Below are 72,089 nucleotides of genomic sequence, written 5' to 3'. Positions count from 1 at the left end.
TTATGGTGGAGAATTTTGCGGGCAGTTTAATCTAAATTGTGAGCATAAACCAAGTTATTTAATCTTTTCTTTTGCTGCGGATGAAAGATGAGAAGCTGAGTCGAGACGTGTGTGTGTGTGATCCGTGACGTAAGCAGCGCACGACCGTTTGAATAGGATGAACGCAGAGGAGGCTGTAACTCAAGTCCGTCCGCCTCTTCATTGTTAAACGGCAGTAAGTGAACTTAAAGTTAACATCTGAGATCGTACAATAAGGTAGAAATTGAGCGTGTTCCTCATTTTTGTAATGCCTTGTTTATAGCTAAATTGATTTCACTGCGTGTTCCAGTGCCTCTCAAAAGCTATACTCCCGGCAGGGAATCTCAGTCACCGTTCGCTGAACGGAGCTAAACTGCTGTAACGTTAATTCAAAGGGAAATTAAATCGGTGAATAAAGAATAGTGTTGAGCGTGTTCCTCAATCTATTTACCAAAGCCTCGTTATTCATAGCTTGATTGCCAGTGCGTGTTCCACTGCCGAATCAAATGCTATTCGAATCCCTGGGTAAATATTAGAGAATAATGTTTTCCCTGTTCACAAAGTGAATGCAATCTCGCTTAACACTGCGTGTGTCCGAGTGTGATGGGAGTGTGTTTAAAAGCTTGATCAAGTAAATTTTAAGTTTGTACCAACAGCGAAGTAAAACCTGTTGTGTTTGTGTGTCCAGAGAAACTGGCATGAAGATTTCAGATCCGCCGAGATCGCCCTCACTTTTCCCTTAACTACAGCAAGAAGCTGATATTTGAATTAAGTTAAAGTTAACTCTGTACGAACTGAGAGTTTAAGCGCCACATCGCAAAACCAACTAAATGCGGTGTTGTTATTTGTACAGTGTTGAAATGCGCCGACATTTTATGTAACATGCTTAACTGTACTTGTAATGCAATGATTCATGTGCTAGACCACTAGAGTTTGTTTTGGTTGCCACAGTTACGACCGTGATACGGAAGTCTTAACCTACTTCCGGAGCAACTTTGAACTGCGCACGCGCAGCGCATCGACGCTAATGTAAACAAACTCCACGGTGTTGCTAAGCTAACGAAACAGTTGTATTTACATTGAAGTGTATGCTAAAGCCACTAGCCTCAAAGGTTTGCCGTTAGCATTAACATCCAGTGGTTGAATAGTATCTGTTTGGGCAATGCTAAAGTGATTTAACCCTTTAAACATCTCAACTAACACTTGTTGGTCTCTTTCTCTCTCTTATTTCTCTCTTTTCTCACGATACCATTTATTGGCATTTTACTAGAAAGGGAAATACTAACTCACAATTATTAATTGTGTCAAATTTAAATTTAATTGAAACATTAAATTTATTTGGAATCATTCAAATTTTCCCCTTAGATCATTTCATATGATCATTACTTCTAGTATTCTCTTTTGGGCCTAATTATTTTAGGTACGAATAAGACTTGAACTTTGAAAGTTTAAAACTTATTCTACCTAATTTATTTATTACCCATCTGAATATATTCTATTCAGACTTGTATTTATTTTATTGCGTTTTACCCCCCTCTTTTCTTCCTGTTTTGGTTATACACTTAGCCACTATTGTTTTATTTATAGATTTTCTCCTTTATTTAATTTTATTTTTTGCTTATTTTGCCCCTTTTTTATTACTTTTTTAATTTCTGTGTATGTATCCTAGCTTGGGAACGACACACCTGAGCCCTAAAAGGAGACATTGTTATCCCTCACTACGAGTTCAAATAAATTAGAAAGACAACTCTCTTTCACTTAAAGTTTATTTTGTTTGATTAGTTGTGCAGCAACTAAAACAACGCCTCTCCTCGTAGTTGAGATAACCTCTACTGAGACTTACCATTTCCGTCCTATCTCTCCTTTCCTTTCCTCTTCACTTTTAACATTTGTAGGGACATGTAAGAACCATCAATCAATTCTAAGTGAATGAAATACGCAATCTTGTCAAAGAAGACGAATCACCCTTATGAATTTGATTGTAATCAAGCCCTCCTTTGTTCTTCCTAACCTCCCTACATTTGGAAATGCAATATAAGTTTTAGCATCTCATCCAACGCTGAGATCAATTTAATAGAGATACATGTTGAACAACTGTCGCCTTCGCAGCCTCCCTGGTGAGCGGTCCAACTGTAAGGTGTACGGTGTCAATCCTGTCAGATTAAGGAAAGAGATATCAGCATTATTATTGTATTCTTTTGTCCAAAACAAGAGATTTAATTGTTTACCTTCTTGATAACATTTAATTGGGAAAATTAATTTTCCTCATTTGAAAAACAGAAATTGTTGCTTGTCATTGAATTTGTTTTTCACCTCTTTCTCTTTTTTTTCCTCTTCCTCATTAGAGTGACACAAGTCTTCGCATCTCTAGTCTACTTAGACACCCTGAGACCAGCACAGTCATCACCACACTTCACTAGTGGTTCACAATCACTGACACAACACTTAGTTGTCCCACTACACATAGGCTTTTACTCCACACAGATCTGTGTCAGTCTCTCTTCTCCCCAGCGTGCCAACATGCCGCAGACTGCAGACCCCATCACCCATGGGGAAGATGTGTACACTTGGCTGAGAGGCATGACAGACAGCCTCACCCCCAAGACATTTGAACTGTTATTATTTTTAATAATAATCCTAATCCTGAGAAGATTCCTGACACAAGATTCAAGCCAGAACAACAACCACGAGGAGCTAGTCAAGATCACCAGCTCCCTAAGCTATGCCTTCACAACCCAGCTGAAACTGAGCGACAAGCACATCACCCACCTTCAAGAGGAGCTGACACGTGCTCAACGTCGCATAGACAAGCTGGAAGTGAAAGTTCAAGATCAACTCAAAGCACCCAACGAGAGGGAGCAGGAAACAACGGAACAAGTTAAGAAGCTCCAAGCAGCCCTGGCAGCAGCTCAGCTTGACCAGCAACATGCAACAGCTGCCCAGAGAGACCTGGTAAACAGACTCCAGTATGCCGAACAGCTACTAGAGAAAGCCAAGAATGACATCAGAGACAAGAATTCTGAAATCAGTGCTTTGGAAGACAACCTTGAAAAGTACAGAACTGAAATGGACAATCTGACCCAACAACTAGACGATACCAACGATGAGCTCTACATGGTCAGAAAAGAACTCCAATATGCTTACAAGCAGAAACAAGAGCCAAGGAAAGAGAAACATCTCTTAGCCTCATCACTGCTGAGCAGAGCAGAGTCCCACGTCCAAGAACTGGCATGTGACGAAAAGGAGCGAAGGGCCACAACCTAAAACCTCACCTGCCTTCGCCACACAACCCTTTCCTGCCAACGAAAGTAAAACCTCCCGTCCAAGACCTTAGAGCTGCACACGGGATGACCATCAAAGACCTCAACAAGCTGTCTGAAAACATCAGCAGGTTCAACCCGAACTCCACAGAGGACCACGACATCCAGGCTTACCTGCAAGATATCAAATTTCATCTGGAAATGAGACCTCATGTGACTGACAGAGACAGGTTATACATCCTTAGAGCCGCGTCCAGTCCTGAGGTACGAAACTTCTTAGATCGACAGCCGAGTCAAACAAAGTCAAACTACCAGCGACTTCGTGAGGTCCTGATTAAAGAGTTTACAGACCAAGAGTCTGAACATGGACTGTTGACTGCCTTGGAAACCAAACAAGGTCGACAAGAGACTCCACAAGCTTACTACAACCGACTCCGACAAGCCTACTTTGGTGCACACAACAAGCCTGACCTTGAAGAGGATGTGAACTTCAAAAGCCTCTTCCTAAAGAATCTGCACCCTGGAGTCAGCCACCATCTAGGCGTCATGGCCTGTCCACACTCCATGACCATCCAACAGTTGCGTGACCTAACACAGAAGGCCTATAACAAGCAGAAGATGGCCTCAAAGAAAGGTAACAAAACATCCACACTCTTGAACTCTGTCAACAAAGACTCAAGCCTTGCACTGGACGACACCCAGTGGCATCACAACACCAGAGTCTTCCATCAAGAGCACAGAGAACGTGACACCCATGTCCACAACCGCTTTCAGCCCAACCGCTGGAAAAATCCATGGGACCAGCCACGCTTCTCAAGAAACCAAAAGGATAAGAACAACTGGAAACCTAACCAGACATCCAAAGGTAATCACCTGACTCATCTAAGAGCAAGTTATGTGGGTAAGCGACAATGAAACCCACCTCAGCACCACTCAGACATGCACAGTGCTGAGTATTCACAAGAACATGACAGCTTACCATCAGAAGACATGGAACATGTCATGAGACAACTGAAAGAGTTCCTTCAAGACCAGTTTCACACTTATGACCACAAAGTTGAGTCATGCTTGCTGTGACCAGCGACAGAACGGAAGGCCGGTGATCACCTGGTACACCACATCAGAGATGACAAGCACCTGTTCAACAACCACCCGGAACGAACAAGTCTTTCACGGCCAACTGTTGATGAAAAATCTGAGGTTCTAAAGAACATCACCTCAGTCTCCCAACGCTCACTAACAAACTGTCAAATCAACTCCAACTCCAAGAACCACATTCCTGTCTGTGCAACAGCAACCACCAGAGCACAGAAGGTCAGAAAGTCTGCCACAGCCAGAAGGCACCACAAGAAGAGTGCAACATAGGAGACAAAGTTTTGCAACCCAGCTTCACACAGCCATGCCAAACTACCTCCGACTGTCTGCTAAAGAACTTCCTGCCTTGCTGGACTGACCCCCATTAGACCATGGACACGCCCTCATCCAAGCCAAGGATGCAGAGAGCCAGTCTTCAGTGACATACAAGCAAAGGGGGGAGACAACACAGACTGAAACAGATCTGACCACACATACACTACACCTTTAACACACACAACATTACCTACACCCAGAGGTAACCACATCTACTGATAACACATTCAACAAACATATTCTTTCCACAGGTAGAATGTCCAAATTTTAGTGTAACAAAGTTTCATATACCCTCCATGAAGAAACATGCAGCCATCCTCACAATAGGTTATAACATCTGACACTAAGTTAAGGTACATGACACACTAGCTGCACATGACATCCTAGCTCAACAGCAGTTGTAAGCCATGCTAGGAAAACCCACAGCAGCTTTGTTTTGTTTGTTTTGTTTTTGTTCTTCTTTTACCTATCCTTCTCCTTCCCCTCTTTCCTGAGTAGGTGAAACACCTAGACACCCTGCAAGGGTCGAAGGTCTGATATTAGGATTGACTCACCACACCTAATATCCGCCAGCCACTTTAAACTGAATGGAAGCCAGAGAGCTCCATGCACGATAGGTCAACTCATTTCGTTGCAAATGATGTTACTAGAAAATTAACGGTAAACGTTTAAATTAAGACAACCTAGAAGAACCAAACAAAGTTAACCACAAATTTGATTGGTGAATCAAAATACAACAACGATTTCCAAAATGATCTAAACTATCCTCAATGTACTAAACTACATTGACTAATTGAACTTAACCACGTGTACCTAAATAACCTGATGCCTGCACCAGTACAGTAACTGTCATGGAGGTGTTGTCTTGTTGTTTGCTGTGTTTGTCTGCTTCTTCTGCCTTTTTGTTTCTCCAGCGATCGACGATGTCTTCAGCTAAACACCTCGCCGATCGAAGGGGGGTATGTAGCGTGAACCAGACAAATTAAAGATTCGATCGGGAGCCTGGTTGAAACATGAGCCGAATTCCACAGAAAGGCAGGATGTTGTAAATCAACTCCCAGCACCACAATCTGATAACCAACCAACTCTTTCAGAGAACAGCTTTCAACATTAACACCATTGGAACAATTATTGACAATTTCAATTCGAAGAAGAGATTGTCTAATTTGGGGCAAGTAATCGAAGAAATGGACAGTCTAAACCTCACATGTAAAGCCATGAGATTAAAACAAGATCGTTGGATTGACTTCCCCCCCACCTAGCAAAACCAGACTGAAATTCCTAAGGAGACCTGTTAACCCCTCTGGTCTCCACAGGACATATCCTTACTCCCAGAATGGCACAGAGAATGCCTTCCAATGCATATATGCAACAAAATGAACTCAAAAAAGACTTCTAAATGGATATCAGTCCATTGCTTAACTCCATATCATTTATGTAACCGACACATTTGATTTTAATGTTTATAATCACTTATTGTGTATGTTTTTTTTAATAACTCTTGAATAGCTTAAGGGATCATATTCATGTTTAGTATGTGTGTGTTCGAATATTCTTGCTTGAAATGTTTCTGACCATCAGTTATTTGTCAAATGTATCATATTCTTGTTATAGGAATCATGTCCAAATTATACCCTGCAAGAGCGGGAAAATTCGGACCACGAGCTTGATAAGATAACATATGATTTATGAATGGGTGGGACAGACAATGCAACACCCTGAGAAAAAACAGTATCTAATTGGTCAAGACAACATTTGAGGTGTGGCCAAAATGCCAGTTTAAATACTCAGGACACCATCAAATTATGCTTTTAGCTTTTAGCTTTTGTCAAGCTTTTGCTATCAGTCATGCCGGCTTTTAGCTTTGCTTGTAGTTTAAGCTTTTAGTCATGCTTTGTCATCACTTTTAGCGTTCTTCGAGCGCGCGTTCCAGCGTGCTTCGGCCTGCACGCCTGCTGCTACTTGGTTCTCGTTCAGTGAATCGCTGGCCGTTTCAGTGATCAGCCGTGAAACAGTGATTCTGTTCAAATTCCCTTTAAAATCTTAAATGATTCCCTTTGAGCTAAATTGACCTGTTTCCCTTACACTGTCTAAATAATTATACAGATGTATCTAATCATTAAATGTGCTCATGTTTTAAAGATGATACTACAAATTTGAAATCGGAAATTTAACACCAATAGAGTTAAATTTAACACTTTGTAAGTGTATATATGGATACCACCACACGAGTGTTAAAGTAACACTTTCAAAAGTGTTGACACTTTCAACACCAATACGGTGTTAAAATATAACACTATTGGAGTTAAATAACAACACTGCAATAAGAAGTTGATATTGCCAACACTATTATGGTGTAAAAATTTAACACTATTAGAGTTAAATAACAACACTGTAATAAGTGTTTTAAACACAACAACAACAAAAATAACACACACACCATATATATATATATATATATATATATATATATATAGAAATAGATAAATCCACAAAACAATATATGTTTACACATTTATTTATTTTAATTGAAAGATTGTAACTTTTTCACTGCCCCAAAATGTCTTCACATTCAGTGTTTTCAATACATATAAAGAACATACTTTACAATAATTATAACAATGTCAAAGCAAATCAGTGCAAAGGCACAAAAAACGTATTTGGTCCATATGTATTCTCAATTTAATCAGGTTTATAGTGCTTACATTTATCTGCTTAAACCACATGATCTCATTCATTACCATCAACCATGAATGCAGGGCCATACTTAGCTGATTCGGGGCCCAGTGCGAAGTAGGGAGCGTTCCTGGGTTGGCGGAGGGAGGGCTCATTCACACCATTTACCCCTCAAGTGCGGGGTCCGGTACGACAGCACCAGTTGCACCCCCCTTAGGATGGCCCTGGCTGAATGTATGTTACTGATCAATGAACACAGTCTGTGCCAATGCCATTTGGACCTCCTTGGAGAAAGTAGTCTCTTTTTTTGTTTTTCAGGACAACAAGACGTGGTTCTCTGCAGTTTCCAGCTAAGCAAGAAATCCACTCCCACTTGCAGCATCACAAAAGTGCTTCTGTAAAATTGGGGAGAAAAAAACAATAATTTCACATTCATTTATCAAAAATATTATTAACAGGTGAAATATCAGAGACAAGTATCAATTACAATAAAATAATAGTTCAAAGCATTTACCCAAAAATTCTGTCATCATTTTTTTTTATCCTCATGTGGTTCCAAACCTGTACGACATACATGTCTTACATGGTGTCTGTAGAACGGCATGAGTACAAGTAAATAATAATTCAGGTGAACAATTTGTTTTAAGGGTTATTTCACCCCAAAAAATAAAAAATTATGTCATCATTTATTTACCTGACTGTTGGTCTCTGTGCATGAATGTGCGTTCATGAGAATCTATTAGCAAAGCAATTCAATCTAACTCAACTAGGAAGAGCACACAAATTGTGAACAATCAAGATGAATAAAAACATAGCATGAAATACAATATATGTGCTTTTTTCTCTGTGGTAAATATATCTGCTGTGCTCGTTGCAACAGGAAGTTATCACATTCATCTGTCAGCTGTCATTTTGACAGTTATAACAACCAAAGCTCCAGTACAAACTCAGTGAAGAAAGTACACAGTTTTTTTGTTTTTTTGTTTTTTTTTGGGGGGGGGGGTTTCCATGCTTAGAATTCACAACTTTTGTGCAATTCAGAGTGAACTGAACTAATAGTATCTCATGAACACACAGTCATGCACAGAGACCAACAATCAAGTCAGGATGTTTGTTGAATAATATGCAACATTTCAGTATGTTTCTCACTAAACCTTATTGTATACCCGCAGAACACTTGGAATATACATCACATGATACATAAGACCACTCTATTATACTTTTGCTTCTATTTTAAAAGCTTGATGTTAATCGCCATAGACTGACATTATATGGGCAAGCACATTCGGGACATTTTATTTAAATCTCCTTTTGTGATAATGACATAAGAAAAAATTCAAGGGTATGATTATTTAACCCTCTGGGGCCAACTAACGTAAATATGCGTTTTGAGGCATTTTCTCCTGATAACCCCGAAAAGAACTTAAATTACACTTTCAGTTTTGATCGTACAGATAAGAGCAATACATCAAGTGAATCTGTAAAGGGTCTACTTTTATTTGTTTACACACATGATAGGCTAACAACAAAAACTTTGTGCTTTATAAAATAAAGAAACAAACACAAACAGGGTGCGCTGTCTGCAGCCTTGGTCTGTGCTGATCTTCATTCGGAAACGCGTCATTAAAATGAACTGTAACTCAGTGAATACTCAACACAGAGACATGAGATATATATCTATAGAAAGCTTGACATGTCTACTTTTAAACTGAGCAAGTGCTACCAAAAACAAATACTCTGTGATAAAGTAATCCATATGAAAACAACGCGATGTCCAGTCTTTTACGTCTCCCTTCATTATATCTAATGCGACCACGCCCATGCGCCGAGCGCGCTATTGAGATTATAATCTTGAAGCTCGCGGCAGGTAAACGCCCCATAACAACAAACAAAGCAGCGAGTTTTTTACATTTTACTTTGCACTTCGCACTCAGAGGAATGAGACTGAATTCACCGCAGAAAAGACTTGCTGTGACAAATAAGAAAGAATTCTATGAGGCGCCGCGTAGGATTTAAATCAAAACTTCGCTTATGAATACATGTATAAAACACGTGCATATACACCTATACATTACTCACATATACATGCATACTACTGGATGTTCACAAATACATATATTAAATACACATGCACACTAATATGAAATCGATACCAATACATATAATGTTAACAATGAATGCATACACACTTGTGAATAAATTTGCGTATACATATAAACTTGACGCGTGCATACACCCAAAAGACACTCGCATATATGTATAAGCTCGATCCATGCATATACACCTACACACACTCGCGCATACATATAAACTCGCTGCATACAAACACAACTGCACATACTCGCATATACATATAAACTTGATCCATGCATATACACCTACACACACTCGCGCATACATATAAACTCGCTGCATACAAACACAACTGCACATACTCGCATATACATATAAACTTGATCCGTGCATATACACCTATTAAACACTCGCACATAAATGTAAACTCGATGCGCGCATACACTGTAGGATATCAGATGTTAATATATCCAAAGTTCATCAGAGGTGTAGAAACTTGATGGCGTGTCTGATTAAAACACGGGACAGATACCAGTCCTTTGCTCTCTTTTATTTTTAAGTTCAAGATGATTATTCATAGACAATTCCCATAGCATGGAGATGGACAGATGTTATTAGATGGACAGGATGAACTGGATGGACACAACGTGTACAAGATGTACAAGATGGTCTTAAGTCACTACAAACAGTACAATAAAAGAAATCAAACTCATAATACATCAACAAACATATCAACAACATATATATATACTCAATCAAACGATAAATTGGCAAACAACTTACTTAACGCATCCTAAGGAAAGGACTCAAAGGACATGGTTGGGTGTCCATTCAAACACCCACACCCTCACCAAAGGAAGAGAAACAAAGGAAGGAAGTGAGGTCTATTTATAGACCTTGACCAGGAGGTGTATGGGTAATGTAGTGCACTTGCATGGGTATTGTAGTCTGCTTGGAATTGTGGGATATGTAGTACATATATATATGAGAAAAGGAAAAATGAAAGATAAGGGTCAAATTCACAACAGCCGCCCCCGAATACAGTCAAGTATTCGCTATCACTCATCTATTTTAGGTAATGGAATCAACTTAGCAACTGGACGTACATATGTCTTTCCATTGATAACAATCTCAGCTACTCTAACGCGCCCATCTTGACTAGGTAAGAGACGTACTACCCTACCAATGGGCCATGATGCTCTTGGGAGTTGAGAATCAATAACTAACACGACAGCAGAGTCATTTAGATTAGGTTGTTCTCGGTTCCATTTTTGACGGAGCTGCTGACCTGGTAGATAATATCGGATAAAGGATGTCCAGAACTGGTCCACGAGGACCTGGCTATGGCGCCAAGATCGGCGGCCAAAGAGCTTAGTGTTGGCATAAATCACCTGAGGTAGAGAAGAGTCTCGCCGCCCCATGAGGAGGAGATTTGGAGTGATGGGGTCGAGATCTGAAATGTTTGAAGAGGCGTAACCAAGTGGCTTCGAATTTAACACTCCTTCAACTTCAGTCAAAACTGTTTGTAGGACTTCTGCTGATACTGTTTGACTGCCAAGTACCACCGCGAGCTGTTTTAACTGAAACGGACCTCTCTTTCCCATGACCCCCCAAAATGAGGAGCTTGTGGTGGATTAAACTTGAATTTAATCTGCTGACTTTCCAACTTGACTTGCAACTCAGTGGTAAGGTTTTGGAAACCTTCCTTTAATTCTCTTGCAGCTCCACGGAAATTACTTCCTTGATCACAAAGAATCTCATAAGGCCTTCCTCTCCTAGATATGAAGCGGCGTAGGGCCATTAGAAAGCTGTCCACATTTAAACTGCTCAACAAATCAAGATGCAGACATCGAGTGGTCTGGCATTTAAACAGAATGCCCCATCTCTTCTCCGTTCTACGGCCAATAGTGACATGAAAGGGACCAAAACAGTCCATTCCGGTGGACCAAAAAGGGAGGTTTAAACAACCGGAGCTTGGAGCTTGGCAGATCTGACATTTGAGGGATAGATGGCTTAGCTCTCCACTTTCTACATTGTAAACAAGACCACTGATGTTTTTTTACGGCTTGTCTCCCTCTAATTATCCAGTAATTGCGCCGAAGTTCTGAGAAAACTCTCTCTGGACCAGGATGGAAAAGTTTCTCATCACAGTCCTTGATAATTAAATGGGATAATGGATGTTTAGGGTCGAGTACAATTGGATGAACCATTCCAGGTTCCATATCCTCTACACGCCTGAGCTTACCTCCCACTACAATAAGTCCTGTTTCTTCATTGAATTCAGGAGAAAGTGTGAGGAGACAACTTTGAGGTTCAATGGGCTTTCCTTCCTTTAAACACTGATACTCAGAGGGAAAACTTTGTTGCTGGGCTTCTCTCAAAAGAAGGGTTTGGACTGAAGAGGCATCACAGGAGTCCTCCCTATGTTGTAGCAGTAACTGATTTGTTGCGGACTGTAACTCTGACAGTGATTTGAAACTGGAAGGATCTGGGAATACGAAATCATCCACTTGTGTTAAGCCACAAAAGAGTGGCTTGCGGAGCTCAGGATCAGGACTAGCAGGTCTGGACACTAGATTTTTTTGCCATTCATGTGGAGGACATTTCAGAAACATTGGGCCTTGTCGCCATCTATGAGCAGGTTTGGCTAACTCAACAAGAGTTTTACCTCTAGTAATGTCATCTGCTGGATTCTGTGCAGAAGGAATATACCTCCAAGAAGAGGGATCAGTAAGTTCCAGGATTTCAGTGACTCTATTAGCTACAAAAACTTTGTAACGGCAGGAGAGGGAATGCAGCCAAGACAAGACGGTTGTTGAATCTGACCATAGGACAATATTTGTCAAAGGATGAGTCAATTCGTTCTGCAGGAGTTTACAAAGCTGTGCACCTGTTAGAGCAGCGCAAAGTTCCAGACGAGGGATGGATATTTGCCTTTTAGGGGCCACTCGAGATCTTGCCATGATGAAGGAAGTATGTACCACACCCTTGTCATTTCCCATCCGCAAATAGGCTACTGACCCATATGCGCTCTCTGAGGCGTCACAAAATATATGCAACTCTCTAGATGTAATTTGATTGGAAGGCAAGGTTGAATAACATCTAGGAAGCTGTATCAATGACAGATCAGGGAGCTCGTTTTCCCAAGCCTTCCAGGCCTGTTGAATAGGATCTGGCATAAGGGGATCATCCCAGCCCCTGGACTTCATCCAGCATTGCTGTATGATGACCTTAGCTCGCGTTGTAAAAGGGGAGATATAAACCCAAGGGGTCATACTGACTAGCGAGGACTTTATATATATTGCGCAGGGTTGTTGCTTTATACTCCACAATTCGGGATCGATACCCTAATGAATCAGAGGGACAGTGCCAACTCAGACCCAGAGCTCCTTCTTTAGGATCCAAACGATCTTGATTGATCCACAGTTCAGCACTCTCAGACCTGGCTTCAGGAGGAAGGTGTCTGACAACATCAGGCAGGTTACTTGCCCACTGTCTGATTTTCAAATCCTCCACTCATCAGTAAAGAACGCATTCGGTCTAGGAAGGTTTTTGCAGTTTGCACATTTGGGAAACTCTCTAAACAGTTGTCCACATAGAATGACTGAAGTACAGAATTCACTACATCTTCATATCCTTCTTTGTGATCATGGACATGCCTTTGTAAAGCATATATTGCGCAACATGGACTACATACTGTGCCAAAGGGCAAAACTTGCCATTCGTAGATGTCAGGTGGGTTTGACCTCTGCATGTTGCGCCACAGGAAGCGTAGAAGAGAACGGTCTTCTGGTAGTAGCCTAACTTGGTGGAACATAGATTTGATGTCCCCACTAATTGCCACTGGGCACTGACGAAACCGGAGTAAGACCCCAAGTAAGGAAGGGCCCAATTGTGGACCAGGAAGGAGTTGACTGTTAAGTGACACACCTTTATATTGATAGGAACAATTGAAAACTATTCTTTTCTTTCCATTATGCTCCACGATATGATGAGGAATATACCATGACTCATTTGATAAGTCATGAGAAAGTTCCACTTTGGAAACATAACCAGATTTCTCCAACTTAGCAATTTCTTGGGTCATACACAGCAGCAGTTTGTGGGATTTCTTTGGAGGCGACGCTCGATACATCTGAGAGAAGACATAACTGCATTTGGTGAGGCTCGTAACTTCATGGCGGAAGCAGCACGCAATAACGGAGTGGCATACCTTTTCACACCATCCACATCAACTATTTTAGACTTGGAGGCCAACAAGTCCATAGCTCCTTGGTCCTGCTTGGACCTAGTAATGACCTTTTCATTCCGGAAAGGAAGGATATCTACCTTCCATAGTTTCTCCACATCGTGGCGAAGTTCTTCTAATGGATTAGCGATGGTAAAAAGACACTGCATCTCATCGGTGTTAGGAATTGGTATTGGGCCTTGAAGTACCCAGCCTAACCTGGTCTGGATTGCTGCTGGAGATTTAGGAGGCCCAAAATACACCTGATCGATTGGGTTTATCAGGTGTGGGTAGTCTGCACCAATAAGAATAAGTGGTTGGACATTAGTGAAAGCTGGAAGGGGTAAGTCCCGAAGATGTCTGAAGCATCTCTGCAAGATCTCAACCGGATAAGTCTGTTCTGCCAGTCCCAATCTGGTGGCAGAAAAAGCATTGGAAATGGAATACTTCTTCTCTGGATTAACCATGGAAGATATTTCAAAGGTTACAGAAGAGCCTTCAAGTGCGAGAGTGTCTTGACGTACAGTTCTAACGATTAGGGACTCGATTACCCCATTGAGGCCCAAATAATCAGATGCTTGAGATAGCAGCATGGTGCGTTCTGATCCATCATCCAGGATGGCATAGGTTTGCAAGGATCTGCCTTTGTAATGGAGAAGTACTTCAACAACTTTAAGCAGTACCTTCCCAGAACCTCCAAGGCGACTAAGATAAAATGTACCGTTATCCTGGTCGCGACAATTAACTCCATGAAGAATACCAAGATGTCTGCCTTTGCACTGTGGACAAGGCTTTTTCAAGTCACAGTTGACGGCTAGATGTTTAAGCCCGCATCTCCAACATCTTTTGCTCTCTCTAATCCATGCATCCTTCCTGCTGTCATCTAAGGATTTAAAAGAAGGGCACAGGCCAATGAAATGGTCTCTACTGGAACAATATGCGCATGAATACTTGGAACTCCATTCTCCATCTCTCATATTCTGGGGTTGCTTAGCTGTGGATCTTGGCTCAACAGAATTACCGTTGACTCCGTACAAGACTGTTCGTGTGTTAACATAGGTCTTTGGTTGAGGTTTACTCAGGAGTGGTTTTGAAAAGTCACTAGCCTGATCTGCTATTGCTTGACACTCAGCCTCTTCTTGGAGCCAGGCAGAAAAGGTAATCAGGTTGTAGCTTTGACCCTTTAGGATAGTACGGGCATAACAGGCAAAGTTGGTCACATGCTCTGTGGGCAGTTTACCGAGTAGTTGCTGTACATGAGAAGCGCAGGATAATTCGGATTTAACTTGGTCTTGGCCCAAAGATTGGAGCATGCCAACCAAAGCTCGAACCTTCAGTGCGAAGCTACTAAATGCTCTGCTGTCACCTGGTCTCACCCTGGGGAGAGCTAGAATAGCTTTGATTTCTCTCAAAACTAGTTGGTGAGGTTGCACATATTTCTGCTGTAGTGCAAAAAGAGCCATGCTGTAAGGCCTAGGGATCATTAGCATAAGCTAAAGCTAGATCACGAGCTTGAGAAAATTTTAAATGATCCAGCAAGATATGGAATTTGTAATGTTCTGGCTCATGGGGTGACAACAAATTTGTCAAGGCTAACTGCAACATTGCAAATTCTTGGGGGTCGTCATTCACTAAGAAAGGAAAGGAAGGTCCCTGAACACGAGAAGAAGGATAGGAAGGAACAGGATATGAAGCATATGGCTGAGAATATGGATACGGATGAAGGAATGGAATTGTGCTCATCTGGGTAGTGGGAGCAATTGATTGAATATAGGAAGCAGGATTGTGTGAAACAAGATTCCCTACCTGACCTACAGACTGTGGTTGAATATGAGGACTTACATTAGCGGAGGATACATGAGGAATCGCCAAGCTATAAGATTGGTCCTAATGGCTGTGAATACTGCGAAACAGCATACAGTGGCTGAGGAGGTATCTGTGCTGATGTTACTTGTGAGGATAACTGAGTATGAGCCATGGAAGGGAAAAAGGGACTACATGATATACCTGGCTGTGGTGAACCAATTGGTCGTACCAATACTGGCGATGTTTGCACTTGAAGGGAATGACAATTAGGAGGCTCAGGAACCAGTGGAACAATAGAAGGTTGTAACATATTACTTGATTGTAATTGTGAAGTTCTATCATGTGTGTGCATATGTTGGGGTGGACTACGTAACAATGAGGAAGGGGGAGAGGCAGAGAGAACTAGGCATACTCAATGGAGGCGGTGAAGGAACAGTTGAGGATTACATTTCTCACATGTACGTTTCTGTTCAGCATTCTTTTATACATGCAGACAACTCCTGAACAATAGATGTAGTAGCAAATGCATTATCATCATCAGAAGCATCATCAAAAGACTAAGAAAATTCAGAATGTTTAGAGGAAACTACTAACTGTGACATTTTAGACATCATCTCACCAAGCATACCCTTAAGTCCAAGTATTTCTTGTTTAACATCCATATCGACTAAATCATGTTGAGACGGTTGGTGAGCAGCTAAACATGGGCCCAGGTCTTGAAGATGGATTTCCATACTGGGTTTGGTGAGGATCACTAACAGCTAGTGTTGGTGAGGAAGGAGGAGGGGGAGCAGCACATTCTCTCACCATACAGTCAGCAAAACGGGCAGGAGGTCTTCTCCTTCTTAGGCTGCGCCGGATTGCAGGTCTTGAGCGGTAATCCATTCCACCAAATTTCTACGTTCCGGCTCGAAGGGCCATTTGTAGGATATCAGATGTTAATATATCCAAAGTTCATCAGAGGTGTAGAAACTTGATGGCGTGTCTGATTAAAACACGGGACAGATACCAGTCCTTTGCTCTCTTTTATTTTTAAAGTTCAAGATGATTATTCATAGACAATTCCCATGGCATGGAGATGGACAGATGTTATTAGATGGACAGGATGAACTGGATGGACAACGTGTACAAGATGTACAAGATGGTCTTAAGTCACTACAAACAGTACAATAAAAGAAATCAAACTCAAATACATCAACAAACATATCAACAACATATATAATATACTCAATCCAAACGATAAATTGGCAAACAAACTTACTTAAGGCATCCTAAGGAAAGGACTCAAAGGACATGGTTGGGTGTCCATTCAAACACCCCACACCCTCACCAAAGGAAGAGAAACAAAGGAAGGAAGTGAGGTCTATTTATAGACCTTGACCAGGAGGTGTATGGGTAATGTAGTGCACTTGCATGGGTATTGTAGTCTGCTTGGAATTGTGGGATATGTAGTACATATATATATGAGAAAAGGAAAAATGAAAGATAAGGGTCAAATTCACAACATACACATCCATAAAACACTCGCGCATACATAAAAAAATAACATTTACTAACGTATACAGTTCAGATAAGAAAGACACATGCTTTATTTGTGTAAATAATATATATGCAAGTGATTTCATATGTAGATGTGCAGAAACACAAATCTGAATCGCGCACTTTGTTTCGGCCTTCTACCCCTGGTATACAAAAGCATCAATAACACGCAAACGATGTCAACATTATCCGCCGGCAAAGTTCACGGACCATATCACACTTGCCAGCATACCTGTCAACACTCCCGTTTTTCCCGGGAGTCTCCCGTATTTCACACCCATCTCCCGCCCACCTCCCGTTTTGTTATTTCTCCCGGGAAACTCCCGTAATTTGAAAGGCCCTACCTCGTTATATGAATAATCACATCAATACATTATTTCAAGGTTGTCCAGTTGCCAGACCTTGTATGAAACGCATCCTTCTCACACAATAGATATAGCCTATCATACAATTTTGAACCCATTTGTGACCTCAACCTGGCAACCTACAGCTCTGTTGCGCAGGTAGGTGGGGGGGGGGATTTGAATCAAGCGTCACTAAAAATGTCATTAGAAAGCTCAGGTGGTGCTACGGCGAAAAAAAACTTAATATAGCTGCAAATTCAACAGCTGGTCGGACTCGGAGGAATTTAATTTCTTATCACGAAGCAGCATCGACAATTCCCACGCTTTTTGCAAAGTATGTCGCACTCATTTCAGTATCGGACACGGTGGGAAAAACGACGTAATGCAGCACAATAAATCCCAAAGGCACAATTGCCTCAAGTATTTAACATGAAGGTGTTTCCATGTACTTCAAGTACATGAAATTTCTTGTTACATGTTCCACATGCACCACATTGTTTCCTTTTATGTAATATAAAATTTGTTATAATAAAGATAAAGAAAAAAAGAAACATGAATAAGTCTCATTATTATCACAATAATTCTTAGAAATAATTATGTATTATGTATTTACTTATGTGTATTTAACTTGCCTCTGACCCCCAACCTGACCCCCCCCCCACCCCAACAACCGCTACCGCCCCCGCCCCCCCGGAGTCTCCCGGATTTCGGTATCCAAATGTTGACAGGTATGCTTGCCAGCAGTAAGTTAATGGGCAGTCTCGATCTAGAAAAGGTGAGAATTTAACTTCTATGCAATCTTCGTGAAATAGCTGCAAACGCTATGCAAATTACACACCACACAGAAAGAGAGAATAAAAATGTCCTGTCTCTATAGTTAAAAAAATATAAAATGTGTTCCCAACTAAGTCCCCAGTTTTAATAGTGAGTTTTGCCATTTTCAGAATTAAGGATGTCAAGCAATTTAAATGTGGTGTAAAGTTTGCTTTTTGTTAAACTGTGTTTGTTTTTACAGGCCAAGGACACAATACCATCGGACTTTAATAAGGATGTTATACTGTTGGACCTCTCCTGACGATAATGTAGTAGTAAAGCAAAAGAAAAAAACAGCACTTGCATGAGATTGGACACATATTAAAATGCGTTTGAATTTGACAAAGCATGGGATAGAACGGTTTTAAGAAAAATCAAAGAAAAAAAAAGTGCCACATGATTTAAGGTAAATGTTTTTTTTTTTTTTTTTAAAGATGTTAGTTATTGTAAATGTTTTACTGCATGATGTATTATTTAAGGGTTTATTAGTACCACTGGTTTTAATTGTGTGCAGTTTGGAAATACTTATGGGATGTATCCCATACAAGCTCATTACACCTTAAGTGAAGGTCAGGAACTGGACAGCAGCTTGAGCGTTTTTTAAAGGTGTTCAAGCTGAAGGCCTTGTACGTAAATCCCTTAAGACCACTACTCTTGGTAAGACTGGAGTGTGTGTTTTTTTTTTTTTTTTTTTTTTTTTTGTTATGAAGTTTAATTGATTTACTTTTTTTCTTTCCCATATTGGCTTCCTTATAGGGTTTAGGGTTATTTTAGGCCATATACAGTTGTACTCATAAGTGACGTGACATACAGCCAAGTATGGTGACCCATACTTGGAATTTCGTGCTCTGCATTTAACCCATCCAAGGTGCACACACACAGAAGTGAACATACACACACAACATGAAAACACACCCGGAGCAGTGGGCAGCCATTTATGCTGCGCCGCCCGGGGAGCAGTTGGGGGGTTCGGTGCCTTGCTCAAGGGTACCTCAGTCATGGTATTGAAGGTGGAGAGAGCGCTGTACATTCACTCCTCCTACCTACAATCCCTGCCGGCCCGAGACTCGAACTCACAACCTTTTGGATTCTCTAACCATTAGGCCACAACCTCCCTCATAAGTTTACATACCCTTTGCAGAATTTGCAAAATATTAATAGTTGAAACAAAATTTGATGGATCATGAAAATTGCATTTTATTTTTTTTTATTTAGTTCTGTCCAGAATAAGCTATTTCACATGAGATGTTTACATATACTCTACAAGACAAAATAATAACTGAATTTATAAAAACGACCCCATTCAAAAGTTTACTGTAATACCCTTCATAAATAAAAAAAACCCCTAATAAACCCTTAAATAATACATCACACAGTAAAAACATTTACAATAACTATAACATCTTAAAAATATATATTGTTTACCTTTAAATCATGTGGCACTTTTTCTATGATTTCTATCCCATGCTTTTTTGTCAAATTCAAACGCATTTAATATGTGTCCAATCTCATGCCAGGTGCTGTTTTTTCTTTTGCTTTACTACTACATTATCGTCAGGAGAGGTCAACAGTATAACATCCTTATTAAAAGTCAGATGGTATTGTGTCCTTGGCCCTGTAAAAACAAATACAGCTTAACAAAAAGCAAACTTTAATTAATCACATTTAAAATTTCTTGACATCCTTAATTCTGAAAATGGCTAAGCTCACTATTGAAACTGGGACTTAGTTGGGAACACATTTTATATTTTTTAACTATAGAGGCAGGACATTTTACTCTCTGTGTGTGTGTGTAATTTGCATAGCGTTTGGATGCATTTCATGAAGATTGCATAAAAGTTAAATTCTCACCTTTTTCTAGATCGAGACTGCCAATTAACTGCTGGCGAGTGTGATATCATGGTCCGTGAACTCAACCGGCGGATGATGTTGGCATGGTTTGTGTGTTATTATAATAGTGGGCGAAGAAAGAACATTTCGCAAAATGCTAATTGCTTCAGTTGTAGAACGATCCCTATCCATGATTGCAAATGCGGCGGGTATATAGAACAGGTTACTTCCGTTCACGCTTAAACGACTTCCTTTTACACTGAAATGCCTTCCGTTTACACTGAAATGCCTTCCTTTTACACTGAAATGCCTTCCTTTTACACTGAAATGCCTTCCGTTTACACTGAAATGCCTTCCTTTTACACTGAAATGCCTTCCGTTTAAACTGAAAAGTTCACGCACATCTACATATGAAATCACTTGCATATATATATGTACACAAATAAAGCACGTGTCTTTCTTATCTGAACTGCTATACGTTTAGTAAATGTTATTTTTTTATGTATGCGCGAGTGTTTTATGGATGTGTATGCGCACGCATCGAGTTTACATTTATGTGCGAGTGTTTAATAGGTGTATAGGCACGGATCAAGTTTTATATGTATATGCGAGTATGTGCAGTTGTGTTTGTATGCAGCGAGTTTATATGTATGCGCGAGTGTGTGTAGGTGTATATGCATGGATCGAGCTTATACATATATGCGAGTGTCTTTTGGTGTTTGCACGCGTCAAGTTTATATGTATACGCAAGTTATTCACCAAGTGTGTATGCATTCATTGTTAACATTATATGTATTGGTATCGATTTCATATTAGGTGCATGTGTGTTTAATATATGTATTTGTGAACATCCAGTAGTATGCATGTATATGTGAGTAATGTATAGGTGTATATGCACGTGTTTTATACATGTATTCATAAGCGAAGTTTGATTTAAATCCTACGCGGCGCCTCATAGAATTCACCTCAAGAACCTTTGGATTATTGTATAGGCCTACATACAAAGCATTCTTGTGTTTATGAATAAATATCTACTCTGGTGTAAGTATTTTGAATGTGTTATACCCGGGATCCTCTGAGGCGTAAATGTATCAAGTAAGCTGTAAATATCACTCATAATATGTGTGCTATGTGGTAATTGTGTTATTTTTTTCTATAAATTTGTACTAGTATCAGTGACCATCACAATAATGTTAATAATGTAGTTTAAAAAAAATGTATTTTGTCCCCAGAGTCTTTCTTGTAACTCTTCTCTCTGTCACACACCTGGCTGAAAGGCTCATTATGCAGCTCATTATGCGGGCCTTTTTCTTCTCAGGTGTGAATCACAGCATAATGCAGGATAGTTGATGCCTTCTCGCATATACCTTTCCTACACAAAATATGTCTTAAAAAATGTAAATCAATTTATTGTTTTCTGTGAGCGAGTAATCAAGATGATTTTCACATCATTTTGAAGCAAAAACTCTAGGCTTCAAAATCTGTTCTCTAAAGTCTTGTGAACAAATGTTCTCTAGGTGTTTTATTGCCTTATTTCGGTGACTTCAAAATTTTAGTTTTTAACTAACCACACATAAACACTGATTACAGTGTTATTAGACGTTAGCCATTTATGTGTTTGTAAGCAACTGAAAAAAAAAACACAAATATCAGTGCATGTCAAAACTTCTCTAGTCCCCCAAAACACCTTCAGGCCCCAGAGGGTTAAATTTTTGGGCAAACTATAACCCTTTAAGGAAAAGCATTTAACTTACTGTAAATGTATATATTTTTGTTGTAAATATAAAGTCTGACTTACTGGAAAATAGGTTGCAATTCCTTAATTCCATGCTGATCTCACTGCGCTGAGGCAGGGCTCTGTCTATCAAAATGAATGCATATAAATGGGACAGCACATAATTAAATGACAGTACAAGCATACCAAAAAAATCATATCTAATCTGTGGTTCTTGCTACCCATGTGTCATAGTCCAAGTCTTGTGAGGGCACAAATTCACTTTGTATGGTGAACAATTTAACTCATGCAGAGTTTGAGTATATTGAAAAGTTATTTTCAAATATATACAAATTAATATATATGAAAATATATGTGTTATGAAAATTGTTAGTACATATATATGGAAAAATAACTCAAATCCAATATGACACATCAACATTATGAAAACTCATTAAATTAATGGTTGATATAATAACAAAATTTGGTCACGAGACATGCAAGAAACAATTAACGTTACTGATATTGCTATTTTAGATTGGGTCGTTTACAGTGGTTTGATTTGACATCAAATTTGATCTGTGAGAAATGTTTCAGATCGTCTAGGCACGCACAGCATACAAATATCATTACTAAATAATAATATTTTATGAAATACATATAGTAAATGAAGTAAAACACTTACTTTCGGTGTTTTCCTTGTTAAAACCAACTTCCCCGTCTGCTCCGCTTCGCGAATGAAAGAAAATATCTCTCTGAGGAAAGTGTAGGAGCGCACAACATATTAATGTCGCTATAAATCAATATGATGTTACAAAATAGATATTTTAAATGAGGTAAAACGCTTACTTCTGATCTCTCCCTTCTCTAAGTAACCCACGTCTGCACTGCATAGCAATTCAAATCTGTGAGAGACCGTTAGGCTCGTTTAGGTGCGCACAGCATTTAAATATCATAAAGTAATATCATCTTATAAAATACATGTAAACGAGGTAAAACACTTACTTATGGTGTTTTCCTTTGATAAAAAACAGATTCCCCGTATTCTCCCCATCGTGAGTGGAAGAAAATATATCTCTTGAGAAAACAGTTTTGGAGTAAAGCACATAAATATCGCTATAAATCTATATGATGTTATTAAACATAATTAACGTACTTTTTATATTTCCCTGATAGTGTCGTTATAAAACGATATGATATTACAAAACACATTTTATGAGTAAGATTATACACTTTATTTTGCCGTTTTCCGTCCTCATATGAGCCGCATCGTGAGCAAAGAAAATGGCGTCTGGGAAAAATATTTCAGATGGGTCAGGCACGCACACGAACAAATGTCCCGGATGTGACTGTAGGCCTTTTTAATCACAGTCCGCGTGTCGTCACATCTGGCTCTGATTAGTAGCGTTAAGGAATTTCCGCCTGCTTTATTGTCAATGGACAGATGGCAATTTTGTGAAGAAAATTAAACTAATTTAGTTTAGTTGAACATTAACGCAATAAACTTCAATGTTAAAACTGCGTATTTATACCAATTCCATACCATGTATCATGTCATCCTTCATTTTAATGTGCAACATTAGCCTATCTGAGCGACTGTCAGCGCTGCTAATGTTGGCAGTCAGATTAATGAAGATCACGCAGCTCAAATAACTGCCAGACAAATACTCAGACTGATTAAATTTTATTTTTAATATTATTTTGTTTATTTTTGCATTATATTTATTGTGAAAAAAATGTGAGCTAAATGTTTAATACAAGTTTGCCCTAAACCTTTAATTTAATCCTTCTATACAGCCTTAATTTAGTCATAATTAATGTTTTAAGCTTTGGCAAATTCTAATGCTTATATGATATGTTGATTGTCTATTTTTCTTGCTGTTCTGAAATGAAATAAGGTGATCAGACTGGGAAGAATTGCCTATACACATACAGCATGGCTCGCACACTCCTGTTTAAGTCTCGAAATACGCTTCGGGATATCGTGACAACTTATTCCTTCATTTCATAATACTCAATTAATTGTTGTAAACTGAGATTGGTGTCTTTAGATGACAGCGGAAGTTCTTTTACGCTTCTATTTGAATCTTCCGCTTTTCAAATGCGGAAGTGTGATAAAGGCCTATTAACACTCAACAGTGTTAATAAAGGTAACTCTGCGTATTTACACCAGCCAGAGGGGGCTGTTTACACTAGTTCAACACCACAACTTTAACACTTTACTCTAAAAGTCCTCAACACTAGGATTTCAACACTGGATAATTTGCTGTAACAATATTAACTCACCTCTGATGGTGACTGTGTTTCTGAAGGTGTATGTGTCACTGTGTGGTGATCTGATCTCAGGTTCAGTCTTGTGTGAATAAACACAGATCAGTTGTCTGCTGTTCACTGATCGTGTGAAGAGTTCACTACGACTTAAATAAAACACACAAAGATTCTTTCCAGACTGAGTCCACAGAGAGACACGTTGATACAGAAGAACATCATCCTCAGTGTAGAGACTACAGATGAAATCAGCTCTGACTGAAAGTGGTATTTCACATGATATGGTGAGCTGGACATCATCTCCACTAACACTGATGATGGGTTTCGGAATTGAATCTGAAGAGAAATAATCTGCAGTTATTAAAGTGCTCCTATTATGCCATTTTTAAGGTTGTTAAGATTGTTTTGGAGTCTTCTACAATAGGATTACATGCATGCAAGGTCAAAAAACACTTTCATTTTCTCAAAATATGTATATGCAGTATCACCTCATTTTCCAATGATTTTTAAATTATTTGTTTGAAGAAGTTCTAAGATTCAGTCGGTGTGTCCGAAATCGGGCACTGTCTGAGTAGGTACTAAATTTGAATTTCAATTTACTTCATGACCATAATATAGTATGAATATGGGTAGTATGAATGAAATTAATACATACTACATCTGCCATGTTGTTACTGTCACATGCGTTGCTTCACTGCCATTTATAAATTCTCTCCCGTGGCCTCATGGGATTGTAAAGTGTCCATCAAATGCGCACTTCAGAATCTAGGCAGAAGTAGTAGGTCATCCAGGTACTTTTTGCCTACTGTTTTTGTGTACTATGAATTCGGACATACTTCTTGCCTCTCATACTGTTTTTTCACGTACTATACAGTAGGGAAGTATGCGATTTCGGACACAGCAAATAACTTCATTTATCGTGCACTTTCAACTTTGCAGATCATTTACATTCAAAAACGGCTACATTACACACTGCATGAAAGGCAGTATTGGAAATGGCACAATAAAGGCACTTTAACTCACTTTAACACAGCAGTAACAGTTTCTAAGACAGAAGAACAGCAGTGAAATATCTTACCTAGAACCGTCACTGTGGCAGGAGATTTAGATGATGGTTTATCGATGCCTCGTTCATTTATTGTGTAGTAACAGTTAATGTAGATTGATTCAGGTGATTTTACACCTGCCCATATGAGCACTTCAGCACCAGTGAGCTTGAGCTCACATGATGATCTGACTTTTATATTCTTTTCTTCTCTGTTTGTGTAGAAATAACACTGACTCACTCTAACATCTGCTGGAGCCTCACAGCTGATCTTCACTGAGCTGGACTCTCTTATGACATCTGGAGATGCTTTTACAGTAGGAGATTCTGAAACAACACACACAAAAAAATGGTTCTTCAGCGGTTATTTGGGGTGGTTAAGGTGCTATATATCACTGCTTATGTATATAGAACCCATTAAGCTCCTGTATAGCTCTTTAAAGGTTCTCTAACTCTCTCTTAGTCTCTTAGTTTAGTTGGTGAAAGGATTAAAAAACAACATTAAGATGTTTAAGTGTATTTCCTAAAAATAACATGGTTCTCAACCTTTTTGCCCCCAAGCACCCCATGAGGAAATAGTCCAGGGCCCCCACAGAAGACTTTTTGCCTCAGAAAAGCATAAATTATTTTTTATTAGTAGTAGTAGTAGTAGAATGGTTTTGCTTTTATTTTTTTTATTGTAGTTATTTGTAAAAGTCTATGTATCATATTTTAAGCATCTATATAGCAAGTGGTTTCCCCAGGATTACAAGCCAATGAACCACTAGTGCTATTTAGCACCATTTTTGTTTAGAGTGTATATTACATCTGCTCGTGGTCTATGTGTGACCACCAGGGGGCCCCGTGTCAGGAGTTCAGGCAGTAATCACGGGAGTGAGGCGAGATGATGGTGGTGATGGCAACAGCAGAGCTGGGCTGGAGCGTTCTCTGAAGCTGTACTTCCATAGGAATTAATTAAAAACGTTCGTGGACACGCACTGTAAGTATCTGACAAATTTTGTAGAATGCAATGCGCGCTCAGCACCTCCAGTCCCGATTGCGAAATCAAAAGCGAAACTAAAAAGGATGCGTGCGCGCATTCAAACGCAACATCATTATCAGTAACGTTAGTTTGAAAGCGGCGGTAGCTCCCATGCATGCAAATTAATCATACAAACGAGAAGTCAGTCAGTTGAGTTTGTGGCAAAATATTTTACAGTGCTTGAGTATTGTCTGTTATTGCATATAATAATTCATACTCAGAAAGCAGAACTGAGATGGTTTTTATTGCAATATTAGTTCAAACATTTCAAATGCACCTGCAGACTATTTTTCCAGGCATGTTTTTCATTAGTGAAGATTTCTGTAAATAGTGTAAAAATTTTGTTTAGTCTCATTCTTGTGAACCCTATCTCTTGTCTCGTCTCAGATTTTTGCCAAGATAAAATTTTTAAATAATTAATATTGTCATCATTTAAAATGTATTTGTCTTACATGGACCCATTGTGCTTTGTTATTATATTTATTATTATTATTATCAAATTTGAGCTAAATCTCAAAATTGTCCTATGGTGTGACTGTCTCAAGGATGTTTAATAAACCACAACTTTTATAAATTAAAAAGAAAAGCATACAATTTTTAATAAATACCTCAGGCGTAATTTTACAAGTGTCTGTTTTAGTAATTAGCAATCATTTATTCATCCATATATTTCTAAAAGCATATGAACTAGATACATTGTCACTGAAAACTTTGTCCTCAGGTGTGACACCATATCCAGTTTTTAAACTCCACAGACAACTTTAATTAGATGAAGGGCCAGGAATATTGTTTTACAAAAATGTTTTTTTTTTTTTTTTTTTTTTTGCTGTATATTTGTCAACTACCCAAATATATTTTCCTATCTATATCTTGAAAGATAAATATATTGAATAAAACAAATTGGTAAAACTTTACAATTAGGATGTGTACATTGGGATGGGATGTGGGTGGTTAGGTGAAACTGTATGTATGGGGGCCCCTTTTGAAAATCTGCTTAGGGCCCCCAAAATGCTATGGCCGGCCCTGATGCAAGGTCAAAAAATACTTTCATTTTCTCAAAATATGCATATGCAATGTCACCTTATTTTCCAACGTCTCTTAAATGATTTATTTGAAGAAGTTCTAAGATTCAGTCGGTGCATCCAAAATCGCATACTGTCTGAGTACAGAGGCATCATGCCCATTCAAAGTGATTTTTGAGCCAAGTGGATTTTGAATGCAGCTTTCAAAAGACAAAAAAATAGCCGATTAATATTTTCTATATTTGATACAATCACACCGGCATGAGAACGTCCAGCGAGTCATATCATCAGCTGCTAAATTCAGATCTGCATTCTCTGGCTGGCGCTGAGCCAGAGACAGACAAGTTTTTACAGCGCTGCGCATTATAACCAATCACACAAGATTCTTTTGAGCTTATGAATGCAATGGGCAATCAAAGATGTTCAGGTGAGTCATCGCTCGCTGACTGAATACCTCTTTCTGGGTAGTCAGAAACAACAAAGTGCAGATGTGTGTACAAATCTATAAATAAGATATTGATTTCACGGTGTTAACAGCTTCAGTGATTTTAATGGGAGTTTTTGAGAGTGACTGAATTAGACTGTCAGTGAAAATGTTCTTTGATAATGTAAATGTTCTTTGCTCTCTTTCTGTACAATGAAAGATTAGTAGCCTAACTTACAACGTTTTTATATCACATTAACTTTCAATGTTATATTCACATTTAATATAATATAAAAATATGTTATGGCATGACACCCATATCTGTTACTACAGGTTTTTAAGTATGGTTAATAGATTACATTACTAGGCTACTTTGACCATCGCATATTATCTAACATAATCTATGAAGGTGAGAATCAAAAATAATAATGCTTCATAATAATTTGCCAATATGCTGTTGTAGCTCCTGCCAACCTTTTTTTTTTTTTTTTTTTGAAAGAAATTAAAACTTTTATTCAGCAAGGATGTGTTAAATTGTTAAGAAGTAATAGCAAAGATTTATATTTTTAGAAAATATTTATATTTTGAATGAATACTGTTCTTTTTAACTTTTTATTAATCAATAAAAAATAAAAAAAAATCCTGAAAAAAAGTATTGCAGTTTCCAAAAAAAAAAAAAAAAAATTGGCAGCACAACTGTTGCCAACATTGATAATTCTAATAATAAATCAGCATATTTGAATGATTTCTTAAGGCTTATGTGACACTTTATACTTTATAGTAATGGCTGATGGAAACTCAGCTTTACATGACAGAAAGAAATTACATTTTAAAGGATATTAAAAAAGAAACCATTATTTTATATTGTAATAATATAAATAAAGAGATAAAGAGATTAACAAAACATAGACAGCTCGCAGCAGGCCAACGATCCCAGCATACTTCTCTTCCTCATCTCTCACGTTGCTGCTCATGGGAAATGTAGTTTGTTTGAATAGATTGTGAAGGTTAACAACAATCACAAACATTAAAGCAATTAAATTCTTATAACTTATATTTGTTATTATTCAGTGTTAATTAACTGCAACTAATAAATTGCAACAGAACATAAGAGACTTTAAAAAAAAAAAAACATTACAAGTCTTACTGATCCCAAACTTTTGAATGATTTTTCTGATATTAATCATATATATTTGGGTTCTAAAATCTGAATAAGACAACTGCTGATTAAATACAAAATATTGTACAACAAAACGTTTATGGTTCACATGTAACCCTACTGACATGTAGAAAAATATTACACAAAAACACTTTGTTCACTACAAATATCAACATACAGTATTTAATCAACATTTAACAACAGAGATCACTTACTGTAAGACTGAACCTCCATCAGGAGCTGAAACACTATGAAGATGAACAACTCCATTACAGCGAGCGTGAGAGAAGAGACGAGACTCACACAATGGGTGAATTAGGAAGTAAGACCACAGGAAATGGTATTCTTTGTGCAGTCAGTTTTATGAAGATGAACATGATTATGACACTCACAGTTGTGTGCGCTGTAACATGTCACTGAAACTATACAGCGCTTTTCAAACAGTGGGTTGTAAGTTTAACAAAGTTTTATGTGGACATAACTTACAGTAGATTTAATTTTACCGGTGTAGTAGGATTCATGAACAAATCAATGAACAATTTATATAATAAATTATAATAATGAATAGTTATGAATAGTTCAAAATAGCCACAAACTCAGATCCAACAAAATAAAATGATACCGATCATGGAAAATAAAAGCGGAGTTGGGTACGAAATCTAATCTTAAGTAGACAGACATTAAAAGAAAAAAAAAAACTTTATGTTAGTTAATTTACAAGGTCTTTTCTGAAAATTTAAAATAGTTTTCTGGTTGCTATATGGTTGCTTGCATGTTCTATAGCCTTTCGTTATGCCTACAGACATTCCTGCTTCTGTCTAGAACTTATATATAAGATAAATGCCTCAGATAAAGTTTTGAACTGCAAATATCTTAACATTCATTTGAAATCGACATCCTGTGACATGCAGTTTGTCTAAATATAAAATGTTGAAAAGAATTCCACACACACCATAACTTACCACCTCGTGGCAGATAATGAATTTGCATTTCCAACAAGCCTTTCTTGCTGTTTATGGTCAGATCAATGTAAATATCAACTCACGTTTTTACGCAGCAAACACATATAGTTGTAAATGAGAAAGAAGTCAATGTGCCTTCTAAATATCTAAACAATTAAGACAATAATACTTATACGTTTTTAATTGACATAATTTATATGCTTGATTTATCCCTTTTCATAAAAATGGTCTAAAGGATGAAATGCTGTTGTATAAGATTTTTGTTTTTCTGAAAACCTGTATCTGAACTGTAAATCATGTAATTTTATGGCTCAATACTGTATGTTACCATAGACATTGTCCAACACCACTCATACTGTGTTTATTTTACTTGTGCAGCTCTTATAATGGGTCATAAATTGCCTTAAATGTATTTTTACAAATTCTGCAGATACCCTGTAAATAGTGAAATAAATTTCCTTCCTTCATATTTGCTTATATTTGTGTATAAAAAATATTTTTGATTGACATTTAAACTCCTATCTGATTTTCTATATATATATATATAAATTTTTTTGGGTTTTTTTTTTTTTTTTGATTGTTTTTTTGGTTTTCGGGCTACCAAAATCTCAAGAGTTCCTGCCCGAAGGGCTACCAGGGATTTTGAAATTTTGCGAGCCTTGTGACAGTAAACATGAGGGCTATTTCTGAGGGAATGGTTTATTTTGAAAGTCAATTGCCCCTACACTTGATGTAACCTGTTTCATAAAACAGTGAAGATTCAAGTTGGACTTTCGTGTAAAAAGCACATCTTGAGATTAGTTTTAGTTAGATCGCTAATCATGCACATGGGCCATTGGTGCTTGCACCCTGATGCCACCCTAAACATACTTTTCTAGAGCCGCCCATGTAAATAGTAATTTATTTTTATCCTATTGTTTGTTACAGTTTTTTGTTGTCAGAAAGCAAGACAAAAAAATGTATAGTCAAGTATATTTACACACACAAGGAATTTGTGTTGGCGACAGGAGCTTCCAGTGCAGAAGAAAGTACAGACATAATGCAAATATACATGATAGTGCAGACATACATAGGAATTATGAAATATAACACTAATATAAGAAAAACAAAATTAAATAATGCAATATAATACAGACGTAGAAATATAGAAAAAAAACATTGTTTTAATGAATGTTCAGATATGTTACAGTATGATCTTCTTTCAGTTTAGTCCTTTTAAAAGTCAGTTAGTTTAATAGCAAATAATGAATGCAAGATATGTTTCAAATCACCCTTGTTGCTGAAATAATTACAGTAACTCAGGCTACAGATGCCACATTAGAAAATACACTTACATTACCTAACTTATGTAACTGGCATAAAATCCGGTATCTCTTCAGTTTGTCACCAAAAAATGTCCCCACACTGTTAGGGTTTACCAGGCAGGACCACACACACACATGCACTCTTTGAACATAGTGGTAACCATCTAAGATATATCACTTACAGTATAATGAAAAAATAATTTTTTACATTTAGTTTTCTGTATCAGTAACAAGTTATATGGAAACTATATACTGTAGAATCTGTATCTGTAGAAATCTATAGCCATACCAAATGATTAATTGATCAACCATTAAGATCATTAAGAAGCTATAGACACATGATGGACTTTGAAAAACTGATAGTCTAAATATATATATAGGAGGGAAAAAAAAAATCTAGTTCAAAAGATTTATGATTACTTCAGAAAGTTCAGCCTTTATTGAATGCTCAATTAGCTGTTCTTGGTATTGGAGTGGGCCTTGCCACAGACTGAAGTCACTGTATATTCCGCACCATGCACTGAATAATGAAAATAAAACACTTATTCATCTGCAATTAAAGATATTTTATTTACAGTATAGTGGCTGTACTGTACATAATAATCACAGACATGAGATTCATCAGTGCATGTTCACCAAACTGTAAATGTGATCTTCTGCATGTGAGTGAACTGGTTTGTCAGGGATTGTGGAGTACAGGTGATAAACATTCTTAAGAAAGAAGAAAGAAAGACAGAAAACACATGCAAGATTGAATGTGTTAGTATTCTGTTGATGATGGACGGTGATGTGGGCTTGGGGTGTGACAGTGTTCAAACATACCTCATTTTCCTCTGTATTTCCCTGTTTCTGTTGTTTATTGACCAGGACATCTGTAATGCAATGCAGAAACACGTGCCTTGTTGCTAGGAGACGCATGATAAATGAAAGCAATATATATTCTAAAATCAGCTCAAACTAACATTTGATATCCTCAGATTGGATGGAATCATAGACTGAAGCTGAAAAATGATCATACACTTACAAAAATTAAGCAAAAGTCAGGAAGTGTATTCCAACCTTTAACATCTTAGCACTTGATTCTGTCGTCCTGAAGTCAGTGGGTTTTTTTTGAATGGGTTTTGGTAGATGTTATTTTACAATATACAATACAGCAATAATATAGTATAATACCCCTTTGTGATATTTCTTTTTTTAAAACAAGTTTTATGTATCTTAAAAAAGACACACTAGACAGTAAACATAAATAAATACAATGAGGATGTAAAAGCAGACTAATGAGTAGTAATTAATCTGCTTTTACATCCTCATTGTATTTATAATCTTGCTCTTGTAAACTAAACCTTTCAGGGAAAATGTTTTTTTAAATAAAGATTTGTTGGAAGCAGGGGTATTTCAATCCTTTCATCAGTACTGGGGCACAGGCCCCCCCATTAAAAAAATTTTTGCCCATATTTTGACACTCCTTTTTAATCCTGCTTTGGATATAAATAACTATAAATGGTCTTATCCATATAGGTGCAGGGTGAACTAAATAAAGTGTTGGTTTTAAATTTGTACAGTGTTGTTGTAATCTATTAACTCCGCACATTATAAACCCGTCTTTTTAGGCAAGTACCAGATATGGGTGTCATGTCATAAGACTGAATTTGTATTTAACTTAATGACAATGTAATAAAAAATATTGTAAGTTTCTGATTATGATGTTTTGTTTTCATTTTTTATTTGTGAAGTGTATAAATTACAGAGAAGGCGAGCAAAGAACATTTACATTATCAAAAAAAAAAAAAAAAAAAAAACATAAGTCTAGCTTGAGTTAAGCTCTCCCAAAAAAACTCTGATTATAATCACTAAAGCTGTCTACACTGTATGATAAACGAATCTTACTTTTATCGTATGTAAATCTGCACTATGTTGTTTATGATGAGAGAATTCGTGAGAGAGCAGAATTTAGTCACAACAAAACTGAAAACATGTAAAAAGAAATATGATTAGCAACATTAGCAGATCTTAATTTAATGCCGCAATCAACACTTTTCAATTAATTTTAATTTTATTCGCAAGAGCCGTAATTGATATAATTTAATTGTGCATTTTTAGGCATTTTTGTCCCAAGCCACCATTCATTTTTGACCCGTGGCCAGCGGAAGGCTAAGCTTGCCCAGCCTTACACAAGCTCCACCCATGGTCTTTACCTTCATCACAGAGTCGTTCAGAAGCTGCACGTGCATTAAATAGCAGCTTCGTCAATGACAAATGATAGAAGAAAAGTTTTTTTATAACAATGAATTGTAGGTAAATCTCCACCTCATCCAGCGATCGTTTTGTTCCATTCTTATAAAATTTCCCCTTTACTATTGAAGTGTGAGAAACCGCTGCAAACGATCCAGTGTGTGAGTGAACTGTTCACATGAATCAAACTAAATTGTGAACACTTTCAGACTTTTTGCAAACCCATTTGACTGATTAGTTAAAAAGAGTAATTCATTCGTACATCTGGCACGACTAGTTGTGATTCTAAACAACGGATAGAGAAAACATATGACTTGATTGCTGAAAGATTATCAGAGAAAATTATTTTCATGTTGGTATACGTCAATCCCACTGACAAATAAGCATCATCAGTAATATTTTACTGGGGCACAGCTGTATTACTGGGGCTCATGCCCCAGTAAAAAAGCTCTAGCGACGCCCCTGGTCAGAAGTTTAATGGTGGTGACATCGAAGTCATGCGACCATGGTGGAACAAAATGTGCAAGAATCAAACTTTTGTTGATAATAGAGCTTATTTTCTGCAATAATCTAAAAGCCAGTGGAATTGTTTGTTTGTAGAGGGAATACTTAAATCTGACCACGCATCTGTAATATGGTTTCTTATAAATAACACATAAAAAAAAAAACAGGGTTCGGCTAATGTATGTTTCTGTTGATGGATGTGCATTCTGGTTTCCCAGTACATGACAACAACAGTGATGAAAAAAAAAAAAACCTTGACAAACCATTCATTCTTCAGCTGTATGCTGGAATATGAGCAGTCATTCATCACCCAAGGTGCTGATAGCGCACACACAGGTAAGACCTGAACAGCACACGTTGATATCTGTGTTTAAACTAAACTCATTTTAGCTTTGCCAGTTTAAACATTTAAAGGGTTAGTTCACCCAAAAATGAAAATTCTGTCATTAATTACTCAACGTCATGTCGTTTCAAACTCGTAAGAAATTCGTTCGTTTATGTTAGGAAAATAAATTAAGTTTTTTTTGTTGTATTATGGCTGTCTGACCCTGTATAGACAGCAATGCAACTAAAATGTTCCCAAGTCCAGAAACGTAGCAAGGAGATCTGTAAAATAATCCATTTCAGTTGCATTGATGTCTATGCAGGGTCAGACAGCTCTCAGATTCCATCAAAAATATCTTAATTTGTGTTCTGAAGATGAACGAAGGTCTTACGGGTTTGAAACGACATGAGGGTGAGTAATTAATGACAGAATTTTCATTTTTGTGTGAACTAACCCTTTAAGAGCCAGAGGACGCGAGCTCGTGCGAGCAGTGAAAAGATTTGTGCGTGCTCTCATGCAAACCCGCATCTCAGAATGCACAAATATTAACCTCTTTTTGAAGTATTGTGTTTGAATGGACAAATTCACACAACAATTATGTCAAAATGCCCGTCTTGATAAGTATCATATAGCAGACAGCCCGCTGAACGTACAGTATCAGTGCACTGGATCAGTGCATTCTCTTAAAGTGATATTCTTAATATTAATCCAACAGCAACAACAAAGAAATCACTCACTGCTCTTGATTGAATAGCTTTTGTAATTTAATAAAGATTAATCTTTAAATTATACAGTCAAATATGCAATGCTGTTTTACATTTGATTACTTTATTCAATTTCTGTACCTTAAAACTAATGATAGACCTACCTAAAAAAAACTGAAAATCACTGTTTATTTTATTTGTATCTTGTACTGTATTTTATTTATTTGTGCTGTTGCATGTAGTTAGATAGAATATTCTTATTTTCTTTATTTTTATTTGAAAGTTTTTCCATAAACATAGCACATACCGAACTGTAACGAAACTGTGACCCTAAAACTGTGATACAAACCGAACCGTGAAAACGTTGAACCGTCCAACCCCTAGCTACTAGGGTTGTGTGAAATCACGATTTTTGATTGTGTATGATTAAAATGTCTCCACGATCTGCTTTTGAAGAAATATTGTAGTATCGTGCTACAGTGCATGTTCTATCAGTTGCAGTTCTGGTGCCTCTGTCTCGTACTATACAACACAACATACATTCACATCAAATGTTCACTCAGCGGTAGAGTTACACTCATGGGGCACTGCACTTATTTGCAATCACAAAAGTACATTATTTGCATGTGCTAGCCTTGCAGGTTAAACATTTCATTTGCATCCTTTTCTGACATGCACACTAAAAAGCCTGCATGATTACTGGACTATGTTATCTTTCGCGTCTGATTGTGCTAATACTGTCAAAAACACAAGGTTATCTGCTGATGCTGCTGATGTATCAAGACTTGCTTCTGCCAATAGACCCACAACATGCTGCTGTGAGCATGTAAGAAATATTGCTGCTGCAAATATAACATACATGAAATAACCCCATAGCATACATGAATCACCTCGTAGCAGATATATACAGGTGGAGTTGGGGATGGGTGGGGGGGTTTGTGTATGAAGCTGGATTTATTGCTTAAGGCTATATTTATTTATTTGTTTGTTTGTTGGGAAGTTAGTTGGTTGGCTATAAATGAGGGAGAGAACCAATCAGCTGTGCCATGTGATAAAGATGTCATTACATCAGATTGAGACAGACCTATCAGACTGCACAATCAGAGTTTCATGCCAGAACTCTGTATTTGGTTATGTTTAAGTGAAAGTAAACAGTTGAGAGAAATGGATGCGTGCTTGTATATTAGATGCGTGCAGGTCTTAAAATGACAGTACTAAACATACTGCCGCTAGTCATTAAAGGGACAGTTAACCCAAAAGAAAACATTCTGTGAAGAATGTGGGTAATCAAACAGTTGCTGGTCCTCATTAGCCACTTTTCCACTGTCGGGCCAGTGTGAGCCAGGGCTTAAAACGGGCCGGGCGGGGCTAATAGCCTCGGGCCAGTAGCATGTGGCCAAAATAGCGCTGCGTTTCCACCGTCGGGCCTGAAGCTCCGCTGCGCTTCACTAAAACCCGCCCTTTACACGCCTCTCAGGAACAATGTCATGCAATCCAATCATTTCACCAACAGACAGAAGTTATCAGAAAACTAATAAGAAATAAGTCACTGGAACATGCGTGATCACAAAACGAACACAATAACAGCGGCCTTATGTTTGCATGCTTTGTTAAATATTTAAATTCAAAAGCATCAATGTTTTACTATAAGTGATACATTTAGCATAATGAATTAATTTATCAGGCTTAAAAATTTGTCCCAGAAATAAATGTATTTCTATTTTATTTATTTATTTTTAACGCTGAAGCGTTATGAAAATAGCCTGCTTATCCAGTCGAGGTTGTTTCTGTTTATTTGTAGTCACATACATCACATTTAGAATGAATGATAATTTCTCTATTTTTATAAAAGCTCCCGAACAAAAACCATTATTATATTTTTATGACATAGGCTACGTGGAGCTAAACTCTCGAGACTAAACTTATGACAGATAAAATATGTTACTACATGATTGTGATAGAGAATAAGAAACTGACGTCTGATTTCTTCAAATGGTCACGTTTAACGTTACCATGTTTACTATGGGAACGTTAATACCTAGCGTGCATATTCTTTTGCATCGCTTATAAATATTTCTGCCTTTTATGGTGATTATAATCCACATCGGATCGGGTCGAGTTATTTCAAACACTCGCTGCTGACTGAAAGTGAGTTTTGAGCTCAACTTATTTTAAAAAGTTTTTAATGCTGGTGTTATAGCTGTTAGCTTTCTTAAATGATCCGCGATGCTGACGCTGTCCAGATGCGGAGAAACTCCGCCTTTGTTCATAACCACTCCTCTAGCCCCAGCTGGCCCACTTTGGCCCAAGGTTTTCATCGGGCCAAAAAACCCTGGCCGCTAGCCCCGAGGAAGCACCGACGAGGCACGATCAAGCGTCGGAAGTGACAGTGGAAACGCGACTGACCCTGGCACACACTAGCACGCCCGCTTTTGGCCCGACAGTGGAAACGTGGCTATTGACTTTGAGAGTAGGAGAAACAAAATACTATGGAAGTCACTGGGGACCAGCAACTCTTTGGTTACCCACATTCTTCAAAATAACTTTTATGTTCAACAGAAGAAAGAAACTCATTCAGGTTTAAAACAACTTGAGTGAGAAAATTATGACAGAATTTTCATTTGATCCACAAATGAAAATTTAAAGTGAAAATTCACTTTAATGTTCATAAAACAACAAAACACAAAGAGAAAAATCACTCACTGCTCTTGACTGAACAACTTTAACATAGCTGCTTCAATAAGAATAAAAAAAGAAATAAAAAAAATCATGATATTATATTTTTGCTATATCGCCCACCCCAATTAGCTACTATGTTTTTAATTTATCCGAGATTATTGCCTGAGAATGATGTTCTCTTACCTTCAGACAAGGGCTGAGATGTGGCTGGTACAGAAGTGACCAGAGAATATGCCTCTGCAGGTCCAGAACAGCTCTAAATAACATAATCAGTAGTTAAGGTCTAGTATACGTCAAGCAATGTCGTATTAATTATGGTTTAATATAAGTATTTATAGTTAATATTATGGTGACACTCACCATACCAATTCCTTGACTGGGCACATCAGGTTTTATAGATTTTTCATACATGCATATATCAAATAAGAAGTTAAACATTTACACATACAGCTCCTGGACTACAATATAGACTACTAACAAACATATAGGCCTACTACTAAATTGAATGAATATAAAACTTACCGTTTTGTTCTTTGTTTACCTAGAAAACAATGAGAATCAGTATTATGTATTCAGTTTTTATTCCTGTACATCACTTTGGCTGACTATCTGTTGTTTTATAAATAAATTGACATTGAAATACTTACTTGCAAACCGGCAGAGACAGATGAGTCCCATGAGTCCAGACAAAATGACAGCAACACCAGTGAAAACCAGCAATATAAACCATAGATCTGTGTCAAAACAAAACCAACACTTTAATCCATGTTCATGTGTATTATGATGTTTAATATGGTTACTGTAGATACATTAGTCCACCTCACAATATAAGTGATAGCTGAAAGAACTGTAAGTATATGTAGTGTTTTTGTTTGTTTGTTTGTTTGTTTGTTTGTTTGTTTTTGTTTGTTTGTTTGTTTTGGTATGGAAAGAAGTAAATTTTCTGCAGAGATCTGAAAAAAATGTAATGGTCAAATAATTTCAAATATGAAAGAAAAAGACAAATACCTTTGTATGTTGTTGAGGGTGGACCTTTAGTATGAACCACTGAAATGTAAACATGAGGACAATCAGCATCAGAAAATACCTCAAATAAAATCACACTTGACTGATGCATAATGAGGATTTTATACAGCAGTGTTTCAGTATTTGATGAAGTTGCATAAAAAGAAGAATTTTCCCTATATATGGCATAATACTTATATTTAGAAAAGATGCAGTAAATTACCTGTTGTGTGGTACACTGGGGTTTCAGATGAGGAAATGACAGTGTCCAGTTGTGAAGTTTTTTGAGGGTATATTGATGTTGAAACTGCAGTGAGAACATCTCAAGTTGTATTTAACAAACCAAACACTGGCATACATATATTTCTTTATATTGTTCTGAACTAAACGTTGTACCAATAATAATAAAAAAAGATAACTGTGGAAGACAGATCCAAAATAATCTTTTTTTTTTTAATGAAGTTGTATATTGTGTGATACTGAAGAAGAATTCATATGTATGATGCATGTATGCACAGTGACAGAGTTTTACTATTGATGACTTACACATTTTTTCCTTTGCTGTGTTGGTTGGAATGTTTGTCTTGGAATGATGGTCTACTAATATAAAAATAGCATATCGCAAGGGGAATCTCTTGTTATAAGGGAATCTTTTCTCAGATTTTATCTCAAATAATCTTAAATAATAATCAGAAAATGTGTTATCAGTAACTTGTAAGTTGTAAATCAGTAAGTTTTACCGTATGTTGTGGTTTCAGAAGTGGACATTACAGTTAAAGCTGTTGAAAAAACATTGTGAATTTTGTTTTGAGGACATTCAGAATGGAGTACGAATAAAAATGATTTAGAAATTAAATTACTCACAGGTTGTCATGGCTGTTGTACTCGTATGTTCAATGGCTGATGTTGAAACTGCAGAGACAATTTATCAGAATTACAGGGAGTCAGTTTACATTATTTATTATATATATTTATTATATTATTACATTATCAGGGCAAATTTGCATGATTTGCAATCTTTATAGCAAAGTTTGTTAGTTGAAGGTACAGGTCCTTCAAATATGAAAAAGAGCATATGACACATTCTGGTGATGTAACTTCACATCACCTCTATATTGGTTCACATGAGTATATTAACAGACTCACTCTGGACTGTTACTGTCACTGGATCAGAGTGAGCAGATGGTTTTTGAACTTGTGACAAAGTCACAGTGTAGAAGCAGCTTATTCTCATAGATGAACTCTGACTTCCAGACCAAACACTGATCTGAGATCCAGTGAGTGAGAGCTGACATGATGAGCTCTGTTTTGAGTTACTTTCTCTTCCATTTATGTTGAAGAAACACTTCTCCATCTTCAGATCTTCAGTATTCTCACAGCTCAGCTCAAATGTGTCTGTTTCCAGAATAACTGAAGCAGACGCTCTCAACTTGGCCTGAGGAAGATCTAATGAACAAAAAATGATAATGTGTTTAGAGAGATCTCAGATTAGAAACATGTGACTCTTCTGAAAGTTGCAAAAACCTTAACATTCAGTTCTTTTGTAATGTAAAATTTGTTGAATTCTGTGTGTTTGATGGTGTTAGATACAAAAATGTATACAATAATAGCTTAGCAACACTTTTAATATTGATTTACACTCATGTAAACTAACTCTCGATCACTGAGCAATGGCTCTTTATTTGCATCCTGTTCATTTTATTGTTGCTGTGTAAAAATCATAATCAAGTCATTATAAGTATGGTACATGAAGAGCTTATATAGAGCATATTGTTACTTTAATTAAAATACTTCTGATTTCCATGATTTATTTATTTTTCTTTTTGTAGTCACAGAATTAAAAAGGTAATGCAGAACATATTGAGAAGAACTTATAACGAACATTTTGAAGTATTTAATAATATTTTACAAAAAAAATCACTTTTTGTTCAGTTTCTCCTCTCATGGATTACATTTTAAAAATGAGTTACCATAGATTTGTCAGTCATAGTCTGGCTGTATGAGATCTCAACTATGATCATGTTTAGCTCAAACAGCCCTTCCTTCCTGTCTAAATGTATCAGATTGTTCACTTATCAAAGTCACACTGTGGTTAGTACTTGTCTGAAAAGGACCTACAAGTTATTCTCAGTAAGTAGAGTTAACAGATTACTGATTCAGTGTCTGATACACTGATTCATATAATGACTGAATTTTCTTTTTGATCAATCGTCCTCCAAGATTTCATAATATCCTACATAATAAATCTGGCTACATAATTATATAGGCATCTCTAATCATTAAATGTGCTCATGAAAAAAATCATAATAATGATAACTCACCTCTGATGGTGATTGTGTCACTGCGTGGTGATCTGATCTCAGGTTCAGTCTTGAGTAAATAAACACAGATCAGCTGTCTGCTGTTCACTGATCGTGGGAAGAGTTCACTACGACTTACAGAAAACATACAACGATTCTTTCCAGACTGATTCCACAGAGAGACACGTTGATACAGAAGAACATCATCCTCAGTGTAGAGACTACAGTTGAAATCAGCTCTGACTGAAAGTGGTATTTCACATGATATGAAGAGCTGGTCGTCACTAACACTGATGATGGGTTTCGGAAGTGAATCTGTTTAAAGACAAATGATTCAGTTATCAAAAACAGCAGTAACAGTTTCTAAGACAGAAGAATAGCATTGAAATATCTCACCAAGAACCGTCACTGTGGCTGGAGGAGATTTAGATGATGGTTTATTGATGCCTTGTTCATTTATTGTGTAGTAACAGTTAATGTAGATTGATTCAGGTGATTTTACACCTGCCCATCTGAGCACTTCAGCACCAGTGAGCTCGAGCTCACATGATGAAGTGACTTTTATGTTCTTCTGTTCTCTGTTTGTGTAGAAATAACACTGATTCACTCTAACATCTGCTGGAGTCTCACAGCTGATCTTCACTGAGCTGGACTCTCTTATGACATCTGGAGATACTTTTACAGTAGGAGATTCTGAAACAACCCAAAACAGATCAATCACTATATTTTGGGGTTATAAAAACCTAAATAAGACAACTACTGATTATAAGTAAAATATTTTGCTGCAAATCTTAGGTAGGTTCACTTACAGCTCTAATGATCAATATTTTAGACAATGACACTTTGTTCACTACAAATGTGGACATACAGTATTTAATCAACATTAAACAACATAGATCACTTACTGTAAGACTGAACCTCCATCAGGAGCTGAAACACTATGAAGATGAACAACTCCATTACAGCGAGTGTGAGAATAGAGACTCACAAAATGAGTGAATTAGGAAGTAACTCATCAGATCACAGGAAACCGTATGCTTTGTGCAGTCCGTTTTATGAAGAAGATGAACATGAGCATGAGACCACACTCACAGTTGTGTTCACTGTAACATGTTAGTGAACATTTACTCTAGTACAGTGGGTCACATGTTTAATTAAAAGGTTTTAGGTGGACATAACTTTGATTTAGAAATTTCACCAGTGTTTCACCCAGTGCTTGCAATTGTAGGATTCACAAACAAATGACTCTAATGAGTTGGTCCTTTAAATGAATAGTTCAAAAGACTCACAAACTCAGAACTTACAACTTTGAATCAGTCTGACTCCCCAAACCAAAGCAGCTTTTGGTTCAACACGATTCACTTTCTGAACTCAAGTACCACATCAATGCATCCTTTTCTTCAGTAAAGCAATTAGGCTGCTCTTAACTGCTGTCCCACCAAGTAAGCAAAATCTATATTATGTCTTTATGTATACACACCTCACACTCATCTTTGTTCAGGTTTATCTTCATTTTTTATTGCATACAATAGTGAATAGGTTAATGATTTTATACACACAGCTGGACACAGTGGTCCCTTCATCAGGTACACTTTTGCTCCTTAATGCAAAAATCTAATCTGATAATCATATGGAAGCAAATGCATAAAACCATGCAGACAAAAGCAAGCAGTTCAGATGGTCATTGATCTTAAAGTAAAAAACAGACAAAACCAGTAGGACACTATGATAATTTTCTGAAACTGTTGCAGTTCACCTGTCAACTTTGTTGTTAGAATTCATCTGTATGTTAAAAGCAATGTGTGTTACAATAGTTGAATAAAGAAGTACATATAGACTAAATTAGATTTAAGATTTAATACTTTAGCGAAAGGAAATTTAATTATTTAGGTATTGCATGTTTTGAGGGGCAGACAGAGGAGGTTAAAAGAGGTGTTGTTTCTATCTGGCAGGAGGTGTAGTTCAGCTCTGTGAGAACATCAGCAGAACCTGCAGAGATACAGACTTTATTATCATATGTTTCTATATCATGGAGTTTATCAGGTTCTGTACAACTAAACCTGTACATTGTTCTTACTGGTAAAGTGGCACAGACAGATGAATCCTATGAGTCCAGACAGAAATAAACCAATAACTGTGAAAACCAGCACTACTGAAAGCCATGAGCCTGTCAGAAGAAAGTTTAAATTATTTAATTACATTAAATATATAATTAAATTATATTAATTGTAATTATTTAAGCCATGTTTATATTGCAATAAGGGAATGAATATGCATAATTGTATTAAATCAGATAAATTATGTTCAGATTTTTAGAATTATCATACAGTGCTGTGAAAAGGTGTTTGCCCCATCCTGATTTCTTCTGTTTTAGTGCATATCCCTTACAAAATTGCTTCAGAAATTTAAAAAACAAAATAACAATAAAACAGAGGCAACCTAAGTAAACATTTAGTGCTGTGAAAGATTAATCTCCAGTTATCAGAAGTGTTTGGTTGCAGTTGTTGCTGTTTGCAGGTTTTTTTTAATAAATCGATAAAAATAGAAACTGTATGTGTTGCCTTTGTTGTATTTCATTTGAAAATCTAAAACTATTTAATATAAAATATACACAAAAAGAGAAAAATAAAGATGGGGGCAAATACATTTTCACAGCAATGTACTATGTACGTAATATATGATCACGAAACGAGGACATTTTGAGGTTTGTGTTAGATTTTACAAATATTCAGAATAGCAGTTTTGTGTAGCAAGTGAATGAACACCCTTCAGAGTGAGTGTGAACAGTGTGAGGAACAGCTGCAACAGTGTAATACACAATTAAAATATCAGAAAACTGAGCTGTAAAGAATCATATAATGTGATAAACATATTTAAAAAATCATCCACCTAGCATTGGTTTAGACAACTCATTCAAAATAAACAGCAAATTAATATTCAAAAAATCCTCTACAGGAATATTGAGATGTATGGTTACTCACTAGTTTTTGTGGCAGTTGTCAAAGTTTTACCAGCAGAGGTCACCGTTGAGACTATCACACAAGGGACAAATACAAGTAGATGTATAATCATTTGTTTTTGAGAAAAAGGATTAAGTTTTGCTGCTGTAAATAAATCAGTTATTTCAACATATGCATATAAAAAAACTCACTCTGGACTGTTACTGTCACTGGATCAGAATGAGCAGATGGTTTTTGAACTTCAGTCTTGAGTGAATAAACACAGATCAGCTGTCTGCTGTTCACTGATCGTGTCAAGAGTTCACTATGACTTAAATAAAATATACAATGATTCTTTCCAGACTGACTCCACAGAGAGACACGATGATACAGAAGAACATCATCCTCAGTGTAGAAACTACAGATGAAATCAGTTCTGACTGAAAGTGGTATTTCACACGATATGAAGAGCTGGTCATCATCATCACTAAAACTGATGAAGGGTTTCGGAAGTGAATCTGTTTGAAGACAAATGATCCAGTTACTAAAAAAACAGCCGTAATAGTTTCTAAGACAGAAGAACAGCAGTGAAATATCTTACCAAGAACCGTCACTGTGGCAGGAGGAGAATCAGATGATGGTTTATCGATGCCTGGTTCATTTATTGTGTAGTAACAGTTAATGTAGATTGATTCAGGTGATTTTACACCTGCCCATCTGAGCACTTCAGCACCACTGAGCTCGAGCTCACATGATGATCTGACTTTTATATTCTGCTCTTCTCTGTTTGTGTAGAAATAACACTGATTCACTCTAACATCTGCTGGAGTCTCACAGTTGATCTTCACTGAGCTGGACCCAATCAAATAATATGCATGTATTTCCATTAACAAAAATATTAATCCTATTTTATCATATTCTGATTATGTAAAGCTCAAGTAGAGTAATTAACATGATGATTCTCTTACTACGTTAAGCTAATATTTCAGATTTTATCAGCTGGTTACATATGGGAAAAATTCAGTAGCAACATTAATTTCAGGCAGGTTGTATTCATATGTTTGTATATTCATATTAAAAGTTCACACTTTAAGAATCAGACATGCTGAGATATTTTGGACAACAACACTTTTTTCCACGACAAATGTGGACATACAGTATTTAAGAAGCATAAATCACTTACTGTAGGACTGAACCTCCATAAGGAGCTGAAAAGCAATAAAGATGAACAACTCCATTGCAGCAAGAGTGAGAAAAGAGACAAAATTAAACTCACACAATAAGACTATTATTACAGTAGACCACAGGAAATCGTTTAATACATCGTGCAGTTTGTTTAAGTGGATGAAAGTGTACTTATAGACCGCACTTTCAACCGTGTGCACTGTGATCATAGGGCATATGTAACATCTTTTGTAACCACAGGTTAAATTTGAAAAGGCATATTAGCACACATGATATCTCTGCCATATAAAGATAGAAAATGTAAAGCGTGAGAGTTGAATGCCATTATGCAGTTTTAAAACCTTTATTTAAAGAACTGTACCAGTAATAATCTTATAAAGATAGACAAGGTAAAAAAAAAAAAAAATAAAAAAAAAAATCAGTTATATATTTTATTAAATATAAAAGGTATTAATGCAAATAATTATCAGCTCTACAGTCAGTGGTCAGTTTATGAGATACAAGGGCTGCATGCAAAAATCTAATCAGCTGGACAGTAGACAAAAAAATAATACAGACAAAATGAGTAGAAAACTATGATCTTTTTTTTGTTGTTGTTGATAATTTGCATATTTATTTAATATTTTGGCTAATTTAAAGTTGCTTTTAGCTACATGTAACAGCTACATTCATTTCCCCTAAAATCTAAATGTGGTAAAAAGCCCCACAGATTCTGTCGGCCTGCTGATCAGTATATGAATTCAGCAGCTATATACTGAACAAATGCTATCTTTCTGTACATTTCATTTTTTCTCTTTAGCAATAGAGGTGCAACAAGTGAAAAAAGTAAACAGGTCATTCATGTTTTGAGGAGCACACAGAGGAAGTTAAAAGAGATGTTGTTTCCATCTGTCAGGAGGTGTAGTTATTAGTTATTATTATGTAGTTATTATTATGTAGTTATTACTTATTATTAGCTCTGTTTGTGTATGCTGGCTTGACTGCCTGTTGTGTGCAGTGTTTATTGTTGTAACCTTGCTGCTGTGCTCAGTGTGTTTCATGTTTGCAATAGTGTGCTTATAGAGTTATGGTAGACTTTATTGTTGTTTGTTGATGTGTTTATTTCTTTGTTGGTTTGATAGAGAATTTTGTTGTTGCTGTCAGGAGTTTGTTGGATGTTTGTTTGTGGTTTTGGTGTTTGCCCACCCCTGAAGTTGTGCTTTCACTTGTGGTCCTGTAAATGAAAGTGTACAACGGATTGTTTGTTCCAGTTTATGTTACAGCTTCATCCTAGACGGGCTTATAACAATACTAAACTTTATAACTTTATATGTCAATATTTTGACCAATTAATCTCCATGGCTTCAGGTTACAATTTCTCTTTCTGATGGTGTATGTGTCACTGCGTAGTGATCTGATCTCAGGTTTAGTTTTGAGTGAATAAACACAGATCAGCTGTCTGCTGTTCACTGATCGTGTGAAGAGTTCACTACGACTTAAATAAAAATATAAAAAGTTGCTCTCCAGACAATCTGCTTTGAGTCTAACGTCTGTTGTAGAATACAGATCAAATCAGCTCTGATTTCATATGCTATGATGAGCTGGACATCATCATCGCTAACAAAAAATTGTGTAAATGAGGAATAATTTTGAACTGAAATGTAAAAAAACCATGGACCATGTAAACAGGGTGGTTGTAGTTTTAATGTTTAAACCCTTCCAAAACTCACTTCTTTGGCCAGCATCCAGTATAAAACACTCAGCACACATGATTTGAAAATAAATATTAAAATTATGCACACATGAAATGAATGTTAAGCAAATGTGTTAGTATTCCGTTTATACTGAACAGTTATGTGATTATTTGTGTGTGGTGTGTGACAGTGTTCGCATACACCTCATTTTCCTCTGTATTTCCCTGTTTCTGTTTTTCATTGATCAAAACATCTGTAATGTAGTGCAGAAACATTTAAACCAGTCATATCACTTTAAAGAACATGTGCTAACCTGGATAAACAATGTCTGAAATAAGACTTTAATGTATTTTAAACTTTGACACAGAATCATCTCTTCTAAGACTCATAATGTGCAACAGTGTTGTGATGAATGTAATATTTGTCCAACTTCCGCTCTATTACTTCACTGTGTTTGGGCAGCCAAGTTTCTCAACACTTGTACGTGAACATGTAAAATGTAGCTTTTGTACTAGACAGGAAGTTTCGAGTGGTGAAACCACAGTGTGTTTTTATAGTAAGCCTATATAAAAAACTCTTATGTGAATAGAAATAAAACAGTTTGATTCCTCAGAATATGACAAAGAAACACTTCCTTACCTGAGGGCTGGTACATTAAATTTACAGACGTAATGTGTGCTGTCCTGATGTGACTCTGGGTGTTTGAGGCCTTTAAAAGAACAGCATGATGAAGAGAGTCAAACAGAGTCAATAGAAAACCATCTAAAACCAGAGGACAAATGTGACATTGCTTCACTTAAAGTTTCAAAATGTTGTGTGTATATGCTAAACATGTTTTATTTCCACATCAGTTACACCCAAAGATATTGAACGCACTATCTGGGTACCAAAACCATGATGCACAATGATTGGATGAGAACATTAGAAAATTAGATGTGAGAGTTATAGAGTGCTGCAGGGATGATGTTTTTTTTGTAGGCCAAAAACCCATGAGAAGGAGGTAGCATGTTTAGCACTGTCCTGATGGGTATTTATGAATGGGTTTTTGGGTTAGAAAGTTCTATAAATATATCTGTGCTTCAAACACACAAGCTAAAGATTATCTTCACAGTGTTCGTCTACAACATAAAATAAGCCCCTAAATGAGATGCCTTTCGTTAGTTAGAAAGTTTTAGGTTGTCCTTAAAAAAACTCTGTGGTTGATAACAAGTGGCTAAAATCGTCGCTACAAACGATTGTTGGGGGAAATGTTATCACTCTGACAAAAGATTTAATCTCATCTACTCAATTATAAGCTTTCGCTGTTTTTCTCATTATGTTTTTTATCATGTTTTTGCGAATACTCTAACTCAAATTGTTTTCCAGGGAAAAAATGTTTTTTTTTTTTTTTTTTAAATTTTAAATAAATTCGATTGAAAGAGCTGTCAGCCACTTTTAATGGTGACCCCCCCCCCCTTTTTTTGAGGTCATGCAACCATGGTGTATCTTGTTTATAGCCTATGGGTTTTTTTAGCTTTTTAACTTCCGGTTGAGTTAAATATATAGGCTTCAAAAATTTGAAAAAAAAATAATATATTGGTTACTTTGTGAAGATTATGTATGATGATTTATTAAATACCCAATTTGTACATAAATCATAACAATTTATTCTGTTGGTCACAGAGCTTAGTTTCTTTAACAATACAAAGAAAAAAAAACAATTGAAAAATCGTATTGTTTTTATTTTCCAAAGGGAAAATCAGCACCCCCAGAGAAATGGCTTGACTTCTGGATTGGCCTGCAAAATTTTACACCCTACACACGAAGAAGGGAAAAAAAGATCTTGGTAAATGACTTCCTGAGACTCAGAATAGGGAGCTTTATTTCCTATGTTTCTGCACTACTTTGTATGAGACGTTTATGGTAAATTCTTCTTTTAACTTTGGTTGTGAACCTTCAATTAAGGAGAAGAATGTTGCTAATAATAATTGATCTTCTGAAGGCTTGAAGGGGGAAATGGCTTGAGGAAGTTGTGGGTACTAAACGATATTTCTAGGTTATCCAGGAACTCTGGATTATAACATCTGATTAGCTATCTGTTCTTTTTAATTTATCTGAGATCATTTCTTGAGAATGATGTTTCTCTTCCCTAAAGATATTGGTGGTCTGAGATGTGGCTGGTACAGAACGGTGATCAAGAGAATATGCCGCTGCAGGTTCCTAGAATCAACCCTAATAACAATCAATAGTTTAAGGTCAATTCCTTTCAGCACAGTCTTATTATGAAATATATTTAGTACCTTTATGATTCTTAACGATTTTTAATATGCACAGAGACTCACTACTAGTCCTAACCAGTTCCTTGATTGGGCTCATATGTGATTATTGGTCGTCACTTTAATGCTAAGAATCAAATATTGATTCGTTTATGACATCATGTTTCATGCATTATACTACTAGTATCATTTAGATAAGTAAATCTAAGCATCTATGGTGCACTCTGTGACTACACAAATATTTTGCTAAATAGAAAAAAAGGAAAAATAAGAAAAATAAAATCACAGACGGAAGTTTTTTATTTGGTGCATGAAAAAAAAGAAGAAAGGTTTTTTTTTTTTTTTTTTACCCAGAAAAAAATAAGCTGCATTATATTCCTGTACATCACTTTGCGTGCTATTCTGTTTGTTTGTTGAAATTTGTGCATTTATAAACAAATTAAATATTACCATCCTTACATGCAACAAAACCGCACAGACAGATGAGTCCAAACAAGAGGACTAGGCCAAACACTAATGGAAAACCACGGGGCCAACTGACGCCCACCACCAGTTTTTCCTCGGGCAAAAAAAAACATTATTTGTTTATTTCTTGTTGAGTGGAATATCCATTCTTCTGTGTTAGTTTGGTTTTGAATCAGGATACTGGTAAGACAAACATTGTGCTTTTTTAAATTTTTGTTCACCTTCAAACCAAACGTATGATTTCGCAGCCTGTCGGCATAGTTTAAAATTCCTAGTTGTTCACCCCATACAGGAGCAGAAAAACTATGAAGGTGAGCAACACATATTACGTTTGTGTGAGGAAAAGAGACAGAATGAGACTCTCACGACTGAAGTAAGGAAATGCATTGTGTGGTCAGTTTCTTATGAATATGGAATGTATTTCCATTGCCATCAGGAGGACCCACATGTATACAGCTGTCTTACAACTTTAACATAGTGAACAGATTATGGTGCTAGCCCTCGCCCATAATATAGAACTCACGCTAAAAAGAAGGAAGGTAGTTTTGTAAATAAGCATTGTAATACACTCATTATAGAATGTGCTCTAAAACACACTGTTACACATTATATACACTTGAAAAAGACTTGATCATAATATTCGAAAACTATTAAGAGAGGATGTGCTGAAATACATTATTGACAGGAAATAGTGACTTTATTAGGTGGCAACTGTTTGCAGTCATGTAAATGCATCAAACGAACCTAGATAAGTGTTCATTGATCAGATAACTGACAGAGAAAAATTAATACAAATGAAACAGAAGTCACTATTAACTATTTGTGTGAAAATGTTTATAACATGCTGCATACTTTGTTTAGGATTTGGGTTTAATACACCTCATGAAAAAATCCTCTTGTAATGAAATCTTAATACTTGTATGATGATATAGACATGTCATTCTTTAGACTATTCTCTCATTGTTGTGCGCATGTTTTCTATTTGTTAGAGATATGAACAGAAATCATGGCGGGCCAACAGTCTGAAAACAAAAAATGTTTCTAGACTCTTTTTTTCCACACATCTTCAGAAATGACCTAAAAAATTAAATTTCCATACATGTCATAGGTGAGCCGCCTTGTCTTTTATTGTATAGTTGTGAGAAGAAGTCCATTTCTGAGTCCAGATGGTACGCAAGGGAACTACGCTCACCTCTCATACACACCGATAAGTGCGAGACATAAGGCCAATATCCTCTCTGAGAGCATTCACGACCAGAAGCAATTTTCTAAGTACATGACAGCTTAACATGTCCAATACTATAGGTATTCATATTCACTTGTTAATAATATTACTAACTGTTTCTGTATTCTCTATTCACCTACATAGAAAACCAATCATCACACTGCTGCTACATTTGATATATTACCTACTTATTTAACTGTCAATTCTGTATGTATGGTACCTTGAAGGAGTACCTATTGTCAGTATTTATTGTCCATATGTGCTGTTGTCTTTTTAGCACTTGTTACTGTCTGCTACACACTACTGTTTCATTTGTTTAGCCATTGTCAAGCAATGTTCTAAAACTTACAATAAATCTGATTATGACTTTTACTATAGTATAAAGTAAAATGAATATGTCAGCTATGTTGTCGTTCATGTGTTTGTGTTCATATATAAACCTTCACACCGATCAGACATATTATATGAATATTTTAGGGAAACGTTGTTCACTATAAATGACAATAGACAATAAACAAGCAGAGATCCTTTTCTGTAGGACTGCGAATCCTCCATAAGGAGACTGGAAAGAAAAACTGTTGAAAATGAAGAACTCATTACATCGAGTGTGAAAGAGACAGAAACAAAACTCAAAACAATGTGTGAATTAGGAAGTGGCAGATCAGGACCACAGGAAACCATTTTAATGCATTGAAGCAGTTTTATGTAGATCAAAGGTAACAGGTCATATTAGACCACACTCACAGTCATGTGCACTGTAACATTTACATGCAACGTGTATATCTCCGAGCATGAACAAGAATATTTGAAATAAATCTTTTACAGGCTTTAAGCATATTTAAAGCTAAATATTTAAATTCGTAAAATTAAATATGTTTCAGCTTGATTAAAAAAAAAAATTATAATCGAAACAGGACACTTGGAGACCAGAGTCCAGATATCAAAATGATAAAAGGAGTCTATATAAATTTAGGACTACTGTGCAAACCAAACCACTCATGAAAATATTCCAGAACATTATTTTCAACTGTTAAAAAAATTTAAAAAAAAAGAAGAAGAAGAAGAATGGTGATGATTGACAATGTATGTAAACAATGCAGCAGATACTTGTGAAGGGAACAATGCTTAAAGCTTTTTTTTAATTATTCAAATAAACACAAGTCAACATGTCATACAAAACAGAACAACATGGAGATGACAAAAATCACTATACCAGCAGCCTTGAGCTGACTGTATATACTATATGGATCCATTCAAAATTACTGAATCATCAAAATAATAAAATAAAAAACATTGTAAATGTGCGGAAACTCAGTGATATCATCAGTGGTGTAAGTAAGTGCTTGTGTCTTTTGCTTGGAACATCAGATGCCCATTTGACCTGCACAGCAGTGTGTGGGAAGGATCACAGTTCTCAGAAAAAATAAGGTAATATAAAAAAGGCAATTTTTTTTAAAGCTAAATACATACTGGAATTAAAGATTCACTAAAAACAGGATGCAAGTCATTTTCTCTGTCATCGCTGATGTAATCAGCTGGAAGGAGAAGTTAAAAACTAATCTAAACATAGATTTTTTTTTTTTATTTGTATTTTTTTTTTTTTTTAGTAATACAGAATACTAAGAAGAAAAAAATATTTAGTTCAAATCTTCATATGGTTCAAATTCCATCAGAAAAGAAGTAAAACATTTTAATTTATCGTTAGATTTTTAGTTCAGCTCTTATTGAATGCCCAAGCTCTTCTTACAATGAAGTATTGCTCTAGTGAGGCTTGCCAGAGAAAATGTTCTGGATATTCACTGAGGTCACAGTATAGTTCATACCAAACACTGAATAATGTAAATAAACACCTATTTGTGCGCAAGTAAAGATACTTGAATGGCTGTACATGATGAAACCAGAGATTCATCAGTGCATCTTCACCAAACTGTACACGTGATCTTCTGTGTTTGAGTGAACTGGTTTGTCAGGGATTGTGCAGTACAGGTGATAAACATTCTAAAGGACACACATGAAACAAATGTGTTAGTATTCTGTTCATGATGGAGGGTTATGTGGTTTTGGGGTGTGACAGTGTTCACACATACCTCATTTTCCTCTGTATTTCCCTGTTTCTGTTGTTTATTAACCAAAACATCTGTGAAGCAATGCAGAAATATTTAAACCAGTCAAATAACTTTAAAGAAGTTGGCCTTGATGAATAAGCTCTTTGTCATAAAACCTTAGTGCATTTCAAGCTTTGACACTTCTCAGACTCATTCTGTATATATATATATTAAATGAAATTAAATTAAATTTAACCATTTAGCAGACGCTTTTATCCAAAGCGACTTACAGTGCATTCAGGAGCACTATATATATATATATATATATATATATATATATATATATATATATATATATATATATACACTGTATATATATATGAAGTTTAAAACATACTGGGAATGTCATTAAAGCCTTTGATTTGTTTACTTGAATTAGGTAAGGTTAAATTTGCATAGAATGTTAAGCAAACTAAATAATTTAATATATGCTTTGACTGTTTTATTATAAGTATTTGTTCATTTATTGTCCATTTAATACATTGTGTATCTAGATATTGGCGTTATTTAAAAATATAATGTCATTTTACAGTGGAGCAGTCACGGACAACGAGGCAATGGTCAGGACAGAGAAATGGTCAACCAGAACATTCTATAGAAATGAGTGAGTGACGTGACATACAGCCAAGTATGGTGACCCATACTCAGAATTCATGCTCTGCATTTAACCCATCCAAAGTGTACACACACACACACACACACACACACACACACACACACACACACACACACACACACACACACACACACACACACACACACACACACACACACACACACACACACACACACACACACACACACACACACACGGAGCAGTGGGCAGCCATTTATGCTGCAGCACCCGAGGAGCAGTTGGGGGTTCAGTGCCTTGCTCAAGGGCACCTCAGTCGTGGTATTGCTAGCTCGAGGCTCAAACCCACACGTTAGGGTTAGGAGTCAAACTCTCTAACCATTAGGCCAAGACTTCCCCTCTAAACAACTCTAAACAAACTCTTAACTCTAAACAACTGAATTTTCTATTGTTTCACATTTGGATTCTGTGCACTTGAAATCTCCAAAATGTTCATTGTTAAATAACTTAGATATGCAGAACCACTCTGCGTTAGTGGTGTTACTGTTATGTGGGGAAGGGGAATCAGTTTTCAGAAGGGAATAATTTTTCAAATTTAAAATGATCTTGAATAACCAGAAAATTTGTTATTAGTAACTTACCAGTTTTACTGTATGTTGTTGTTTCAGAAGTGGACATTACATTTAACGCTACTGAAAATACATTGTGAAAATTGCGGTTATGTACAGTAAATGTACAGTAAATAGTAAATGTAGCTGTTAGGGGCCATTCACACAGAAAACGTTTTTGCTTTGAAAAACTCGAGGAGCAGCAAATGGAATGGGAAAAAATGCAAGGCCTCAAGACATGTTTTTAAAGTTGAATTTTTAATTGAGCACCGTGTTTTTATGTGTCATATGCAAGACACTGCAAAAGATATGAGACACAAGCACAATGGTCAAGCACATCTGCCCAGCGCATTTACAGGTACATATAAAAAACAATAGGAAAGTATAGTGCAATGCAATGTAAATCACATTCTGTGTGAACGGCCAATAACCATGTTGAAAAAAGCAGCATAATCATGAACCACATCTTTATTTAATTCTCTGTGTGCTACAGCTTACTTACCATGTACCAATAAACTTTGAAACTGCATCCCAGCTGTATTTTTTAATATGACTTGAATCCAACATATTCATTCTACACAGTGACTTTTCTCATTGAAGAAGAGAGGATGAACTTACTCTGGGTTTTCTTTGCTTTGCTGGTTGGCAGGCTTGTCTTGGATTGGACATCTACTAATGTAAAAAGAACATCGCAAGGGGAGTCACTTTTCAGAAGGGAATTATTTCTCAAATTTAAAATTGTCTAGAATTACCAGAAAATTTGTTATTAGTAACTTACCAGGTTTACTGTATGTTGTTGTTTCAGAAGTGGACATTACATTTAACGCTGCTGAAAATACATTGTGAAAATTGCAGTTATGTACAGTAAATATACAGTAAATGTAGCTGTTAGGGGCCATTCACACAGAAAATATTTTTGCTTTGAAAAACTCGAGGAGCAGCAAATGGAATGGGAAAAAATGCAAGGCCTCAAGAAGTGTTTTTAAAGTTGAATTTTAAATTGAGCACCATGTTTTTACGTGTCATATGCAAGACACTGCAAAAGACATGAGACACAAGCACAATGGTCAAGCACATCTGTCCAGTGCATTTACAGGTACATATAAAAAACAATAGGAAAGTATAGTGCAATGGAATGTAAATCACTTTCTGTGTGAACGGCCAATAACCATGTTGATGAAAAGAGGAGTATTATTGTGAAACATATTTTTTTTTTTTTCTGTGTGTGATAGATTTTTTTTAATGTGTAGTTAAACTTTAAAAAACTGCATCCCAGCTGTATTTTTTTATATGACTTGAATCCAACATATTCATTCTACACAGTGACTTTTCTCATTGAGGAAGAGTGGTTGAACTTACTCTGGGTTTTCTTTGCTTTGCTGGTTGGCAGGCTTGTCTTGGATTGGACATCTACTAATGTAAAAATAACATCGCAAGGGGAGTCACTTTTCAGAAAAACATTGTTTCTCAAATTTAATTTAGAATAACCAGAAATGCTGTTACTGTATTAGTAACTTTGTTACTAATGTACTAATGTTTATGTTGCTATGTTATTAGTAACCAATTTTACTGTATGTTGTTTCAGAAGTGGCCAGTTTCTAAAAAAAGACATTGTGAAAATTACAGCAACATATTTTAAATGTTAAACAAATAATCATAAATTTGAAAGAATGATTGTTGTTTTGAGGACATTCAGAAAGGAATCAGAATAACTGGTTTACAAACGAGGTTACTCACAGGTTTTCATGGCTGTTGTTGTAGTCGTATGTTTAGTGGTGGTTGGTGTTGAAGCTGCAGAGACAATTTATCAGAATTACAGGGAGTCATTTTACATTATGCAAAGTTTGTTTGTTAAAGGTACAATCTTTCATGTACAAAAATACCACATTTAACATACTAGTGATGTTATAACTTTACCACCTAATTACTGGTTCACATGAGCATATAAATAATAATAATAATAATAATAATAATAATAATAATAATAATAATAACTCTGGACTATTGCAAAAACCGTAACTTTCAGTCCTTTTTAGTCCTTTTGTAATATAATTTTGGAGGTTGAACAACAGCATAAATATCCATATTAGCAACTGATTTGATGATTTCAAGTTTCCATATGTATTAGACATAGACTGGCTCTCTGCCTCTAAACTATGATCACATGATTAGCTGAAGCAGCTCTTCCTTTCTTTCCTACATGTATCAGATTACTTACTTTTAAAAGTCACACTGTGGTTTTAGTGTTTGTCTGAAAAGAATTTAAAAATAAAGTTTTTCTGTGTTAGAATCGAGACTTCACAGATTGCTGTCTACTGATTCAGTGTCTGACAGCAGCATCACACAGCTGCTAGAATCAGCGTCAATATCTTGTTTCTGAATGAGTCTGTGGTGCCCCAGGGATTATGATCAACAACATTCAAGCTTTCCAACATTTAGTATATTTGTTCTTTCAGTGTTGTACAGCCTACTGAAAGCGTCTTTCTAAAAAAATATCCATCCAGAATTATTAAACATATTATCATTCCATATTTCTCATATTAGTTTGTTTGTTGAAGGTATTGACTTCACATTTTTTTATTGGTCAATCCTCCTTCATTTCATAATATCCGTCTGGCATACATGATAAATCATACTGGCTAATAAGAATTATATAGGTGTCTCTAATCATGTGCTTTTATTTAAAAAAATAAAAAGATAACAGTGATAACTTACCTCTGATGGTGATTGTGTCTCTGATGGTCATTGTGTCTCTGAAGGTGTATGTGTCACTGTGTGATGATCTGATCTCAGGTTCAGTCTTGAGTGAATAAACACAGAACAGCTGTCTGCTGTTCACTGATCGTGTCAAGAGTTCACTACGACTTACATAAAACATACAAAGATTCCCTACAGACTGAGTCCAATGAGAGACACGTTGATACAGAAGAACATCATCCTCAGTGTAGAGACTACAGATGAAATCATCTCTGACTGAAAGTGGTATTTCACATGATATGAAGAGCTGGACATAATCATCACTAACACTGATGAAGGGTTTCGGAAGTGAATCTGTTTGAAGACAAATGATCCAGTTACTAAAACACTACCATAACAGTGTCCAGATTCACAAGGCAATCGCAGTGAAATGTTTATAGGCACATATTTAGGGTTCTAAAAATCCAAATAAAACAACTGCTGATTAAATACAAAATATTCTACAACAAAATGAATATGTCAGATAGGTTCACATGTAGCCTACTGATCAACAAGTTGAAATATTTTAGACAATGACACTTTGTTCACTACAAATGTGGACATACAGTATTTAATCAACATTAAACAACATAGATCACTTACTGTAAGACTGAACCTCCATCAGGAGCTGAAACACTATGAAGATGAACAACTCCATTACAGTGAGAGTGAGAGAAGAGACGAGACTCACACAATGGGTGAATTAGGAAGTAACACATCAGCCCACAGTCTTTTTATGAAGATGAATGTAGTCACTACACCACACTCACAGCCGTGTGCACTGCAACATGTATATGAACCTTTACTTTACACAGTATCCTGTTATGTTCAGAATAGTGATGTCCGATTCGCGAACGAATCGTTCGATTTAACCGGTTCTTCTTAGTGAACCAGTTGAACGAGTTCACCAAATCGAACTAAATAGCTTGAAACGGTTCGTGTCTCCAATAAGCATTAATCCACAAATGACTTAAGCTGTTAATTTTTTTAACGTGGCTGACACTCCCTCTGAGTCAAAATAAACCAATATCCCGGAGTAATTCATTTACTCAAGCAGTACACTGACTGAACTGCTGTGACGAGACAACTGAAGATGAACACCGAGCAGAGCCAGATAACGAACGTACACGCCCACTGTTGGAGCGGTTCTCGTTCTCGAGTCAAGAACCGGTTGCATCGGTTTTCGGATCAGCAGTACACTGAACAGAGAACCGTTTCTGTCGGACGCGTCCGATTTGAGAACCGAGGAGCTGATGATACTGCGCATGCGTGATTCAGCGTGAAGCAGACTGACCATAGACAGTACAGTAAAACTGGGACGCCATGTCACCCGGACTAAAGAGGACAAGGACAACCCAAATTGTTATCAGCGCTCAGTTCAGACGCCTGCATCTTTGATAGTATGGAGTTGCATGAGTGCGTGTGGCATGGGCAGCTACTGGTGAAAGTAATGGTACAAACCCGATTCCAAAAAAAGTTGGGACACTGTACAAATTGTGAATAAAAACAGAATGCAATGATGTGGAAGTTTCAAATTTCAATATTTTATTCAGAATACAACATAGATGACATATCAAATGTTTAAAACTGAGAAAATTTTATCACTTTTTAAGCGAAAAATAAGTTGATTTTAAATTTCATGGCATCAACACATCTCAGAAAAGTTGGGATAAGGCCATGTTTACCACTGTGTGGCATCATCTCTTCTTTTTATAACAGTCTGCAAACGTCTGGGGACTGAGGAGACTCAGTTGCTCAAGTTTAGGAATAGGAATGTTGTCCCATTCTTGTCTAATACAGGCTTCTAGTTGCTCAACTGTCTTGATCTTCTTTGTCGCATCTTCCTCTTTATGATGCATCAAATGTTTTTTTTGGTTTTAATATCTGGACTGCAGGCTGGCCATTTCAGTACCCGGATCCTTCTTCTACGCAGCCATGATGTTGTAATTGATGCAGTTTTTGGTCTGGCATTGTCATGTTGGAAAACGCAAGGTCTTCCCTGAAAGAGACGGCGTCTGGATGGGAGCATATGTTGTTCTAGAACTTGGATATACCTTTCAGCATTGATGGTGCCCTTCCAGATGTGTAAGCTGCCCGTGCCACACGCACTCATGCAACCCCATACCATCAGAGATGCAGGCTTCTGAACTGAGCGCTGATAACAACTTGGGTTGTCCCTGTCCTCTTTAGTCCGGATGACATGGCGTCCCAGTTTTCCAAAAAGAACATCAAATTTTGATTCGTCTGACCACAGAACAGTTTTCCACTTTGCCACAGTCCATTTTAAATGAGCCTTTGCCCAAAGGAAAACGCCTGCGCTTCTGGATCATGTTTAGACATGGCTTCTTTTTTGACCTTTAGAGTTTTAGCCGGCAACGGTGAATGGCACGGTGGATTGTGTTCACCGACAATGTTTTCCGTAAGTATTCCTGAGCCCATGTTGTGATTTCCATTACAGTAGCATTCCTGTATGTGATGCAGTGCCATCTAAGGGCCTGAAGATCACAGGCATCCAGTATGGTTTTCCGGCCTTGAGCGTTACGCACAGAGATTCTTCCAGATTTTCTGAATCTTTGGATGATATTATGCACTGTAGATGATGATAACTTCAAACTCTTTGCAATTTTTCTCTGAGAAACTCCTTTCTGATATTGCTCCACTATTTTTCGCCGCAGCATTGGGGGAATTGGTGATCCTCTGCCCATCTTGACTTCTGAGAGACTGCTACTCTGAAAGGCTCTTTTTATACCCAATCATGTCGCCAATTGACCTAATAAGTTGCAAATTGGTCCTCCAGCTGTTCCTTATATGTACATGAAACTTTTCCGGCCTCTAATTGCTACCTGTCCCAACTTTTTTGGAATGTGTAGCTCTCATGAAATCCAAAATGAGCCAATATTTGGCATGACATTTCAAAATGTCTCACTTTCAACATTTGAAAAGTTATCTATATTCTATTGTGAATAAAATATAAGTTTATGAGATTTGTAAATTATTCCATTCCTTTTTTACTCACAATTTGTACAGTGTCCCAACTTTTTTGGAATCGGTTTGTAGTTCAAAAGACTCACAAACTCAGAACTTACAACTTTGAATCAGTCTGACTCCCCAAACCAAAGCAGCTTTTGGTTCAACACGATTCACTTTCTGAACTCAAGTACCACATCCATGCATCCTTTTCTTCAGTAAAAGCAATTAGGCTGCTCTTACCTGCTGTGCCACCAAGAAAGCCAAATTTATATTCTCTCTTCATGTATACACACACCTCACACACATCTTTGTTCAGGTTTATCTTCTTTTTTTTTGCATACCATAGTGAATAGGTTAATGATTTTATACACACAGCTGGACACAGTGGTGCCTTTATCAGGTACACTTTTGCTTCTTAATGCAAAAATCTAATCCGATAATTATATGGAAGCAACTGCATAAAAGCATGCAGACAAAAGCAAGCAGTTCAGATGGTCATTGATCTTAAAGTAAAAAAAACAAAAAAAAAAACAGACAAAACCAGTAGGACACTATGATCATTTTCTGAAACTGTTGCAGTTCAACTGTCAACTTTGTTGTTACAATTCATCTGTATGTTCAAAGCAATGTGTGTTACAATAGTTGAATAAAGAAGTATATACATATAGACTAAATTAGATTTAAGATTTAATACTTTAGCGAAAGGAAAAGAAAGTAAACAGGTCATCCATGTTTTGAGGGGCAGACAGAGGAGGTTAAAAGAGCTGATGTTTCTATCTGGCAGGAGGTGTAGTTCAGCTCTGTGAGAACATCAGCAGAACCTGCAGAGATACAGACTTTATTATCATATGTTTCTATATCATGGAGTTTATCAGTTTATGTACAACTAAACCTGTACATTGTGATTACTGGTAGAGCGGCACAGACAGATGAATCCTATGAGTCCAGACAGAAATAAACCAATAACTGTGAAAACAGCACTACTGAAAGCCATGAGCCTGTCAAAAGAAAATACATTTTTTAATTATTTTATTTTATAATTATATATTTAATGACATTAAATTTATAATTAAAAAAATATTTTTAATTATAATTATTTAAGCCATGTTCATATTGCAATAAGGGAATGAATATGCATAATTGTACTAAATCAGATCAATTATGTTCAGATTTTTTAAATTATCATACAGTGCTGTGAAAAAGTCTTTGCCCCATCCTGATTTCTTTTGTTTTAGGCCATATCCCTTGCAAAATTGTTTCAGAAATGAAAAAAAAAATTAATAAAAAATAAAAAATACATAACACAAAGGAAACCTAAGTAAACATTTAGTGCTGTGAAGTTATCAGAAGTATTTGGTTGCAGTTGTTGCTGGTAAGTACATCAATAAAATAAAAACTGTATGTGTTGCCTTTGTTGTATTTCAACATCTAAAACTATTTAACATAAAATATGCACAAAAAGAGAAAAATAAAGGTGGGGGGCAAATACATTTTCACAGCACTGTACCATATATTTAATATATGATCACGAAACAAGACCATTTCAAGGTTTGTGTTAGATTTTACAAATATTCAGAATAGCAGTTTATGTAGCGTGTGAATGAACAACCTTCAGAGTGAGTGTGAACAGTGTGAGGAACAGCTGCAACAGAAAAGATCTCAGATTAAATCAGATTAGAGTAAAAACTGAACTACTGCATAATGATTACAGACATCAGTGTTTCTGTCTAGATTATATCACTGTTAAGTAATATTTAATTTCTTAAAAATGTCTTATAATAATTTTTATTTAAAATCGAACAGATTTAATGTCTCGTAAGCAAAGTAAAAATATTCTTACATGTTTCTGTCTCTCTGGTGGAATCAGGCAGAGTAGAGGCTGCTGTGAAAACAGCTGATAGAATCAACAGTGTGTCAGAGTCAGATGTGATACAACAGACATTAAACTATACAGATACAGTATGGAGTAAACCAGTTTCCACAGACAATGATCAATTATACAGTTTACCTGTCCTTACATGACTCTATTTAGATGCTAATGCTTTGAATGAACAGGTACAGTCACATAAAAAAGCTGTGAAATAAACATATACAGATACAACTCAATTTGAAGCAGTTTGAGCAAATAAATGAGCAAAATGCCTCTGTGTGCTTGTCAAGTATGTGTTTCATTTTAAATATGATATTCACTCACACGTTTTTGTGGCAGTTGTCAAAGTTTCATCGGTAGAGGTTGAAGCTGCAAAGAGATTTCAATAATGTCACAAGCTGCATTTAGTTTGGAAATAAAAATTTAGCAGTTATTAATACAGTATAAATTGTGTAATACAATATTAAAATATCAGAAAACTGAAAACTGAGCTGTAAAGAATCATATAAGGTGATAAACATATTTAAAAAATCATCCACCTAGCATTGGTTTAGACAACTCATTCAAAATAAACAGCACATTAATATTCAAAAAATCCTCTACAGGAATATTGAGATGTATGGTTACTCACTTGTTTTTGTGGCAGTTGTCAAAGTTTTACCAGCAGAGGTCACCGTTGAGACTATCACACAAGGGACAAATACAAGTAGATGTATAATCATTTGTTTTTGAGAAAAAGGATCAAGTTTTGCTGCTGTAAATATATCAGTTATTTCAACATATGTATATATAAAAAACTTACTCTTGACTGTTACTGTCACTGGATCAGAATGAGCAGATGGTTTTTGAACTTCTGACAAAGTCACAGTGTAGAAGCAGCTTATTCTCACAAATGAACTCTGACCTCCAGACCAAACACTGATCTGAGATCCAGTGAGTGAGAGCTGACATGATGAGCTCTCTTTTGAGTTACGTTCTCTTCCATTTATGTTGAAGAAACACTTCTCCATCTTCAGATCTTCAGTATTCTCACAGCTCAGCTCAAATGTGTCTGTTTCCAGAATAACTGAAGCAGACGCTCTCAACTTGGCCTGAGGAAGATCTAATGAAGAAATAAATTATATGTTCAGAGAGATCTCAGAACAGAAGCTCTTCGGAAAGCTGCAAAAATCTTTACTTGCTGTCATTTTTAGTCATTTTCTAGTGTGATTTCGGAGGGAAAACAACTGCACAAACATTCGTATTGGCAATCGTTATCATTCAATTGATTTCATATTAGTTTGTGTTTTGAAGATAATGACTTGACTTTTTATTGACGAATCTCCCACAAATTACTTTATAATAGCCGACTGGCCTACATAATAAATCATACTGGCTACAGAAATATATAGGTGTCTCTAATCATTGTGCTCTTTTAATAAAAACTGATACCAGTGGTAACAACTCACCTCTGAGTGAAGTGATTGTGTCTCTGACGGTGATTGTGTCTCTGAAGGTGTATGTGTCACTGTGTGGTGATCTGATCTCAGGTTCAGTCTTGCGTGAATAAACACAGATCAGTTGTCTGCTGTTCACTGATCGTGTGAAGAGTTCACTACAATTTACATAAAACATACAAAGATTCTTTCCAGACTGACTCCACAGAGAGACACGTTGATACAGAAGAACATCATCCTCAGTGTAGAGACTACAGATGAAATCAGTTCTGACTGAAAGTGGTATTTCACACGATATGAAGAGCTGGTCGTCACTAACAGTGATGAAGGGTTTCAGAAGTGAATCTGTTTAAAGACAAATGATTCAGTTATCAAAAACAGCAGTAACAGTTTCTAAGACAGAAGAATAGCATTGAAATATCTCACCAAGAAACCGTCACTGTGGCTGGGAGGAGATTTGAGATTGGATTTAGATGATGGTTTATTGATGCCTTGTTCATTTACTGAGTAGTAACAGTTAATGTAGATTGATTCAGGTGATTTTACACCTGCCCATCTGAGCACTTCAGCACCAGTGAGCTCGAGCTCACATGATGATCTGACTTTTATGTTCTTCTCTTCTCTGTTTATGGTGAAATAACACTGACTCACTCTAACATCTGCTGGAGTCTCACAGTTGATCTTCACTGAGCTGGACCCAATCAAATGATATGCATGTATTGACATTAACAAAAATATTAATCCTATTTTTATCATATTCTGATTATGTAAAGCTCAAGTAGAGTAATTAACATGATGATTCTCTTACTACGTTAAGCTAATATTTCAGATTTTATCAGCTGGTTACATATAGGAAAAATTCAATAGCAACATTAATTTCAGGCAGGTTGTATTCATGTGTTTGTATATTCATATTAAAACTTCACACTTTAACAATCAGACATGCTGAGATATTTTGGACAACAACACTTTTTTCCACGACAAATGTGGACATACAGTATTTAAGAAGCATAAATCACTTACTGTAGGACTGAACCTCCATAAGGAGCTGAAAAGCAATAAAGACGAACAACTCCATTGCAGCAAGAGTGAGAAAAGAGACTAAATTAAACTCACACAATAAGAGTATTATTACAGTAGACCACAGGAAATTGTTTAATACATAGTGCAGTTTGTTTAAGTGGATGAAAGTGTACTTATAGACCGCACTTTCAACCGTGTGCACTGTGAAATATAGGGCATATGTAACATCTTTTGTAACCACAGGTTAAATTTGAAAAGGCATATTAGCACACATGATATCTCTGCCATATAAAGATAGAAAATGTAAAGCGTGAGAGTTGAATGCCTTCATGCAGTTTTAAAACCTTCATTTAAAGAACTGTACCAGTAATGATCTTATAAGAAAGACAAAGGACAAGGGGTATAAAAACACAAAAAAAATAAAAAACAAAAAAAACAAAAAAACAATTCAATTATATATTTTATTAAATATAAAAGGTATTAATTCAAATAATTATCAGCTCTACAGTCAGTGGTCAGTTCATGAGATACAAGAGCTGCATGCAAAAATCTAATCAGCTGGACAGTAGACAAAAAAATAATACAGACAAAATGAGTAGAAAACTATGATTTTTTTTTTGAAGATTTGCATATTTATTTAATATTTTGGCTAATTTAAAGGTGCTTTTAGCTACATGTAATACATACAGTATACCAAAATAAAATTAATTTTCCCCTAAAATCTAAATGTGGTAAAAAGCCCCACAGATTCTGTCGGCCTGCTGATCAGTATATGAATTCAGCAGCTATATACTGAACAAATGCTATCTTTCTGTACATATAATTTTTTCTCTTTAGCAATAGAGGTGCAACAAGTGAAAAAAGTAAACAGGTCATCCATGTTTTGAGGAGCACACAGAGGGAGTTAAAAGAGATGTTGTTTCCATCTGTCAGGAGGTGTAGTTATTAGTTATTATTATGTAGTTATTAGTTATTAGTTATTATTAGCTCTGTTTGTGTATGCTGGCTTGACTACCTGTTGTGTGCCGTGTTTATTGTTGTAACCTTGCTGCTGTGCTCAGTTGTTTCATGTTTGCAATAGTTTGCTTATAGAGTTATGGTAGACTTTATTGTTGTTGATGTATTTATTTCTTTGTTGGTTTGATAGAGAATTTTGTTGTTGCTGTTAGGAGTTTGTTGGATGTTTGTTTGTGGTTTTAGTGTTTGCCCACCCCTAGAGTTGTGTTTTTTCTTGTTGTGGTGTTGTTGATGGTGTTCATAGGATTGATTTTTTGTTCGTTTTTGTTTTAGATTTATCATAGTAGGGATGATAATAATACTAAACTTCATAACTCATTGATGATATATGTCAACATTTTGACTTTTTAATAGTTAATGTCTTTGGGTTTGGGTTATTTTTTTATTTTTTTTGTGTCACTGTGTGGTGATCTGATCTCAGGTTCAGTCTTGAGTGAATAAACACGATCAGCTGTCTGCTGTTCACTGCATCGTGTGAAGAGTTCACTACGACCTTACATATCACATTATACAAAGTTGCTCTCCAGACCAATCACCTTTGAGTCTAACGTCTGTTAGAGCCCCCTACAGATGAAATCAGCTCTGATTCATATGCTAATGATGAGCTTGGACATTCATCATCACTAACCCCAAAAATTGTGTTAAATGAGGAATAATTTTGAACTGAATGTAAACATGGACCATGTAACACCAATGTCGTTTAAAGTAGTTTACAAGTTTAAACCCTTCCAAAACTCACTTCTTTGGCCAGCATCCATTATAAAACACTCGGCACACATGATTTGAAAATAAATATTAAAATTATGCACATATGAAATGAATGTTAAGCAAATGTGTTAGTATTCCGTTCATTATGAACAGTTATGTGTGTTTGGTGTGTGACAGTGTTCACATACACCTCATTTTCCTCTGTATTTCCCTGTTTCTGTTTTTCATTGATCAAAACATCTGAAATGCAGTTGCAGGAACCATTTAAACCAGTTCATATCACTTTTAAAGAACATTTGCTAACCTGGCCTCCCCCCCAATGTTTCTGAAATAAGACTTTAATGTATTTTAAACTTTGGACACAGAATCATCTCTTTTCTAAGACTCATTAACTGTGCAACAGTGTTGTGATGAATGTAATATTTGTCAACTTCCGCTCTACGTTACTTCACTGTGTTTGGGCAGCCAAGTTTCTCAACACTTGTACGTGAACATGTAAATGGTAGCTTTTGTACCTAGGACAGGAAGTTTCGCCTGTGGTGAAACCACAGTGTGTTTTTGATAGTAACCTACTATAAAAAAAACTCTTGTGAATAGAAAATAAAGACCAGTTTGATTCCTCAGAATATCTGACAAGAAAACACTTCCTTACCTGAGGGCTGGTATATTAAATTTACGACGTATTTCTGGTTTGTGGCTGTCCTCCTGATGTGACTCTGGGTGTTTGAGGCCGTTTAAAGAACAGCATGATGAAGAGAGGTCAAACAGAGTCAATAGAAAACCATCTAAAACCAGGACCAATGTGAAATTGCTTCACTTAATTAAAGTTTCAACAATGTGTGTGTATATGCAACATGTTTTTTAATTCCACATCAGTTACACAACTACAAAGATATTGAACGCATATGTCTTGGTACAAAACATGCCATGCACAGTGATTGGACTCGAGTCATTAGAAAATTAGATGTGAAGTTATAGATGGCTGCAGGGATGCATGATGGTATTTTTGTAGGCAAAAACCCAGAAAGGAGGTAGCATTTTAGCACTGTCCTGATGGGTTTATGAATGGGTTTTTTTTTTGGTTAAAAGTCTTATATAATGTCTGTGCTTAACACAAGCTCAAGATATTTTCACATTTTAGTCTAAAATAAAATAAGCCCTTGTGAGCCTTTCGGTAGCTAAAGTTTTAGTTGTCTTTTAAAAAAGTTGTTGCTAACAAGTGGCTAAATGGTACGGAGCCCCTAAAGGTTCATTGTGGTGGAAAAAAATCAGAGTGAGTGAAAAAATTTGGGGTGGGAGGAAAAAATATATTTTTAATTTTTTTGCTTCTCTCGCAAAACTTTTGCATTCCCTCGCAAGAACTTTGCGTTCCCGCGCACAAAAACTTTTGCGTTCTCTCGCAAAGATATCTTGCGTTCCCTCGCCAAACTTTTGCGTTCTCTCGCACAAAATCTATTTGCGTCCTTCCTCGTCTACTCAACAGTTCGCGTTCCCCTCGCTCCCACACTTGCGGCTCGCTTACCCCAGCTGTTTGTTTCCTTGTGATCGCAACACCTGACTTTCGTTGCTAGTTCTCGTCTCCGTCTCCAACTTGAGATCGGATTATCGGTAGGTTTGTTTTTTGACGGACGAATATCGCGCAGCTCTTTACCTTGCCATGCTCGGTTTTGGGTTCATTATCTTTATATTTCCTCAACTCGCTAATGTAAAACCACTGGCTTTGGATGGCGTGGGTATTTCCGGAGCCTCTGACTGGCTGGGTCAGCACCCTGCGCCATCACCGGTTTTACCGTTTATTTTCCCCTGTTCTTTCCGATTTACGGGAGCATTAGGTATATTATTGTTGTTAGGGATTTTCGATGACTTTTAGGTTTTTTGTGCGATTTATTAGAGTCGGCCTTCTCTTAGGTCTTATTTTCTTCGGGATCTTTGGTTATATTTTTTTGTTCGCTCTTCTTCTTTGTTTCTTTTTCTTGGATTTGTTTGTGTTGGGAGCTGCTTGTTTGTTACAGCTTTTTTATCTGTTCCACGAGTATGGGGCTGCTACGCGGTCTTTTGGGCTTCATATTTTATTATTAAGTTTTTGTTGTGAATGTTCGCGCGGTTCCCGCCTCATTCTTCTCACGTGACGTTTGTTACACACGGCTTGACTAAATTCAGTAAAGGATTACACATCCTATATTATTAAAGTAGGGAAGACAAGCAGAATAGCCCAGAATATGAAACGTACCTGGTAAACTTCGCACTTAAGCGTTAGGATAGCCTCATAGAAAGAAAGAGTTTTCTTTAAATTGGGACTCAACGTTCAAAATAGGCTACAGGCAGACTTTGCCCGATAGTTTTAAGACATGGTTTTGGGACATTCTAAAAACTTCTTATGTGGGATGTTTGTAGCTACGGATAACAGTGGCATTGGAGGCCCAACGTGAACGGTAAGGCCTAACTAAAAATACTATTAATAGCTATAAAAATTGTAATATTAATAACCTTATTACTAGCTTATCACGTTAAAGCAAAAATAGCCATAATACAAACGTTTCTTATCACTCCATTTAAAATACCGTTCAGGATATAGAAAGATCCTTAAGGGAAGCTGGACAAAGGGACAGTAGCTCTAGTATGGCTTAAAACCAAATATGGTAAACAGTTTATATAATAACTATAAGCCTATTATGCACAGGAAAGCAGACAAGCCCAGAATAGCTAGAAACAAGCCAAAACCTAATGTAGAGCGAAACTGGGCTCCACGTACAGCCTCTCTTCAGCACAAATCCAATTGTTTCCCTATTCGCAATGTATTGAAGGAAACAATCCACTCAAATGAACAAAAATGTTGCGCCTGCAGTGTGGCCGGGGCTACTGGCTCACGATACGGCCCAGACCTATAATACAGATTATTAAATTGATTGTATAACGTTATATCTGTATTGGCGGTTCTTTATTTTAATAAAGGAACAGGCCGCACTTGCAAGAACATATGCGCATGAGGCGTTAGCGCGATCAAATCGCTGAAACACAACACTTACTCCGTCAATTAGGCTAGCTACAGTAGGGCATAATGCGATTTTGGAATCCTTTTTGAAGATTCAATAATATAAAAGCGATTCGAAATGTTCTTACAGCGAACACTGTTACGTTTTCCTTTTTTATTTCTTAGCTCTGGAACCTCTCCGATTTGACTTGCCCCTTTTTCCTGCATCTCCAGGAATATTGGCATATGTGCACATGATTTTCATATGGCCTAACCGTCCAACACCAATCCCTGGCTCCTCTTAAGTGTACCTTTTTAAATTTTAAAAGGAAGTACATTTTTTAAACAACTATTCATATTGTTCTAATATGGTATGTTTACAACAAAAGTGAATAGTTCCAAAATGAAGCCCCGGGCCCACTCCAGGCGGCACATTTTTGTTCCTCTGATGTTTTTCTTCCCATCCATGGCGCATATGGACACCTTTGGATTTGTGATGAACGACTCTTTTTCCCTTCCTCGCCGCTGGAAAGAAGAGTCCCCGGGCGCACGCATGAGGCGTGGCACTTCCCCTTCCTTTCTGCGAACCCTTCACCCACCCTTTCTATACCAGTACCTACAGCGACCCCCCGCTAGCCGCCCTTACGGGACGCCTGTCCGCACACCAACCAGACCCAACACCAAATGTAGAAGTCAGAGCTGGTCCTCTATCGTTCAACACTGTCATCAGTCCCTCCTTCAGTTCCCCCCCCCTGCCCGCTGTCTGGGACCTCTCCCCCTTCCGTCTACGGGGCCAATGGGCATCAGGTGCTCTCACACTTGGCTCCCCGTCGCTACCGTTCCCACGTTGCTTCTCACTATTTTCTATCGTGTTTTACAATTAGGTATCTTTTTGCCAGTATTTTTTTCCACTTACTTGTGGTACCTACGCAGCCTTTGCTGATTCTATTTCCACTCTAGTCCATATGTTCCAACTCTATGAACCGCGCCCCCCCCCCCCCCCCCTTGTAGGAGCTGTATCAAACCCTTAACAAGCTTGTAACGTAAACATGAAGTGTTTGTCCGACCCTAGCGGGTTTTGCGCGAGGCCCGCAAACCGTTTTCGCGCCGGCGCCCGCAACTCCTTCCGGCGCCGCGACGCACAGGTTTTGCCCCGGGGACCGCCCATAAACTTGCGCGAAGAACGCCCCACGTTTGCGAGGTGCACGCCACTCTCTTGGCGTCGCCCGCACCCGTTTTGCGCGGCCGCCACGTTCCTCCCTCCACGCTTGGCACTGCCCACTACTCCCTTCCTCAATATTAGTTTTGTTGTGTATTGGCCTGTGTGATATCCCATCCTCTCTTTTACCACATCTCTTTTTTGTGCTTCGCCGCCTTCCCCCTCAAAATTTGCTTCACCTCTGCGGTGCCCCCGTTCCCCCCTGCCCTTTTTTTCATGGGGTGGTTTCCCGGCTACACCTGGTGCTACACACGATGTGTGGTGGGGGACACCTCCTCCCTCTGTTTAAATATTGGTAAACTCATCTACTCAATAATAAGGCTTCGCTGCCTCATTATGTTTGTTTATCATGCTCTTGCGAATACTCTTGTCTTGATAAAGGCACAGATGTTTTTGAATAAGTTTTGGGGGTTGTTTAAGTAATTTATTCACCAGCTGATTTGTGATTATCATCGCACCCTTATTATTTAGCCTATGTTTAGCTTTTTACTTCCGGTGAGTATATAGGCTTCAAATATAGCCTATGTTTAGCTTTTTACTTCCGGTGATTTTTGAAGATTATTATGATGAAGATTCATACATATTTGTTGGTCACATAGCTTAGTTTCTTTAACAATACAAATAATAATAATAATAATAAAATAAATTGAAAAAAAATATTGTTTTATTGTCAAGGGAATCAGAGAAATGCTGACTTCTGGATTGGCCTGCAAAATACACCTACACGAAGAAGGGAAAAGATCTTTGTATGACTTCTGAAGACTCAGAATATGGAGCTTAATTTTCTTGCACTACTTTTATGAGACGTTTATGGTAAATTCTTCTTTTAAATTTGGTGTGAACCTGTCCTTAAGGAGAAGATGTGGCTAATAATACTGATCTTCTGAAGGCTTGAAGGGGGAAATGGCTGTGAGAAGTTGTGGTAGCTAAACGATATTTCTAGGTATCAGCTGGTAACATCTGTTAGCTACTGTTCTTTTTAATTTATCTGAGATCATTTCTTGAGAATGATGTTCTCTTACCTAAAGATATGGGCTGAGATGTGGCTGGTACAGAAGTGATCAGAGAATATGCCTCTGCAGGTCTAGAACAACCCTAATAACAATCAATAGTTAAGGTCAAGTTCCTTTCAGCCATTCTTATTATAAATATATTTAGTACTTTATGATTTTAAAGATTTTAAATGCACAGAGACTCACTATAGGCTACCAGTTCTTTGATTGGGCTCATATGATTTTATTGATCTAATTTTAATGCTGAGAATCAAATATTGATCTTTATGACATCTTTTCATGCATGTATATATTAGATAAGAATCTAAACATCTATGCATACAGCACCTGGACTACACAAATATGTTTTGCTAAAAAGAAAAAAGAAAAAAATCACAGACTGAATTAAATGCATGAAAAAAAAAATCTTAGTTTTTTTTTACCTAGAAAAAATAAACTGGATTATATTCCTGCACATCACTTTGGTGCTGTCACAGTCATGGACTTCTGTTCCTTTGTGTTATCCCTATTTGGTCATGTTCCGTTCCTAGTTTAGTTAATTGATTACTCCCCACCTGTTCCCGTTCTTCTCATTACTTTCCTTGTGTTTAAATACCCTGTCTGTTTAGTTCCAGTTTGTCCGCTATTGATGTTTGATGTTTGAGTATTTGGATTTGTGTTTGTGTTTTGGACGTGCCCTTTTTTTATTTAATAATTATTAAAATAACTATATTGATATCTCCTTCGTCGTATGCTTTTCTTTGCACACCAACACGTGTGACAGAATAGCCGACGTAAAAGTAAGTGTGACGAGTGGGGCGGGGCCGAGAGCCGCGGGGATCGGAGCGAGGCCGGTGGAGTGATTTGGGAAATGAGCGACACCTGCTCCACTCACCGGTCTCGAGTCCCACGGAGGAGATTGGAAGGATGCAAAAGAGAAGCGACGACAGTGAAGGACGAGAGAGGACCAGGCCTGGATTTTATTTTCTGTTTTGGTTTTGTTTGTGCTCGGCAGTCGTCCGTGAGGGGCTGTCGTGCTATTTTGTGTTTTATTTTGTTATTAAAGCTTTTATTTGAATGTCCGCCGGTTCCTGCCTCCTTCTTCCTGTGATTTTTTATTTTTTTTTTGGACCTCACCTTTTTTTTTTTTTTTTATCGTTACAGTAAGTTAGTGGCGTTTTTCTTTCGTTCTCGTTTTGTTTTCTCCCTGTCTCAGAATGGCTATCACGGCAGTTCGACTCCTGTGCCTGGAGCAACGGGACCATTCGCTGGAGGACCATACCAGGGACTTTTTTCAATCTGGAGTGCCTTACAGACTTCCCGGACCGCTTGCTCTGTGCATTCTATTATGTCGGCCTGAGCAAGCAGTGTGTAAGGCACACCTTCCAGCGAATGGTCCCAGGGAGGATTTTGGGCCGCTTTCGTGGAGTGGATGCTGGAGAATAACGGATCC

The 72,089-nt window shown here is 36.9% G+C and overlaps 2 protein-coding genes across 10 annotated transcripts; both read right to left on the bottom strand.

The window, feature by feature from the left end:
• Positions 1-31,507: 31,507 nt before the first annotated feature.
• LOC109087120 lies at positions 31,508-57,382 on the bottom strand. Of its 9 annotated transcripts, none has more exons than XM_042766698.1 (13): positions 57,034-57,379; positions 41,062-41,358; positions 40,687-40,980; positions 39,512-39,811; positions 39,230-39,277; positions 39,106-39,144; positions 38,912-38,965; positions 38,589-38,672; positions 38,369-38,407; positions 37,721-38,094; positions 37,544-37,616; positions 31,739-31,788; positions 31,508-31,627 (listed from the first exon to the last, which is right to left on the bottom strand). In XM_042766698.1, exons 1-10 carry the CDS (start codon positions 57,086-57,088, stop codon positions 37,940-37,942), a joined length of 1,365 nt encoding a protein of 454 aa, XP_042622632.1. In that variant the 5' UTR covers positions 57,089-57,379; the 3' UTR covers positions 31,508-31,627; positions 31,739-31,788; positions 37,544-37,616; positions 37,721-37,939. The 9 variants fall into 9 exon arrangements, with proteins under 9 accessions (XP_042622632.1, XP_042622631.1, XP_042622633.1 ...); XM_042766697.1 differs by lacking the exon at positions 57,034-57,379 and adding an exon at positions 41,571-41,714; XM_042766699.1 differs by lacking the exon at positions 57,034-57,379 and adding an exon at positions 41,571-41,714 and having other exon boundaries at positions 38,912-38,962.
• A 2,392-nt stretch (positions 57,383-59,774) lies between these two features.
• On the bottom strand, positions 59,775-63,784 carry LOC109087125. Its single transcript, XM_042766972.1, has 8 exons — positions 63,730-63,784; positions 62,719-63,051; positions 61,902-61,952; positions 61,595-61,639; positions 61,241-61,294; positions 61,010-61,042; positions 60,310-60,398; positions 59,775-60,221 (listed from the first exon to the last, which is right to left on the bottom strand). The coding sequence occupies exons 1-7, from the start codon at positions 63,782-63,784 to the stop codon at positions 60,337-60,339; spliced, it is 633 nt and encodes a 210-aa protein (XP_042622906.1). The 3' UTR covers positions 59,775-60,221; positions 60,310-60,336.
• Positions 63,785-72,089: the final 8,305 nt, after the last annotated feature.

This window comes from Cyprinus carpio, chromosome A11, assembly GCF_018340385.1.
Source record: "Cyprinus carpio isolate SPL01 chromosome A11, ASM1834038v1, whole genome shotgun sequence".
In the NCBI taxonomy this organism is placed as follows: Eukaryota; Metazoa; Chordata; class Actinopteri; order Cypriniformes; family Cyprinidae; genus Cyprinus; species Cyprinus carpio.
The sequence above is the reverse complement of the archived record's forward strand: the minus strand, read 5'-3'. Positions and strand labels throughout refer to the sequence as shown.

What these genes read in the sequence shown, in the direction of transcription:
- LOC109087120 (XM_042766698.1), bottom strand. Translation starts at nt 57,088, where the DNA reads ATGGAGTTGTTCATCTTCATAGTGTTTCAGCTCCTGATGGAGGTTCAG. An exon ending in AGCCACAGTGACGGTTCTTG is followed by an intron (nt 40,981 to 41,061) that starts GTGAGATATTTC and finishes GTCTTTAAACAG; the next exon opens with ATTCACTTCCGAAACCCATC. An exon ending in TTCTGAAACCACAACATACG is followed by an intron (nt 38,966 to 39,105) that starts GTAAAACTTACT and finishes TTTTTATATTAG; the next exon opens with TAGACCATCATTCCAAGACA.
- LOC109087125 (XM_042766972.1), bottom strand. Translation starts at nt 63,784, where the DNA reads ATGGAGTTGTTCGTCTTTATTGCTTTTCAGCTCCTTATGGAGGTTCAG. An exon ending in TATGGAGGTTCAGTCCTACA is followed by an intron (nt 63,052 to 63,729) that starts GTAAGTGATTTA and finishes GTCTTTAAACAG; the next exon opens with ATTCACTTCTGAAACCCTTC. An exon ending in CACAATCACTTCACTCAGAG is followed by an intron (nt 61,953 to 62,718) that starts GTGAGTTGTTAC and finishes CTTGTGTGATAG; the next exon opens with TCTCAACGGTGACCTCTGCT.